The sequence below is a fragment of the Physcomitrium patens genome, chromosome 9 (genome assembly GCF_059467195.1).
Source record: "Physcomitrium patens ecotype Gransden chromosome 9, ASM5946719v1, whole genome shotgun sequence".
In the NCBI taxonomy this organism is placed as follows: Eukaryota; Viridiplantae; Streptophyta; class Bryopsida; order Funariales; family Funariaceae; genus Physcomitrium; species Physcomitrium patens.
Window position 1 is genome coordinate 12,873,760 of NC_143418.1, and position 72,089 is coordinate 12,945,848.

Genomic DNA, 72,089 nt, shown 5'->3' on the forward strand with positions numbered 1-72,089 from the left:
GGCGGTTGTGCTCCTTCTTGAAGGTCAATTGAGCAATCATAGGGACGATGTTCCGGGAGTGTATCCGCATTCTTTTTTTCGAATACATCTTGAAATTCTTGATATTGGCTTAGAATGCCACTTGAAGTCTTTTCACCAGTAGAAACGGGTGTAGCATAAATAATGTATGGTGATTCTTTCATAGCAGCATGCAAGAAAGCTTTTGCACCTATAAATACGGGTTTAATTGAACTAGACTTATGACTCTGTACTTGCTTAACTACACTATTAGTTATACTTTCAGAGAAAGTGAGAGTTCGAGAAATCTAGTCTATTTGAGGGTTGTATTTTTCTAACCACGATAAACCTAAAATGACTGGATTAGAGGGAGATCTAATGATATTAAATACTACAAAACTATTATGACCATTGATTATTACTTCTATAGGAAGGATTTTGTGAGTAATATCTCCAGAAGACAATGCACGACCATCTATGACTTCTACATGAACAGGTATAGTTTTCTTTACTAAAGATATGCTATGTCTTTTAGTAAATTCTTCATCTAAAAAACACGCTGAGGCTCCTGAATCTAACAAGGCAGAGACATTGTAATGTTTAGGTCCTAAAATAACATTTAATGTAAAATAAAGAGAGGGCTCTGAGGAGAGAATAGAACCTTTATTAGAAGTTGTGCAAGTTTCCAGCCGCACTGTCCCTATTGTAGGTGGACAAACTCGTTTTCCGACATATTATCTTCTTTCACAGCTATACTCCTCATTTTGTGATTGCGTCATTTCTTTGGACAATTCTGAGCAAAGTGCTTTGGTTCTCCACAATATAAACATAATCCTTCTTGACGACGACGAGTCTTTTCTTGCTCAGTAAGAGGTTTGAAATATACTGCATCAATTTGCATATCCTCTACTTCTGAATGTATGTGTTGAAGAGATGTTGGTGTTGCCATTGAATTATAGTAACGTTGAGGTCCACTTGTACGGTTCTCAGATCGGAATTCAAAAAGGCAATTGTCGCACTTCACAGCAAAGTCAATTGCTTGACTCAATGTTTGAAGATCAGGTAAGTTGAGCATTAATTTTTTTACCTCATATTGTAATCCGTAGAGAAATTGGCTAATAAGTGGAGCATCATCACACTTGATATCAGTTGTAAGTTGTCAAAATTGTGAAGCATATAACGTTACTGATCGATTGCCTTGTTGTAAAATACGGATCTTATTGGTTGCAACACGAATTGCATCATGTTCTCCGTACATGGATCGAAACTCTGCCAAAAAAGCCTCTAGATTATCCAATATTGGATCTCGTCGTTCAAGAAAAGATGAAAACCACGATAGTGCTGAACCTGAAAGAAGCGTACTAATGAATCTAACTTGTGATCCTGGAGTTGAATAGCTTTGGGGTTGAAGTTCAATCACAAGTTGTACTTGATTGATAAATCCTTGAAACTTGGATCTGGTGCCATCAAATTTCTCGGGTAGGGCAATTGTTGGTTCTCTAACATTTGAAGGGCGTTCCACCATAGGAGAAAGGACATGGTTTGGTGCAGATGTTGAAGCAGCTTCAACCATTTCTATATCTTCACTTCCTGCCAATCTTGTTGCTCCTTGTGGTGGTAAATTGAGTTGATGCATCACAAGCATTAACTCCCTCAATTGCTCTTGCATTTGTACCATTGCACTCTTCATTTCAAGAAGTTCTGCCATGATAATACTTAGAAGAGAGAAGATGTCTAATATCGCTCAAGGCAAATAGAAGAGAGGACTTGCGGACAAAGAAAATACTAAGGACAATATCAGTGTAGAAGAGGGTAATCCGCAACTTCTAATACACTTATATCTTATCAAGAAAAAGGGATAATCCACTCTTAATCAAGATTAGACAAAGCTCTGATATTGTAGGTGTATTCTTGTCAATCTGTCAAGGACAAGAACTCGATGAAGAAAAAATTCAGACAAGTGAGCCTTCACTCAAAGAGAGGTAACAAAATATATATAAACAAGTATATATATTGAAAGAGAAACTGGAATGGCTATTGCCAAAAGACAAGAAAACTAGAGACCCTTGAAACTAGACTAGAAGCAAGAAGGGAGTTGACAAGAGTAAAGAAGCCTTCACTCTTGTCTCTATATATATTATCTAACTAGTGTCACGGACATACATATAATTACCTATATGAATAGATAAAAGTATGTAAAAGTAGATAAAAGTAGGTTAATTGTATAATATCTTCTAGAGAAGCTTCTTAGAAGCTTCATAGACGCTGCTTTGACTTTATAGGAGTCTATAGTTGACTTTTAGGTTAGAAACTTGGTCAACAAGTTAGCCATGTGCCACACATGTTGGAAGCTTAAAGAACAAGCTAACTACGTGGTCCATCCATAGAAAACTTGCCTTGCAAGCAAAGGCATGTGGCCTAGAAAGTCAACATATATTGGAGGTCTTATAGAACATCGCCACGTGGCTTCTAGTTAGATAGTATATATAGAGGCAAGAGTGAAGCCCTCTTCACTCTTGTCAACTCCTTTCTTGCTTCTAGTCTAGTTTCAAGGGTGTCTAGTTTTTCTTGTATTTTGGCAATAGCCATTCCAGTTTCTTTCTTAATATACATATTTCTATTTTGTCCTATTTCTTTTTGAGAAAAGTCTCACTTATTCTTTAGCTTTCATCGAGTTCTTGTCCTTGACAGATTGACAAGAGTACACTTACAATATCAGAGCTTTGTCTTTTCTTGATTAAGAGTGGATTACCCCTTTTTTCTTGATAAGACATAAGCGCATTAGAAGTTGCGGATTACCCTCTTTTAAACTGATATTGTTCTTAGTATTTTCTTTGTTATCAATTCCTCTCTTCTATTTGTTTTGAGCGTTATTAGACATCTTCTCTTTTCTAAGTGCTACTATGGCAGAGCTTGTTGAAATGAAGAGTGCAATGGCACAGATGCAAGAACAATTGAGGGAGTTAATGCTTGCGATGCATCAACTCAATTTACCACCACAAGGAGCAACAAGAATGGTAGGAAGTGAAGATAAAGAGATGATTGGGGCTGCTTCAACATCTGCACCAAACCATGTCCCTTCTCCCAGAATGGAACATCCTTCGAGTGTTAGAGAACCGAGAGTTGCCTTGCCCGAGAAGTTTGATGGTACCAGATCCAAGTTTCGAGGATTCATCAATCAAGTCCAACTAGTGATTGAACTTCAACCCCAGAGCTATCCAACTCCAGGGTCACAAGTTAGATTCATTGGTACACTTCTTTCAGGTTCAGCATTGTCATGGTTTTCATCTTTTCTTGAACGACGAGATCCAATATTGGATAATCTGGAGGCTTTTTTGGCAGAGTTTCGATCCATGTTTGGAGAACATGATGCAATTCGTGTTGCAACCAACAAGATCCGTATTTTGCGACAAGGCAATCGATCAGTAACATTATATGCTTCGCAATTTCGACAACTTGCAACTGATATCAAGTGGGATGATGCCGCACTTGTGAGTCAATTTCTCTACGGATTACAATATGAGGTAAAGAAATTGATGCTTAATTTACCTGATCCTCAAACATTGAGTCAAGCAATTGACTTTGCTGTGAAGTGCGACAATCGACTTTTTGAATTTCGATCCGAGAGTCGCACAAGTGGGCCTCAACGTTACTACAATTCAATGGCAACACCGACGTCTCCTCAACACATACCTTCAGAAGTAGAGGATATGCAAATTGATGCGGTACGTTTCAAACCTCTTACTGAACAAGAAAAGTCTCGTCGTCGACAAGAAGGATTGTGCTTATATTGTGGAGAACCTAAGCACACTGCTCAACATTGTCCAAAGAAGCGACATAACTACAAAATGAGGAGTACGGCTGTCAAAGAAGACAGTATGTCGGAAAACGAGTACGTCCAGCTACAATAGGGACCGTGCGGCTGGAATCTTGTACAACTTCTAATGAAGGTCCTATCCTCTCCTCAGAACCATCTCCTTGTTTTATAATAGATGTGCGTTTAGGACCTAATAATTACAAAGCCTCTGCCTTGGTAGATTCAGGAGCCTCATCTTGTTTTTTAGATGAAGAATTTGCTAGATGTCATAGAATATCATTAATACAAAAAACTAAACCTGTACACGTAGAAGTCATAGATGGTCGTCCGTTGTCTTCTGGAGATGTAACTCACGAAACACTTCCTATAGATGTAGTAATAAATGGTCATAGTAGTTGCGTAATTTTTAATATAATTAGATCTCCCTCTAATCCAGTAATTTTAGGCTTATCATGGTTAGAAAAGTATAATCCTCGAATAGATTGGATTTCTCGTAAACTTGATTTTCCTCAGAGCATTAGTAACGGTTCTATTAATCAAGTAAAAAACCATGAGTCTAGTATAGTAAAACCCGCACTTATAGGTGCAAAAGCATTTATACATGCAGCAAAAGAAGGATCAACTTTTGCTATTTATGCTGCACCTATTTCTGAAAGTGTAAAGACTTCAAGTGGCATTCCAAGTCAATATCAGGATTATCAAGACGTTTTTGAGAAAAAAAATGCAGATATTCTTCCTGAGCATCGCCCATACGATTGTTCAATCGATCTTAAGGAAGGAACTCTGCCACCATTTGGACCAATTTACAGTTTATCGCAAGATGAGTTGGCTGAACTCAAGACATATATTGACGAGAATTTAGCGAAGAATTTCATACGCCATTCAAAATCTCCAGCAGGAGCTCCAATTTTATTCGTAAAGAAAAAAGATGGATCTTTACGAATGTGTGTTGACTATCGAGGACTCAACAAGATCACAATCAAGAACAGGTATCCATTACCTTTGATATCAGGACTCCTTGACCAGTTAAATCAAGCTAATATCTATACAAAAATAGATCTAAGAGGAGCATATAATCTAGTACGGATCAAAGAAGGAGATGAATGGAAGACTGCGTTTCGAACCAGGTACGGGCATTTTGAATATAATGTCATGCCTTTTGGACTCACGAATGCACCAGCTGCTTTTCAACATCTCATGAATGATGTATTTCGTGAATTCTTAGACAATTTTGTCGTCTGCTACCTAGACGATATCCTCATTTATTCTAAGAATGTTGAAGAACATGAAATACATGTTCGTCAAGTATTACAAAAACTCAGAGATGCAGGATTGTACGCCAAGATGGAAAAGTGTGTATTTCACACTACTCAAGTTGACTTTTTAGGATACATCATTTCAAATGATGGTCTTATGATGGATTCTAAGAAAGTCCAAACAATCATGGATTGGAAGATTCCAAAGACTGTAAGAGATGTTCAATGTTTCTTGGGATTTGCCAATTACTATCGGATCTTCATCAAAGACTTCTCACGAGTTGCAGCTCCACTTACACGCTTGACTAGTAAAGATAAATTCCAATGGAATCAAGAAGCGGAAGCAGCATTTGAAGCCTTGAAGACATCGTTTGTCTCTGCACCAGTCTTATATCGTGTCGACTTTTCCAAGGCATTTTTTATGGAAACAGACGCATCGGATTTTGCCTTGGGTGCAGTTTTATCACAAATGGGAACAGATGACAAACTTCATCCGATAGCTTTTCATTCAAGAAAATTCTCAGCAGCCGAGATCAATTATGAGATCCACGATAAAGAACTTCTTGCAATCGTGGATTCCTTTCAAGAATGGCGTCATTATCTAGAAGGTGCTTCTAGTCCAGTCACTGTATATACAGATCACAAGAACCTCGAGTATTTCATGTCAGCACGCGTGTTGAATCGTCGTCAAGCTCGTTGGAGTATGTCTTTGTCAAGATTCGACTTCATTATCACTTATCGGCCAGGAAAATAACAAGGTTTGTCCAATGCCCTGTCTAAACGTTCTTATTTTGCACCAAAAGAAGGAGATGCAGCTTTTGAGCAACAAAGAACGGTCCTCTTGAAACCGGAGCAATTTCATCTCCGAGCAGTGAAATCAACATTGACTGTTGATTCAACTTTTCTCAAGCAAATCCAGTCCAGTATGTCCTCAGACCCTCTTGTTCATGATATCGAGAATAATTCTTCCAAGTCTCATGATTCTTCTAAGTTCGAGTTCAAGAATAATCTATTATATTTTGAAGGACGCCTATATGTTCCAGAAGGAAAAGCACGTTTGCGTGTTCTTCAAGCACGTCATGACTTTCCAGCAGTAGGGCACTTTGGATATAATAAGACTCTGGAACTCATATCAAGAGATTTTTGGTGGCCACAAATGTGGAAGTCTGTCAAAGACTTTGTACAATCATGTGATATTTGTTCAAGATTAAAAATTCCTCGTCATCGACCTTACGGACTTCTTCAGCCATTACCTATACCAGAACAACCATGGTCTTCTGTTTCTATGGATTTCATCACAGATCTTTCAAACTCAAGATCTTATGATTCTATATTTGTGATAGTAGATCGTTTCACCAAGATGGCACATTTTATGCCATGTACAAAATCTATCACAGGTGAAGAAACAGCTAAGCTTTTCATTGATAATATCTATCGCTATCATGGATTACCTAAAGATATCATATTGGATAGGGGAACTCAATTTGTGTCGAGATTCTGGAGGACTCTTTTCAAGATTTTAAAAGTGGACATAAAGCTATCTTCAGCTTTCCATCCTCAAACTGATGGACAAACAGAGCGCGTAAACCAAGTCTTGGAACAGTATTTAAGGTGTACCATCAACTACCAACAAGATGATTGGACAAACCTTCTGCCATTGACAGAGTTTGCTTATAATAATACGGTACATTCCTCCATGCAACAAACACCTTTCTTTGCCAATTATGGCTATCATCCATGACTTGATACTTTTGATTTTTCAAAAGTTGATAATCTTGCAGCAAAAGATATGGCAAATCGGTTGTCAGAGTTACATGCAATAATGAAGGCGCAGTTGAAGAAAGCTCAAGAATGACAAAAGATAAATGCAGATGTATATCATAAAGAGCAACCACAACTCAACGTAGGTGATAAGGTATGGCTACTTCGTCGCAATATCAAGTCCACTCGACCTTGTGACAAATTGGACTATCGTAGGCTTGGCCCCTTTTCTGTTTCTGAACAGATCAACCCAGTTGCATATCGGTTACATCTACCGGAGTCAATGAAGATCCATCCTGTATTCCACGTGTCTCTTCTTGAACCATATAAGACAGTGGATATACAAGGAAGAAGACAAATGCCACCGCCTCCTATAGAAATAGATAATAATGAAGAATTTGAGGTGGAAGAGATATTAGACTCAAGGCGGCGCCGAAATAAGCTGGAATATCTTGTTCATTGGTGCGGATATGATATTAGTGAGCGTACATGGGAGCCATCCAGGAATCTAGCAAATGCATCAGCTAAAGTCAAAGTTTTTCATCAACGACATCCATCAAAACCAAGATGAAAACCTCTCTTATAAAAGAGACAAGATTAAGGCAAGATAACATACAATCTCCTATCCTTGTTTGTAACTTCTTTGCATTTTGTGACTCTAATTAGATGGAGAGCCAACAACCAGCGGATTCAACTCAAGAACCTTCGTTTGCTGACTTACCGGATGAGACATTGCGATTGTCACAACCTTCAAGACGACGCAACCGAGATGAAGACCCTCAAGAACGACATGTTCTTCCTCGAATAGATGGTGAGATACAACGCGTTTGGTATCACGACCTTGGAAGAGATTCTCGATGTTTGGTGATATTATTGGAGATAGGAACGACTCCTGATGGTGTTTCAAATGTATTATTTGAAGGAAGTTATGAAGGCCTCAACAGTGATCAAATAACAGGGTGGTCTTCTCGCCCTGGAATGGGACACTATCGATGGCTAAGAGGACCCATCAACTATCTTCGAAGAGAACAAAGATCAGAGTATGTAGCAAATACAATTCGCCGCATATTAGATTTTCTCAATATATAATCACCGCTCCTCGTGGAACTCGTCCCTAGAAGGGGGGGTAATGTCACGGACATACATATAATTACCTATATGAATAGATAAAAGTATGTAAAAGTAGATAAAAGTAGGTTAATTGTGTAATATCTTCTAGAAAAGCTTCTTAGAAGCTTCATAGACGCTGCTTTGACTTTATAGGAGTCTATAGTTGACTTTTAGGTTAGAAACTTGGTCAACAAGTTAGCCATGTGCCACACATATTGGAAGCTTAAAGAACAAGCTAACTACGTGGTCCATCCATAGAAAACTTGCCTTGCAAGCAAAGGCATGTGGCCTAGAAAGTCAACATATATTGGAGGTCTTATAGAACATCGCCACGTGGCTTCTAGTTAGATAGTATATATAGAGGCAAGAGTGAAGCCCTCTTCACTCTTGTCAACTCCTTTCTTGCTTCTAGTCTAGTTTCAAGGGTGTCTAGTTTTTCTTGTATTTTGGCAATAGCCATTCCAGTTTCTTTCTTAATATACATATTTCTATTTTGTCCTATTTCTTTTTGAGAAAAGTCTCACTTACTCTTTAGCTTTCATCGAGTTCTTGTCCTTGACAACTAGGGGCTACGTGGCGACGTTCTATAGGACCTCCAATATGTGTTGACTTTGTAGGACACATGCCTTCACTTACAAAGCAAGTTTTTCTACGTGTGGGCCACATAGTTAGCTTGATCTTCAAGCTAACAACATGTGTGGTACATGGCCAACTTGTTGACTACGTTTCTAATCCAAAAAGTCAATTAAAGACACCTATGAAGTCAAAGCAGCATCTAGGAAGCTTCTAAGAAGCTTCCATATTAAATATTATAGAATTAACTTATTTTTACTTACTTTTACTTACTTCTACCTATTTGTATATGTAATTATATGATTATGGTCGTGACAGGCTTCTATATTTGCTATAGTGTGTCTATAATAGTTTTTATTGTATATATTTTTTTATATTATTTTGTCCTTAGAATTTGATAATTTATCAATTTGTGCTTTGATTTTGTGGCTTTAGATTTACTTGCTCTTTGAAATGTATATATTTGTAATATTTTTTGTTATGAGATGTTTTGTGATGTTTTTATATATCTTTAATAAATACAATCTTTGTCATGAATTCTATATTAATTGGTATCTTGTTTTGATTAATTTTTACCATTGTAGCTAATTCTTACAACCTATTTATGTATTTGATTGTTTTACTTATTTCTAGATGTATTGCTTTGTTTGGTGTCTTGAAAATTTTTAACTCAAAGTATTCTTATATATGATACTTACATATGATGCCATTCTATTATAATAAAAGATCAGATCTTTTTTTTTATAGATGGTTCTTCTTTTTTTATTGATTAATAAGAATTTGAAATCTTTATGTTGTCAAATCTTTTTGCAATTTTTTAATTCTATTTTTTTGATTAAGCCTAATTATAAATTTTATTGCTGCCTATGCTTCTAAATAATTAGTAATAATATCAATAATCAACCATTGATGAGTTGTAAATATTTGACCAAAATCATTTTCTAGCAGTCATTTTGTGCATGGATTATGAAATTATAATTTCATAGTTGTTGGAGGTGTCTAGATACTATATTTTCTTTAAAAACCATTTTTTTTCCATTAAAATTATTACTATAAAAACTAAAGTTTTAATTTATAAAATATAAAACTATAAAACAAATATTTATTTTTTGATTCAAATATTATTTGATTGAAATTTAAACTTCACATAACTAAACTATCAAAAAAACTTGAATCAATACAATGTCCATGTTAAGAAGACAAAAGAAATTGAGTCATCTAAATCTAGTCATATTAAGTTGACACAATACAAATAGAACAAACAATTTTTTTTGTGTATCAATACAAATATTTGTATATTTTTACATATATATATATATTATAAAAATAAATTTGAATCACTCATATAAATATATATAAATAATAAATAAATAAATACTATATATAAATTATTTATATATAATTTTTTTTAATATTTTAATTTTTATATCTATTTTTAATAATAGTAAGTTTCAAAGAAGGATCTAAAAAAATCCTTCTTAAATATTCTAATTATCTTTTATTTTTTCTCAAGTCTTCTATGTGTCTTTTTTAACCATTGAGAGATTATTAATTAAATTAACTTAATTACATATAAATAGATATATTATCTTATTTAAATATTTTAGTCTTTAAAAATAATATTAAAAAAAAATACTAAAAACTCTTCATATTTGAAGATAAAGAAATAATTAGCAAAATCCACATCCATTCTTTAAGATAAGCAAAAATTCAAAAAATACATAATTATATTTAATATATATTTATATTAAAAATCAAAAAATCAAAAAAACAAGACATCTACTAAACTACTTTATTATTGTTTTTTTTTCCTATGCACTTGAAGTCGATTAATTATTATAGTAATACTTATTGTCTTTTAAATTTACAATCCTAATTAGTCCGATCAAATCAATACTAACAGCTTGTTAATAATAATAAACCTATTTGAAAGTTAAGATTTACAAATCCATCAATGAATTCATCAATCTTACATGTACATAAACTTCAAATCTATTTGTTTATATATATTCATATATATATATATATATATATATACATATTGGATGCATCCGTGTCATTGTCATAGAAAGTGTGACTCAAATGAAGCTAATTTTAAAAGATATGTTTTAAGCCAAAGAATATTTTTCAAATATAAATATAATACAACACAAATAGAAAGAAATAAAATATATTATGGATCTTTCAACTATGAAGTAGGATAGGTAAACATGCGTTGTTGTCACTGATAATATGCAAATAAAGTAGTTAATTTTGTTCAAGGAACTACTTGTGAAAATATTAAAAAATATATTAAATTCCATGAAAAATCATAAAAGTATGATAATTTTTTCAAAGATGTGCTAAATTTAATAAATTAATTTATTAAAAAATAAAAATAAAATACCAATATTTATCTAATTAAATTTTTTAGAAAAAATATTTAGAGTAGAATTTAAATTATTATTTTTAGGAAGAAGAATCTTGATAGAACAAGAGGAAGTGCATCAAGAGAGTACTATATAAAGTTGACCATGGAAAAAAAATAGGTTGTCATAGATTCAAACCAACATGCTTCATTGATTGTCCTTGGAGTTTGTTTATTGTTATTGTAAATGCAAGATGGATAAAAAATTTCTTTCTTTTTAAAATGAATGGAAGTTCTTTTGTTGTGGAAGTTAATGTAATCCATCGAATGAACACCAAGTTTCTAGCAAATTTCCCTCTAATAATTCTTGCTTCAAAAACTTGATCTATTAGTTGTATAATTACCAATCGGGTTCCATTGCAAAATCTTTAGCAAGGAGCAATATTTCTTAGTAGCATCAGTATAGTCAACTTATCCAATATATGATACGTTAGATACTCAAGTTGTTGAAAATCAACAATTTATTTTCAATGAGTTATATATTAATTTTAATTGTTTTTTTATATATTAATACATAATTTATTCTTCTATATGTATGTGGATGTTTGTATATATCTATAAACACAAGCACACATAAGTAAAAGCAACTACAACAAACAAAAATAAACATATGAATAATGAAATTATATGCAAGATTTGTATATTAATAAGGTTTCATAATTAAGGTTCTGTAGGTTTGAAACTAATTTTTTTATACTTGTATAAATTCACTTAATCAATAGCAAAACTTGAAACCTTAATTATTGTCTACCTTGTAATTTGATTCTGATAGCAATGGTACTCACAGGGTTGATTTGCAACAATAGTTACTGGAAGTTTGGGTAGACTTGAGCCATCATCCAATATTTGATTGTAAATTGAAATCCCTCAAGCCATGTTGCAAATTGTCCCTAAGAAGCATAGATGCTTGTTCCACCGAGCTTCTGTAGTAGAATATGGTTATATGCCCAAGCCTCCGTTTAAGTTATTTAGATGTGAATGTGGGAGCGGTTTGTTATTTGCTAGAGTATGATGAAGACTCCCATGCTGTCTTTGGATTGCAAATACATCTCAAATTTTGTAACTTACTCTTTGTTGAGATTGCCAATAGGAATATTCCTATATATGCTTCATCTATGTAGCATGTTATTGAGTTGATATTATCAACTTAAAATACACATTGGTGATAAGTTAGACTTACAAATTGTTGAAAACAAATTACAAATATTGACATGAGTGGATATTGACACTCACAAAACAAAATCAAAGAACACATAATAAATAAAATGAAAATAAAATGAGATTGTTATGAGTCCCTCCTTTAATAGAAGAAATAGTGTAAGTAGTTGGAGTTGAGATTTTTAAAATACACTTCTCTTATATTCCATTCTATGAAATGTTGTCCAGATTTTAAAAATAAATTAAAACATAAAAAATGAAACCACAAAGACTCATTACTAGAGAACTAAAATGATGGATTATTCTCAAGGAAAACTCTATGCCAACTTAGATAGCAAGCATGCTTTTAAAATGGAGGAGTTAACTTGGCAATGGCACAAAGGAATACACCCAATGAAATAGGCTTCCAAGTGGAGCAATTTGTGTACAAACATATTTGCAAGCAAGACCTTTTTTAAGCTTCTCTATAAATCATAGCAAATAGCAACAGATTAGATTAGTCAAGATGCAGCTCCTGTCACTGCAACTCTCAAGAAGCAATGGAAGGCTATTTTCAATGATTGATATTTAGCAATTTTCTTCATTTTTCTTTGTTCTGTAGCTCCAGAGTCTATTTAGCACCACCACCCATGTCTAATATTGACATGAGTTATCAGGTAAACTATAACCATTGCCATTTCCAAAAAAAAGAGAAAAAGAAAAAATAGTGCCGATATAGCATAATTTCCAACTCTCACCTCTAATGCTGCTAAAAAAATAATAAATCAGCTCATGTATACTCTTACAAGTATACTCACAGATTTGCAGTAATTCAAAAACAATTAGTAAACTCTTAGTAATCTAAGCACTTCGCTTGATTTTTTATTCATAGAAAGTTGAGTTAATTTTGCACTTTTGCTTTACTTATGATGGAAACAAATAAGAGTGCATGCAATGAATGAGAGCCACCTCTTGACTCCTTGAGTGATCTTAATATATTGAGTTATCTTAATACATATACTAGAAAAACCCATGTCATTGTCGTAGAAAATTATAAAACTATGAAAATTATAAAAACTATAAATGTAAATATAAAGACAAAAACTATAACAAAATTAACTGTAAAAATTAGAACTATTAAAAAGATAAAATGATTTTGCAATCCCTTTATAAATCTATGTTTAACAATGATATCCTAGCTTCTGTTATAGAAGAGAGAAAGCTGATAGCCAAAGGATGTGAATGCATGCAATGCAGAATCAAAAAAGTCAAATACAAAATTCTTCTATTTATGGTGGCTTGTGAAAAGTTTTCATTCTCCCTTTTTTAGTCTTTATGCCTTCACTTTAGAGTACTAAAAAAATAATAGTTGCTCAAATTTTGCTTGCTCTGGAGCAAGTCGGCCCAAAATATCTAACCCACAATGAAACTCGATGTTGATTGTAATAAAGACAAAGCCCAAATTGAGTGTTTGGCCCTGCAATCAAAAATTAAAGGCAGTATAAAACTGGCTTTGGGCACAGCGACGATTTTGGATGTATGCCAGATCTCATCAACTATGCAGATATCATTCAAATAGTTTTTGAAAATAAAAAAATTTAAAAATCCAGTTATATGCACACAGCTTCAGTCCAACCCACATTTCACTAGTCCAGCAACAAATCCAAACATCAAATAAATAAATAATAATAATAATAATAATAAACAAACAAAGAGCAAACAAATGAACAGACAAACTCAAAATGCTAAACAGAAACACAAATTTTTCAATATTTCAGCAATACTCACCACAATATTTCACTGCAATATCATAAAATATCATAAAATTAGAACTCCAGCCTCCTCGAAGATAGTTCCACCAGATAATTAGAGTAAATGAATACATCCGTAACAACAATTTATAAGTACAAAAGTTGATTATAGCAATATTTTTGAGTAGCAAGATTGTAAGCCCATGCTGCTGCTTCTTCCCTGATGACATAACAAAAAAACCTCCCAGAAGCACGATCCACGATGAACCCGTGTTGTTAATCCACGATGAAATTCTTCTGAAGTTCTGATTGCAAAGCAAAATGATGATAATTCGTAATTCATAAATTCGACAAAACACCAATGTTTGAAACACACAGAACACATTGCTCTTACTCGAAACACAATAACATATGCTGAGCCTTCTCCGATGTATTTGCCTTTATAGTGTCTATATGATTGCATTACAGTATGAAGTGCATAAATTTGAGGAGGAGAAAATCAGTGTGAAACACCATGAAAAACATCCTGTAGAACTCCCTGATCAACTGTAAAACGGGTTGTGAACTCCACAAAACATGAGAGCCACCACTTGTCTCCATCTTAATATATATAAGTGGTGGCTCTCTTCCCATTGGAGTCCTTGTTGTCGCATGTAAGAAATTCCTCTCATACCACCCACCTCGCGCACAAGACCCGTCTCGCCATTCCCAAGGCGAGCGGATTTCAAACTCTTGCTGATGGGTTTAGCGGGGGCTTTGCGGCTCCGCTCGTCACAGTTTGATTTCACGAAATTGGAAGAATGATCGAGCATTGAAGCCGCAGGGAATCAGACAAATGCGTGTATCAAAACCTCCATCTACTGTTTCTGCAATTGTGCATTTTTTTTTGAAGAGGAGTTCGAAATGGATAGATTGATAGATAGTGGCGATGAAGCTGGGATTAGGGCGCTTGGGAGATTACGATTAGAGAGGAGGGGCTTTGACGGGATAGTTGACGATACAATCCAACCATGGACTGCGAAGGGGTCGCTTCACTGTGCGCAGCGCCCGCCACACCGCGCTGTTGCATTTGAACCCCGAGCCGAAGGCAATTTGCCACACGCGATCGCCGCGCTTTATCCTCTCCTTGGATTCCATGTAGGACAACTCGTACAACAGGGAGCTGCTGGATGTGTTGCCGAATCTGCTAAGACGCCATGTCGTTAGCGGTCGTGGGTTGGAGATTCATAGCATGATGGTGGGCACGTTTTGGGTGAGATGGGTGCATTACCTGTGGAGAGTCATTCGGGAAGGCTCCATGTACCATTCTGAGAGGTCGAGGTTCTTTTCTAGTTCATCGAGGACGGCTCTGCCGCCAGCGTGGATGCAGAAGTGCTCGCAGGCGAGTTTGAAGTCCGGGATGTAGGATTACATCTTGAATTTGAAAACTTTTCGAGCGATGAGATTGGCGAAGAAGAGGAGCTGCTCGGACACGGGCAGGATGAGGGGACCCAGGGTGGTGATGTTGGTTTTGAACGCGTCGCCGGCGACGCTCATTAGGTCCTTGGAAAGCGACACCCCGACGTTTCTGTGTTCGTCTTCTTGTTGGTAAATGCATGAGTAGCACTTGTCGTCAGCGCCCTTGTGGTTTCGCACAGTGTGCACTAGCTCGTACTTTGAGCGCCACCGCTCGCGATCTCTGTTCGAAAGTAAGATCGCTGCGCCTCCCATTCTGAAAATGCAGTTCGACAGCAACATAGATCGGTCGTTTCCAAAGTACCAGTTGAGGGTGATGTTCTCCGTGCTCACGACAACTGCGTATGTGTTTCTTTGCACCTGAAAGATCGACAGCTGTGGATTTCAAATTCTTCGAATCTTTGAAAGCAGGGAAGGGAATCAAAAGCTTGTCTGCTAAAAGAATTGTTGGAAGAAATGCCGTAAGTTGTTGTGAACATGGCCAGCTACCTGAAGGAGGTCACGAGCAATATCGATGGAGATGAGTCCAGCACTGCAACCCATGCTTCCGAGGCTCACACTCTTGATATTTCCCCGCATCTTGTAATGGTTGATTATCATAGACGAAAGCGAAGGAGTAGGGTTGAAAAGAGAACAATTCACCACGAGAATGCCCACGTCTTTCGGTTTGATCCCCGTTTTCTCGAATAGCTCGTCGAGAGCGCCGAACATGACCAGCTCGGCCTCGTCCCTGGCTTGTCGCATGTTGGGCTGGCCCTTGCGAACGGGGGGATCGTTGATGATGGATTCAGGGAGGTAGGCATTGTCACCCAGCCCTGAACGAGCGCAAATTTTCCTCTGAAACGCCATGGTTTCGTCGTTGAATCCTCCCGTCAATACGGAAGCTTGCAAGAACTTCTCGTTTGAGCATTTTCGAGCCTCCTCAGGTTTGTAGCACGCAAAATCCACAAGGTAGACTGGCTGAGCACGCATCATCACAAATAGAGTCACGCCGAAGACGGTCATTCCAGAGCACGCCAATGCACTCACCTGAAGGAGAGATTATTCACAACATTAGAACTTCATGCAAGTCTTGCAACCACTGCAGCTCCGACTCTTCACCTCTATCTCATTTTAAACATTCATTTCTGATGTGATCGTTTAACAATGATACATTCCTGACACTTCCTAGTTTTGCAAGTAAGTATTCAAACCTACTCATCATAAAGGATGCTTGTTCTAGAAACTCTCACTTTTCAGTTATATTTTCAAAAAGGATGACGTAAAGATTTTCTTGCTACTACATGACTAGCACCAGAAAAGACCCCACTGAATACGATAAGGAAAATTCCGTGCAATCATTTCTTGCCCTACTTCGTGTTGAATATTGTAAATTCTCAAAGGTATATTCCACTGCTGAACCAGGTTTATGATCCCCATGTGAAACATGCTCGAGAGCTCTGAACTTGATGCCCAGTTTTAAGTGCACTGTTCTATACAAGGGATCTGTTTCTTGTTTGACGTTGGGAAATTGAACCCACAGTGAGAGTAGAAGCAGTTAGGTTTCTGCGGTCTTCGAAAAATTTCTCGATAATATGCAGCTTTAGGATTGTTTGGAATGTGCGTAGTAGGAACCAGGAAAACTCACAAGATTGAAATGAAGGTTTTCCCAAAGCTGAAGAATGTCATCCCAACCGATTCTGAACCAACTTTCCGCTAGCGTGATGATCAAGATTGGAATGACCATCAGGACCATAGCGTGTGAGATTAGATAGTGGTATCCTAGCTTGACATATTTCAAGTTGACACTGGACAAAACGTCAGGCAGGATGACGGCTATGCTGCCCGCTGGTTTGGACATCAAGTTAAGCAGCACGCTCTGATCCTTTGCCATTGTCGTGGCTGGAGTCCGAATAAGTTCGTACGAGCTCGTGTCTGGAGTATCCGCCATAACAAGATTAAGTTGCCCCTCTCTCCTGCAGGTGACCGATTCGTAACAACCTAGACAACTCCCTCGCAGGACCAACTGGATCTGTACATTCAGACAAGAGAGACTCACTCAATTATAGTAAAGTACTGTCTGAAGATGACAATGAATCAAAGTGTAGCACTCAGACACATCTGCAACATGGGCAATGTTCACAGAGCGCAGCGACTGGATTAGTACACCCTCCTGCTGCAGCGGACTATCTTGAGCTGTGGACGATTGAAGAAGGAAAATTCACCTGGAAGAATAGAAGTGATGAAGCTGTACAGAAGCTGCACACAAGTGATAGTGAAGTTTTCTCGCCGCACTTGAAAGCTGAAGCGGGGATGACAAAGCCTAAGACGTCGACAAAACTATGAGACAGAACTCAAGACCTTTCTACGAAGCGAAACAATAGCTCAGACGTGCAGACTGAAATCTAGATTGATCAGTATTGACGGAGGCCTTCAGAACTAACACCCACCCACTGCTGTTGGTGTATGCATGGGCAACTTACACACTCATGGATCCCGCCTACCTGTTAAGTTCGATAGTGGTTGTGAAGGCAGCATGCTCAATGGAATCTGGCCTGAAGGAGGATGGTGGAACCTTAGAATGGATCTTGCGAAGGCGAAGGGTATGGAAGTGGGTATCGCAGGGGGATCGCCACCTGACCACGTTGCAGGCGAGTGTACATTACTAGTTGTACTCTTAGTGGCAGTAACACTACTAGAATGTGGGCCCCAAAGCAACATCCACAAGCAACGTTAAGGGTGTTGCTGGTGGGCATTGCAAACGTTAGATGTCCACAAGAAACACCTCCAATGTTGCTTGTGGACATTGCTTTGGGGCCCGTATTCTAGTAGTGTAATTCTTTAGTCACTAGCTTGCGAAAAGCCTCGGTCTCCACCATACCACTATGATACTATGATTCCGTGTCTAAGTATGAACTCGTGGTTGATTCCTTGATCTTCGTTTAAGCCTTTATTGTGTCTTCCAGGATCACGTTGCCCTAATGAAACCCAAGATCTTAAGAAAATGGCTGAGAGATTGTTCGAGCCTTTGAGGATGAGGACTGGATTACACCCGTTGCTTCAGTAGATAGCCAGTTCGTACTGTCCACCAACTAGCGTGCACGACTCAGTGTGATACGCTACATAATACAAACAAGTAGAATGGTAAACCACATGTCAAGATCTGTATGACATCCACCAGCGGAGACGGTGGGAATTGGGTGAGAAGAGAGACTAAAAGACAAGATGTGATAATCAGAATGGAAAAAGAAAATGTCTTCAAAGCAGGGGTCTTCATGGAATTTGATGACAGCAGCCTGGAGTTCGTGAAATTTTTATTACAATAAATTGTGACTACAAGTCGCCACACCTACAAGCAAAATAATTGAAATTGAATATTAAATGTGGGCAACTGATTCTACTCAGAAAGTAATAACCGACATAGGAAAACGTATCGTCAGTTCATCTAGGAGCAAGTGTCAGGCATCGGACAAGTTGACTTGAATGAGGCATAACGGGTTAATCAGTTATCATGTGCACCAATGGAACTTATTTCCCCATCGAAGTGAACTGTTAGGATTTTTGTAATGAAACCAGGAATGTCTGGTCAAGAGCCAAGACACTCGCTAATCTGGTCAAGTTCTTCAGAGTTTTCGATTCCTTGATCAAAACTGGGAAAGTACTGGTTTGAACTTAGCTTATACCAACTGTGTAAGTGGTCCTAAACCTTATGTTGAATGCTAAAATTAATTGAGGTAGAATGCTTAAATCTCCAATTTAAATTCAGGATGTGGATGTGAACACAGTTTTATTTGAAAAAATAAAATAAAATAAAATAAAATACTGTTCTGAATAAAAGATGAATAATCAAAATAATTGAATTGTACTGCCACTCGCAACACCGTTGGATGATACGGAATTACAATAACCAGGCCAATTCTTGTCGAATTTCTCCCTGGAAAACGAGCCATTATGGTGTGTGCATCAATTGGAATGTGCAATTTGTTCAAGCGTGTAGTCGATTTTTTGAGGTACAGTTAGCCTTGGAGGTTTGCCTTAAGCATGACATTAATGGGTAAACCCTGAGAACTATTCAAACAATTTTCAACATGCTGCACAAGCGGGCAAACTGTGGCCATCACTCTACGAATGTTACACTTTTTGTGAGTTGATAGTTTCATGTGCGTATTCGTCAGTTAACAGTAGCCGTTGCTTTTGGGTCTTTTTTACCTTATCCCAGTTTCCCTCATGGCCCCACTATTGATCAGAAATTCACATCCACTGAAGCTGCTTGATGGGCTATCTCATCGGAGAATGCTCAGTTAAATGGCTTCTCACAACTTAGGCAATGTCACAACTTAAGCACAAAGCTGCTTTCACATATTCCTCAGGAGCTAAGATCTTCTCTCAAGTCTGCACGCAATTATACTGCTTGTACGAATTCGCATGTTCTCACCTGCGATGGGGTCTGATCATCAAAGTAGCGTGACATGGACTAGTACCAAATTAAAGGATCTATTCGATGCCTGCCCAGTCATAGTCACGGTTGCGGTTACAAAGAAAGAAACCTGCTCTTCGTAGTTGACTATTATACCACGCAATGCTACGAAAGCATGCAGCACCAAACCCACAAGAACTGTCTCTGCATTCAGGCCCTTTCACCGGAAAACATTCAAACCTAAAAAAGGAAACTGGTTTATTGCACTGATAGCGCCGCGAAACAAAGATTTGCAGCAGCTTGTTGCTGCAAAAGATTAAAGAAAATATTCACAATAACATGGTCCATCGCCGACCAAAGGGCATAGCTTAGCGGCACGAAGCGTAACACAGCTAATGAAACACAAACAATAGAATCTTCAAGCTGAGGGTCAGAAATAGCTTTGAATAAAACACCAGTCCAAGTGATATAGAATCTGTCTTGACTGACATGTCGATACTCCACGACCAAACCGAATTCTCACTTCGACAAGCTTCTATAACTCAACCATTTCAACCACAGTACAGTACATTTTAAAATAAAAAGAGTCTTCTCTAGAAACCAATGATCGAACTGGAGCTTCTTCACATGACATTCACTCCTCCAGTAAGGGAACTATAATATCAACTATAATATCAGGGAAATAGCAGAGTTGTTGAGATGCTAGGAGTGGTTGCACCTTCTCTCATCGTCGATGAGTGTCCCAATAATGCAAACGACCCTCATTGATGCTGGTGTGTGGATAGTCCTTAACGAAGGAAGCAAGCTCCCCACAGCTCATGACCTTCTTATCAGCAGCGAAGAGCTGTAAAATCTGGTGCCCTCTTCTAAAACTCTCACTGAAAAATAACGTCGTCAGTTTAGCCTGAGAATCTGGCAGCCATTAAAGCATAGCAATACCCACCAGAACAATGAGTCTGATACCAATCTCGCAACGATAAGCCACATTAACTACGATTGGTCACACAAGGGGCTTCTAAAGTCGATGGTTGCTGAGGAAAATGAGGATTGAATGCAGACAGTGTACATGAGTGTCAGTAGAGAGGCAATGAGATTCCTCACATTGGAAGGTATGAAAACTTTAAACAATTCAATAATTGCAACAACTGTGATAATGAGGCCCACTAGGTATATACCACGCCGGTCGCGAGAGTAGTGACTGCTGGCAACTATAATGATTGAAAGGGTAAAACCAGTCACGACCACATACCTCCACTAGAAAGCAGGTCCGAATATGCTGTTTCAGGTCGCAGTGATGTTCAGTCGGAAGAGGACTCCACCCTGAAAGAACCACCACAGATTGTGTAATGTACCCACTAGGTTTCCGAAGTCCCAGTGGTTTCAAAACGAAACTGTTATACCATACATCACGTTTTCCTGCTTTTTCGGAGTCCAGCGTGAAGATTCCTTTGTAATTCACCTAACTACAAAGTTAACGCTGTCTTCAGTCAGTAAAAATCAGAAGAATAAACTACAATCAAAAGTCCCAATAGCTATGTGAGTGACAGAAACCAACTTGTCGAACTAGTAAGCAAGAAGACGCGTAATGGTTGATCAAATGCGGGACGATCTCAGTCCCCTCACCGAAATGATTCGTCCTCTCAAGTGTCTAGGTTGCAGGAAACTGTTGATGCTACACATGAAATCCGCGATTACTGGCTCTGTACTGCACATTCGAAGTCAGATAGTACAGCATCAGCAAGGACCGCTCTGCAATACAACACTACTAGAATGCGCTCCTCAAAGCAACGTCCACAAGCAATTTTGAGGGTATTAAAGCGCTTTGTATCCAAGTAATAGAGGGTAGACTCATAATCGGACCGTGGGCTAAAAGTTATGGATGAGAGTTCCAAAGGAAGGAGAAATAAGATCAAAACATTCTTACAACGGCTCTACCTTTCTGAAAAAGATAGACCCAGGAGAAGGCATGCATTGTAAGAACAACTATCTAGTTGGTAATTGAAATCCCCACGGTTATATGATTTATCTGCTGAGGATAGACCATAGAACCATGTCGAAAAATTAGTACAAGTGAGGAAGTTTTTACCGGCTTCAACTGCACACAGCGAGGAGCCGTTTCTAATTCACCACCATGAACACATTCAGGTGTCGTTTCTAATTGTGCATTTAATAGTGCATCGACATCGTTCTGAACCTTTCGTCCAATGAGTCTTTGGAACTCAGGCTTATGTTTTTTGTGAATAATCCGCCCTTGCGCATCAGATATTTCTTCAAAGTCTAGAGTAGAAGCTCCTAAAGTGCGCTTCAAGTTCTTTCCCAAATCACTGTACACATCATTTGGATTTTATGATGAGTTATGTACACAAACCAGAAAATGAGTAGAGAATGGCAGGCAGTTGAGCAGCAACATTGTCTACACATGGCGAAGAGTTGAAGGACTGGAACTATTGCAAGTCACTTGCTATCCTGCTTGTTTAGAAATTTTTTAACATAAAACCGATTCCAGTTTGGTTAATAATTGTTAACGCGCTGAACCACCAGGTTACTTACTCCCTCTTTTGCACCTGCAGTAGTAACGTAATACCACAAAGTCAGCGAAAAATCAACTATACATGGCACAGGAACTTCATGACGAATGGCCCCATTTCGGAAGATTCTGATAGTTCTTCATATGCCAAAATGCTCATGACAATAGGAAGAACAAAGGAGTAAATTTCAGGAAGTTTCGGCGAGGAAAAGGCCGCTGTCAATGTTCACTTCAAAGAGTTATCCACCAGAATTGGTCCAGGCGAATTTGTTCTTAGGTTTCTATCAGCTGAAATCAAAAACCAAAACCTTCATTAATCGAGATTTTCCAGTATATAACCAGGATAACATGCTCCTAAGAAACAGAGAGTTATTACCACACTCCTTCAATTCTCAATTCAAAACTCGCAGTTTCGGCTATTCATCTGTCATGAGAAGATTATCTAATATAGCGTTATGCACATACCGGCATATTGGTCATAAAAGTGAACACACGAATTCTTGTATCGATGCTTAAGCAACACAACATGACAAGGTTCTGACCACTCTAGCAAAAAATGTCGAAGGTCATTGGAGTGCTGAAATATTACACAATGGAGTTGGGATATCTAATAGCTCCAACTGTCTGTCAGCATCTTCAGAGTTCAGCAGGGCGTAGCAACTTAATTACATCTTCAGCCTATGTTATTATCAGCAAACTTCAGGAGTATAAAAGATAATCCCCCGTTGTAGGATCAAAAGAAACGTTATCATCGATCACTTTTTAGCCACCCATGCACCAACCAAAAGGTGAGTTGAATGATTCTATCTATACCTACTACTTGACTTTGTCCAAATGTCACCTCAATGAATTTATAATTTGTAGGTAATATTTATTTAAATTATTAAATTTAGAAGTAGCTCTTTGAAAGCAATAAGAATGGTATATGTCAATCAAAGAATTTTTTGTCAAACAAAATAGATAATTCAAAATATATGTAGTTTTTCTTTTCTTTTTTTAATTTATTTTTATCAAATTCAAAAAATATAATTTATTTAATAATTACTATGCAAAAGATATTTTAGTTTATAATAAAAAAATATTTGCATAGTATATCAAATATGTATAAGAGCTTCAATATCTAGTAATTTAAAAATTTAATCTGAAACCAAATAAATTATCATGAATAATATTAAAATTTATTACTAATAAAATAATATTAATTATTTAAATTTTAAATGTATATATATATATATATATATATATATTTAAAAATATATAATTTCTATATCATAAAGTTTAGGAATACAAGTATTCAAATTTAGTAAAATTGACGTTGATGTTTTAAGCTTGATGTGTATTAGTTTTTATATATTTAAAATGTTTATTAGATAGGCTATAGTTTTAATAAAAAAAATTGTAACTAAAAAAAAATTGTACTTAATATTATGTCTTTAATAATTAAAATTATAAATTTGAATCATAAAAGATTTTAAAGATTACATCTAAATTTAAAAGCTTTTAATTGATTTTTTAAAAATAATTATTTTAAAACATTAAAAAATAAATAGTTTTTTTTAAAGTGCAGTTTATATAAAATACTAAAAATTTAATGAAATTTTTGCCTACATTGTTTTTCAAGAAATTATAGTTTACAGCAAAAGAAATACTTATTTAGTTGATTTAGAATTTGCAAATAATATATTTTTTTCAAAATTCCTTGAGATATAAAAAAATTAAAAATATTATTCTAACTAATGAAGTATTTAATATAAAAATAATTTATTGTGTGTAAATTATTTTATTTCCTTAAAGATAGATTTGTGATAGCAATTCATTCAAAAAAGTTGTATGATAAATCTATAGTAGTTTTTAGTTTAAAAATTCAAAACTCAGTTAAACCAATCAGATGTTTGTAACATCCAATTATATCTTAAACTAGAGTAATATTTTTTGAAACAATATCTGGTTTCATGTTGAATTATAATTTTAACATGTGTTTTTGTAAAATTAACTTTTTAATGTATCTTTAATAAATAGTATCAAAACGTGTTCTAATTTTTTTATTGCTCTGTTCTAAAATCTACTACTTGATTAAAAAATTAAAATTAATTTTGAAACAATTGTTTAATTGAAATTTTTATTAATAGGCATTAAAAATTTACTTACAGGACACCTTTAATATAACAAAGTAATATTAATTGTTTCATTTCCTAATGCTAAATTTGACATGAATAAATAAATATATATTTTTTATTTTAATTGAAATATTTATATATATAGTATTAAATTTAAATTAAATATAATTATTTATCTTATTTATCTTATTTATCTTAACAAATTTTTGAATTAAGTAATTTTAAAATAATATAGTAGCTTATATGTGTTCAAAAATTTATACTTTGCTTTTGTACCTAATAATTATAATTGTTGTCCAAAAAGTAGAATAAGCTTTTTAAAAAATGGATTATTTAAGTTTAAAATAGATATTTAATTAAACCACATCTTTTTATACATACATTGCAACAAATTTAAAAATTCAACAAAATATAAGTTTTAGATATAAAGAATTTTTTTCTTTAAAAACTTTATAACAATTGATAGTTTTAATGATGGTTAAGATTTATGTCATAATTTTAATTTGAACAGATTTAAACCAAATGTAAAGATTTTTTTTAAAATATATATATATATATATATATATATATATATGTAGATAGATAGATAGATAGATAGATAGATAGATATAGCACTTGTAATATCATGTCTTAATATTATTAGCATTAATTTGGACTCAATTTTTTTTTATCAATACCTATACTTCTTAAAATTATTTTTAAATATTAAAATTTATTTTTCATTGATTAAAACTATTTTATATTATAATGTGTAATTTCTTTTATAATAAACTACTAATATGCATATCATATTATAAAATTTTGATTATTTCATTATTAAATAAAGTATTAAAATCTTAACATATAGATTTTGTAACAACCATGAGTTGCAATAGAGAATAGGATTTTTTTATTTTTGGAGGCAAGAAGAATGTAAGATGTATTTGGATATGGCACAACATTTGTTATACTTCATAGTGCAAGGATGGTAGTTCAAGAATTGCAAGAGGGTGTAATTTAGATTAGAATATGATGTTAGATAGATATAAAGTTTTGTGAGAAAACTTAATAAGTTTCTAACATCAATATTTCTAAAACAATTGGTATTATATGGTTTGAAGAAGGATGCTACTTTCCTAAGAAATTGACTAAAATTTAGGTTTTATCAATCAAGAAAGATAACTTATATACATTATTACAATTAAGTTTTATCAAAGATCCAAAAACAGTCTTAACATAATGATGCAATAGAGACACTTGCTAGGGTGGAAGGATTTGCAAAGATTGTTAGAGCATCTTTTAACATCAAATTATAATACAAAGTCAAAAGAAGGTAATTAAATTATATCATAAAGGATTGGAAGAGTTTCTTTTTAAGCCTCAAATGTGTTATTAGAACAAAAACTTTTGTTCTTTGATACTCTATAAGTTAGCCTCAGGTCTTAGAAAATAAAACCATGAAAAGTCTTTAGTTTAAATTAAACCATCTTTACTTGTAAAACTCAACCTAAATTCAATAAATTTAAGACGTTATGCTTTCTTCTTTGAGAGTTATGTTTATATGCAATATGGATTTCACAAAAAAGAAAATTATCTTTCAAGAAATATTTTTAAAGAAAGTTAGAAACCAAGATGCAAAATGTTAATCAAACTTTTCTTATATAAAGCATTAGATATATCCCACTTAGTTTCAAATAAATAAATAAAAACTAATAATCTTAAAGTCTAAATCCTATTCCAACTATATATTAAAATTAGAATACTATAGAAGCATTTATAATGAATCTATTTTTAAGATGAGGATTCACAATATTTTAATGCAATAATAACCTAACTTCCAAGATTGAGAAGTTGCAAATGCTACCACATTCAATTTTCATTAATAATTTAACATTATTCTTAATAAGACATATATATATATATATATATATATATAGTGACATTATTTTTCTTATTTTACTTGATTATAGCAAATTTTGACCACCAAATGTGAAGTAGAAGAAGAGAAGATTACACCTAAAGCAATAAGAGATAATATATTTTTTATCTTCTAAACCTACAAATTTCTATGATCCAAAAACTTTTAGACCTTACAAACATTTCTTATGTTCTAATCATTATGCAGTGTAGGTTTAGGAATGTTACTATTGTCCAAATCCATTGCAAGAAGATTGAATTACATTTTTCAGAAAAAAACATTTTTTTTCACCATCTTTTTATCTACAATCAACCAATAAGAAATATTATTAGACATAGTTTAACAATTGTTAAAATATATTAATAAAATTAACATCTTAAATAGTGTTAACCAAATGTGTTAAAAAAAATAGTTAGTAAACATACAAATTGACTGTTTTGATATTTTGAAGAAAAACTAATTATTTGTTATTATTGCTATATCCTGGTGTTCTTTCTGAAAGAATTATAATAAGCATCTCTTTAGTATTATGACAAGTAAGTCATAAATGGTGACACATCCTTTATTTAATTTTGGTAAACATTCAAACTTGGAAGGTGATAAATCCAATATTGGTTTTTCTTACTTTTTATATACATTTAAGTTAAACAAAGTCACATAGTTGCAACAAAATAATCTTTTGTGTTACAACTTTTGATGCCATCAGGGACAGATTGCTCTACCACATTTACTTACTGACACACCAAGCTTTCAGTAATGATGAGAAGCTTTTGTGAATCAGGAATTAAACATGTGTTCAATGAAACTAGCTACTAAAAGTTCATGAACTAGATTCAAGGAAAATGTAGACTCAGTTATATTTGAAATGGACAATCCAAGTCCTCACAAGTCAGTCAAAAGCACTCTGTCCCTACTTTCAAGATCTGTATGGAAAAGCACAGTTAATGAGGTCCTAACAGAGCTATTTCAGTCACTAGTAGTCACATCGTGTTTACATTTAGCTTCATGTGCAAAATGCACTTAGTCTGCATTTGACAGAGATACATAAATGGGAGCACATAGACACTAGGATTGCGTGCAAGCTGTCGAGGTAAGGTTACTGACAGGAAAGTAAAATGAAGAATTTATATTTCACAAGTGCATCATCTTTACTTGACAGTCATCTGGTCTTCTAAACTGATATCCGCAGAACAGGAAACAAGTCCACTGACTTAAACAAGATAAATGCCATGGTCCTATGTATCGTCAGAAGCCATCATTCAGGCTTTTTGTATGGGCCAAAATACAGGCAAGCAAGGATGACCACAGCATCTTCAATACTGATCACCTCAATGAATGTGCTAAAAGGTTCAGGGATGCTAATAAGTACATATCAGGACAATATACACACCTGCAAGGCGTGCTGTGCCTGACAAAAAAAAATATGTCATGATTTGGAGATCGAGGTTCTTGAGAGGATGACGTTGCGTTTCGGAGATTAACTGCAGGGCAACCAATATCGCATGGTTCTACCGCAACATGTCAACTAGTTCAATACAGGAGCACTTCCATGCGGGAAAGAAAATTGTAAGCAGACCAGATCTTGCCTGCCACATAGAACCTCGATGAGTCACCTTATGTACAGCGAAGTGAACAACCAATAGCCACAACCGGCCCTCTCCTAGTGCGTGGTTGGTCCGTTTCATCCCCTCTCCAATGTAACCCTTTGAAGCTTCTCAACCGACAGGCCTTGATACATCTCGAAGTCTGTATAATTGCACGCTTTGAAAGAATCTTTCCAATTACGAACTGTTCTCGGCCAGTTGAGACCTTCGAATGCCCCAAAATGCTTTAGGCCTACTTTCCTTGTTGACAGCTGTGAAGCGCCAACCCATGTGCTCTGTACATTCAGCACACTCTGCCAGAACCCATGCATATCTGCAAATGAAATGAATCGTCTCTAGATGATTAGTTGCAAGAATCCACTCATACTTCCAAAAGAAGCTAATGATAGTGCCATCCTCTACATTGTAGGAAATCCTCAACCAGAGAGATACATACTAAAATATGACATAGATGAAGAGTGTGCTCACCCAGGAAACCAGCTGTTTGCAGTGTTAGGTTGTCCATTCAGCACAAGCCCTCGAGCCCTTGCGAGAGTGAGGGTTTCATGCACATAGCCATGGGCATTCACATACGCACTGATAGGACCATCTGCTGACATTACTAGCATGTCGCTTCGTCTTGTAATCAAGGCCTAAAAAAGGGCGAAATAGATTAGTTCTCTTGCTAAGTGGGATATCCTTCAATTATCTGAAATCGATAAAGCGCATATATCTTACCAAAGATAGAATACTTAAAAACCAGAGTGAAGGCACTGTGTTTTGTTAGTTACCCAGTCAGTTGCGGGTGAAATATTTAAATTAAACTACTCATGTCCGGATTGTTCAACGCAGGGTAAAGATTGTTTTTACTCAGGAGTACTTCCTTAAAAAGCGAGACATACCATGCAGCATTTGCAGCGTAATTGGTCCATGGACTCCAACAACTCAATCTCTCGACGCAGTCGATACACAGTTCCATCGACTTCAAGCAGTTCCTGTCGGGTCGAATCTTGAAGAGGCATGTTGCTTGCAATGTAATACGATAGTTGACTTGGTGTGTGCACCATAGCCTCCATGCGGGGAAGGTCAGCCATCTGCCTCAGCATATCTGATACACAAAATTCGAGGAGACGTATTTAGATCTTATGTAGAAATGCAAAGACACGACAAAGCTTAAACTTTTGCGAGTCATGTTATCACCAGTATTCTCATCATTAACCTTGCAAACTTCACTGACACAAAAACCATGATTCAGAGCTTTTTTCGTTTTAAACTGTAAGCTAGATTAGTTACCTGCTGCTCTCCTTGCAAGGTCATAGGCATCAAACTGCCGATACACCCAGTGAGGCCAGGCTGTACACTGAGCCTTGTGTCTCCATTTCCTTGCGTCTGTCGCCCAAGCTTTACAAGCAGCACCCCATCCACCCTCTCGAGGCCTTTTAACGCCCGTCACCAGCCCATTACCCACTGCAGAAGACTCACAGCTGTGCATAGGCTGATCAACATTCGATAAAAGATTATCCATTCTGACACTAGGCTGGACATCTCCCATAACCAGCGACTCTCCGCCTCTGTAATTCTCTACTTCAAGACTTCCATTCTCCTCCCCTCTTCTTCGAACTCTTCTTGACCGCCAATCGTGACCTGGCCTTTCTTCTTCTTCACTACTTTCATCATCTCCAACACCCCTTTCCAAAACCCGTAAAAGATCATCATTCTCGATCTGCCTGCACGGGGCAAATTCATCAATAGGGTTAAAAGAGCAAATATCTCAACTCAATCCAAATATTAATAATAATAATAATAATAATAATAATTGAATAATAAAAGAGAGTACTAGTAGTAGTAGACTACATCACTGCAGCAATCAATAAACAAGATAGAACCAAGGATGGCTAGTTGTCTAAACAAGCAACTTCTTCACGACCTTTCGTCTTCAGGTCCAGAATCAGACTCAGAATCGTCGAAGGCATCCAAGTCACTCCCAGCTTGAAGAGCTGCTTCATCGTCGCTCAATTCGTAGGGAAGAGGAGAGGTGGCAGCTGCCCGTGGAACTTTGCCACTCTGAAAGGTGGGCACCGTAGCGAGGCGTGAAAACGCATCTCGTGGTATGTGCAGAGGCGTCTCCTCCTCAATGATCTGAACTTGAGCGAACAACTGTAACACACCAAGAGTTGGCCGATTAGAAGATCCAAATGGTTCAACTGAGCTACTGGAATTGAACTGTAAAACAACAACAACAACAACAACAACAACAACAATAATAATGCTAGTATACCAAAAGAACCAAGAGAATACACAATAACATAAAATAACAGAAAGAAAAACACAATCCGGGCATACCGCTCCATCCGCTTCAGTCCAGGCTTTGCAAATGCGAAAGCGCTGCCGGCCCTTAGTTACGACGTTCACAGAGCCATCATTGAGGTGTCTTAGCTGCCGGATCTGTGAATAAAAAGACATTACAAGACAATCAACTTGGTGCAAATGTGCGTGACTGTAAGTTAAATGCACACATGCTTGTAACAATTCCAGGTCCAGAATCTGGGCAAAGAGTGAATTCTAACAAAGCGAAACATTATGACGAAAAGTATTAGGAATCTACCTTGAATTCTACCAGAAACCTTATCAAGGTTAGTGTCTAACCTCAGCTGTCGTGCCAACTGAAGCCACAGTGACATGCCCATCCCTAGCGCGGACGTGAATCACACCAAGTGTGTTATACGCCTCCGTACTTTTCATGGCTCGCTCAACCGCAGCCTTGAACCTTGGCTGCAACACTCGAAGTGGCAGCGTATCATCGGGAAATAACACGATACCTGAAAGAATCTGAACTCAGTGTAAAGTTTTACGACCTTACAATCCATGCGAAGTCAATCAACAAGCGATGCCTAGGACGCAACAATGCCTCAAGAAGAAAACTCCCGCAGTTACCTTCCAAGTAAAACATAGGCAGAGTCAAAAATGCTCCTCCATCAACAAAAGAGCGGCTACTAGCTACATCGTCAACCTCTGTACCCAACGAAGCAAGCAGTTTGTAAGTAATAAAATCCAACACTGGTCCTGCAAACTCTATTAGCTATAAATTGCTTAGGACTTCACAGCAGTTTCAGCATGCTTAAAGGTCGATCACACACAATAATTATTTCTTCCAAACAGCAAAATGAAGCAACTTGAAATGTGTGACACACGAAATGTCAAAAAACACCATGAGTAGTTACAAGAGAACACATTTAGACTAAGTACTCCAAACTGAGAAAAGACTCTTAAGGTGTGACGCTCATCAACATACCTCCCAAGTAAGTGTGCATTGAAGCAAGGTTTGTGTCAAAAGTGAAACCATCCTGGGAACCAGGAACTTCATCGCCCCTTCCATCCATGCTGATCAAATCAAAACCAAACGCTAAATGATCAGAGTAGGTGGAAGCAGAATACCGGACGCAAAAAAAAACAAAAAACAAAAAAACAAAACCAAGCGACCATTAAGTCAAAGATATGACAACGCTAGCATCATAAGCATGGACTAGACAACTAATTAAAAACTATGGGTAGAAACGAAAGCTGGCGCACAAGGTTGAGATTCTGTCCACAATTGAGAACATTGGAGGATGATCGTTGAGAGTGGCAATACGACAGCAAGCACAGATGATGTTCATACAAGTTACAACGTGTGTTCAACGAAGGGGAATAACGATCATGCTGAGTATTCATTATCTTACACCGATACTACTGCCAGAAAGGTTTACGTATGTGTAGAGCTCAATCGCAAACGCAAGAATATCTATATAAACTAAGAGCTAGATTCAGGTAGAGAGAATTGGATACCTACAAGGCAAGATCGTCTAAGGTAGAACCGCACTACAGAACTGTGCAGATCGCCGAGAAGAAAAGTTGCAGAGGACAAATGAATTCAGCTAACGCCTTAAAAACTCGAACAGCGCTCAGTATACACAGCCAAACTGGAGGTCGGGTAAATCTTGTTGCGGGTGTATCAGGTATGTCCTTAGGAGTTAGACAAACATAGGAATTCGAATTCATATTCAAAATATCAGGGAAAGAAAATTCAACCTGGCATCATCATCACTTATGACGTTGAAATCCGCATCGATCGCATCAATCGCATCTTCGTCATTCAAGATGTTGTCAACTGCATCAATATCCTCTGCCGCTTGCAATTGGTCCATATCAAATTCGTAAAGATCTTCTCCGCCTTCAACGTCTTCTTCTGGAAGCTGGAAGTCAACAACTCCGTGACTGCTAACTCTGCCCAAGTCTTCGCTGTACCCCATATCCATGCTGAATATGGAAGTCAAGAAGAGTATTAGCTTCGGGTACCGCACTACAGTTCTTTCCACCTAGCAACAATCTACCAAATCTTCTTCTCCTCTTCAGCCCTCATCGAGGATTTAGATTGAGGCGATCTGATCCCGCCGATCAGAAGTTGCCTCTTTAAAATCTTGAATAACTCTGTGATAAGACAATAACAATCAGCGTCAGACGGTACAATACAGTGCATCCATTCGTGAAACACCCAATCTGCAAAATCTATTTGTGCACCTCGAGCACGGTACAGATGTGCGTTCGACTCAGAAACAACACAATCAGAATTAAATCGGATGTAGTTGCTATTTACAAACGTCACTCCTCAACCCCCCACGAGATTATGTCACTAGACAACATGCAGCATCTGACTACGGCGGATTTCAAAAACCCCAGAGATCGAGGCGTACTAGATGGAAAACCTGACATGTCCCCTACTTCGACGGCATTCAACTTCCTCCGACATTGCGCACTAATGCTCTAAGGTAGGCGTCACAGTCAAAGCAAAAACTAAGCTGAGCTTTAAATGGTCGTCAGTATTTCCGATAAACTACGAGACTGGTTATATTGCCGCGCTGCCCAAACTCAACCACAAACTACCTGGAGTAAAATTCGGTGCGCAAATGATTCGGATGAATTAATCAGTCAATGTGAAGACGTGTTGGAAAACTTGTGATATTCCAGAAGACTACCCGCAACATGACCAAGGTAAATACTACACAAGATAGTGGGTTCCAAGAAATATTTTCTCTGACCCCCGTAACCGTGCTCTGCATTGCTCCATAGCGTTTCAGACCAGAAAAGTGCAAGAGTTTCTTACTAGCAACTATCGACTTCCTCTATCCTCTACACGAAACTGGTTGATCACGACTGCTGTAAGCGATTACAGACTCATTTCCCTCAATATATCTCGTTTCACCCCAACAGAAAACAGAAACCCATTAACTGACATGCTACTTCCCTTGGTAACCTATCTACAGGAGAAAGCCGTCAAAGACAGCCATAGAGTGAAGGAAAATAAAACTGCGTCCTTTTCCTTAATCCCACTTCGACATTCCTAGAAACTTAGTTAGAGTTGCCATGTTCCGTCAAACCAACTATACAAAGGCAACGGATGCCTTATCGCAGTGCTCTTCTATCCAAGCATGCCGTACCTTCCTTCAGTTCTCGGGTGATTTTAGAAGTTGGAAGCAGGCAGTAGAAGACATAACCATCCAGATCAACTCCCTACTCTTCCGCCACACGACAGATATGCTACAGCCCCGTTGAGCAACCACTGGGGTGGTGATACAGCTCACAGTCCCTTCATAGGGTTCATGAATGTCACTCTTGAAACGTCAGCGTAGCCGTGAGTGCAAGAACCGGCGTTGGTAGCACTCAATGTCTTGCAGTAGTGTAATAAACCCTCCTGAGGCAAAGTTGCAAGAAAATCCGTAAAGATCAAGAACCACGCCGCAAGAGTTCCGCAGCGAAAGTTGAGAACCGTAAGCAATACCAAGCGCAGAAAATGGCCCAATTTGAGAGGCCGAACAGTATTGCCGAGATCTTTCTCAACGATGATACAAAGTCGATAGCTTCTCGCACAGGATCAAAAGTGCATTTCCGTGAAGAGCCATAACTAGGTCATCTAAAGAGGCAGCATGGGACAGACACCGAAGACGATCATCCACGAACCCCGCCCAGGAACCTCCAAACTTTGCCCACCCCCAATCAAGAGCTGGAAATGCCTGAAGAAGGAAGATAGACACCCAGCCTTTCACTATCACTTCGCACTACAACTCCTTGCGACAAAGAGAGCGTTAGGAGACAACCACCTAGGAGCCTCCCAAACACTCCTGAACCTTCCTACACGCTTCACCCAAGAGCTCCAGAAGCCTCTACAATTGTAAGTGCATCCCTGTAAAAGTGCACGCCTCGTGCACACAGATCTCACAGCGCGAGTTCGCTCACTATGGTCTGATTCTCAACCCCGGCCCACGAACAACATGTGCACCAAATCAAAGCAGCGTCGAATCAAATATCACCGTGACATGGAGGAGAAACCGGCACTCACAGAACACCTGCACTACCGGTGCCGCTCCGACACCAATAATCCTAAACGTGGTCCTTGATAATCACAAGAAAATTGCATCTCAGCTTACGTAGCCTCCAACTCGTATCCTCCACACAATCCCAGCCACGCAATATCTGTAATCACCCTGCTCGTGAGCTTGGTAACTACGACCTTAGCTAAAATGAAAAAAGAGAGAGATAGAGAGAGATAGAGAGAGAGAAAGCTCCAGACATGGCGAAGAGCAGGCAAACGTTTTTTCATCTAAGCTGGCACTGGCTCTAGATCCGGTGGCAAGGAGTCATGTGGGGGTGGTGTTGACATCCAGCCCTGAGCGCTGCTTTTTGCTCGATCCCCCTCACCGACCACACTGACGTCTTTCCAAAAACAAATTCACGATTCAGAACGAAGGGGAGGGAAAACCAATAAATAATAAATAAATGAATAAATAATGAGATTGACCAGTCACCACACCACACTACAAAAGTCGACCAGTCGCCTCACAAAGGAAATCAGTGGCAGGCGGGGCATCGAACCCGCTGCGCCTTGCCTTGCCGCCGGCAGTTCTTCACAGCGAGCGTGGCTTTGCTTCCGCTTCCCCTTCCAGATGAGAACGCTACAGCGGCGGCGGCAGCAGCAGCCGTTCGGTGCCGTCGCTGCCCTTATTACTCATATCCCTTGGGGGGGCTGGGACGAACGCTGACGGAGACGAGACGGATCGGTGACGAAAAGGTAGAAGACGCGTCCTGGACATGAGACCGCCTCGTCGTCATCCAGCGGGGGGGGGGTCCGATCAATGCCTTGACTTCTGATTCGTCCCTGTTGACGCCTAGTCGGTCGTTTGAATGGTCTCGGGCCAATCCAGGCATTCATCCAAAAATTCATTCATCCCTCCTTAGCCTTAGCTTTTTGCCTATCACTAGAGGATGGATGGTCCATATCCCCACCTTTCTTCTCTGTCTGGTATGGTAACTACTATCCTACCTCCTCCCATTAGATTTGACACTTGTTCAATATCTTTTTTAGATAATGTGAATCCTTGGAATTAATGAATGAATGTTTCAGTTCCAATTCTGGAGCAGAGGTTGTTTTTCAAGTTGACTTCTGGGTTGTGGAGGCAAAGTCAGCAATGGTGTCTTCATCCTCATGTTCAAGGTTAGGAGCTTTTTTGTAGTAGATTGGGGAGAAATGAAACATGATCATGTATGTATGTATGTATGTGTGTGTGTACAATTATACATATTGTTTTGTTTGTTCCAACCATAGCCAGACCAGTTCCATGAGGTGGCTGTAAAAACCTGCAGAGCTCTCTGGCTAATTTAACAATGGGTCAGGTGACCCTTTGAAACAGGGACTTTTTTGCCCTGGGTAAGGGCCATAAAAAATATGTATCAGAAGGATAGGAAATATCCACAAATTAATGTAATGCAGAAAAAAATGAGAGACAAAGAGAGAGGTAGTGGGTAGTCACAAACAGGAAAATTGGTGCAGGCATTGGCTGATATGTAGCTGGCAAAAGGCCCACATCAGATTTCCCCTGTTTTCAGGTGAATTCATGTCATAATGTTCTGTGCACCCAAACTCAATGGCCATGTTTTGGGTTTGGCTCCCTTATGCATCCTCTCTTCCCACATGTCTGACTCTTGCTACCATGGCTTGGACTTTGTGTGGGGCTGGTTGGTCTCCTAAATCCCCTAATTATCCTCCTAATTTGATCCCCAGCACCCAACCTTAGATTCTTCTTCTTCTTCTTCTTCTTCTTCCATCTCTTTGCTTCACTTGACAGTTAAGATGGCATTCTGGCAGACAAATTATCCAATACTACCTACTGAGCAAAGGGGTTAAAATGCTTTGCTTTAGTGGAGGAGGACACACAAGGTCTTTTGTAGGCCCTAGGCACCATCCATCATGCCTTCAAATTTCACAACCCTTGATGAGACAGCCAAACCAGATTAGTAAAGCAGGTATGAGCCAGTAAAGCTGTTTGGCTGAAGCAGGGAGGGCCACCCCCATGGCCAAAGGTCAACACAGAGAGAGAGCCCAGATTGAGCCACCTTCCTGGGTTGTCAATATAGTTCTTGTAGGCATGGAGCCTTTCCTGGGACTTGGATGAACTCATACAGGGTGGCCTTGTTTTTTTCTTCATTCCTCCAATTATGGGGGTTACTCTGGTCCATGTTGTTTGTTTTTAAATGGAACAAACATTAATTCCCATCACTGTAGCCATAGAGCCTGACTTATCTATTTGATTTCACACATAAATCCTTTTGGCATAGCTGGACTGGTGTGTTACTGTCTTTTCTTTTCATTTCCTCCCCTTCTGTGGGACATAAACAACCACAAAAAGATAAGTACTTCCATGATCTGTTGCAACTCCCAGAGACATGCCATTGCCTCTTGGTTGTGAGGCATCTCACTTGGTTGCATCTGCAGCAAGTAACTACACCTTCTCAATTTTAAACATTATCACCCTCCATTCCAACAAGTTACAGCTAAACCCATCATGCTCTGTAACATACAATTTAAATGACAAAAAAAAAACAAAAACAAAAACAAACAAAAAACAACTTTCAATTTTTAATATAAAAGTGTAAGATTAGTATTATTTTATTTATTATAGTTAAGTGTGGTGATGTGGAAGGAAACCGAAACTCCTGCTGGCACTCTAACATGTGTAGTAAAAGCAGCTTTGTGAAGTTCCCAGTGAAGGAGAAAATAGAGCCTGTTCTGCTTCTGTATTTTTTCCTTCTTCTTTGTCTGTTTCCTCTCTTTCTTTTGTTACTTTTTCCTCTCATGGGTTCTCCACTGTAGGCCTGGATTCTGTGCTGGTGAGAGTTTTGAGTGTGGTGGTGGTGGCCAGCATGGCACATGTGGATCCATATTCCTTGAGCAAAGATTTCTGCTTGCTCCCATTGTGCCAGATATGTAAAATGCCATAATAGCTTCTCCTTCAAGCATTCCACCATGCACATTTGCATGCAGTGGTTCTCCATGCCTTCAAACTGGTAACTGCCTTCACCAAGAAGCCATGATATTATTTGACACTCACCCAATACAACCCTGCAGTATCATTCCTTTTCCCACTTGTTATTTGAGCTTGATCTTCACTCTACAGGCATTAATGCTTAAATAAAATAAAAGAAAAAAGAAAAAAGTAACTGTTATTGTTATTATCATTTTAAGATACATTCTAGAATAATGATTCATTGTTAATAATACCAAATTTATGTAAATGGATTGACTCAATGTTAAAGAAAATGTTGAATACCATGCTCACATTCACTAATTTTGTTACTGGAAACACTCATTTTTATAAATAGAATTTACCTAGATTTTTTCAAAAATGATCTGGTATATCACTGGGATCCATATAAAACCTATCTCTTGCTCTCTCTCTCACTCTCTCTCTCTTTCTATCCCTGATGCTGTTTCCCTGGGTGTGTGCTCATAGAGCTGCCTATGGAGCTAAAAATGGAGTAGAGAAAAGAGGATTTGTGGGTGTCAGGGCATCACTTCAAATGGAGAGAATTGATTAAATGGGATGGGAGCAACACCGCACCACTAATCCCACAACCATGACTTTGCTACTTCTGCCATGTTCATTAAACTTGCAACTCAGGCTACATGAGATTGTCCAGCTGAGCATTATTAACCTTATTCTTCTTCCAGATTGAGCTCACATGGCACCCCTGTACCACTGGTAAAATGGGGCAGGCAGTAGAGCCAGGTTTACTTCAAAAGCATGGAAGAGATGCAAAGGCTTTACAAAAAATGTACCCTGCCAGTGGTGTTGACAGACTTGCTCCATTATCCTTGCAATGAATGACCATGACAATGTGCCAACTGCAAAGAAGATTTAAAGAAAGCCAAAATAAACCTCTTCATCTGTTTTTAAAACAGTGAAAACAGTTAAAGCAGTTAAAAAAAAACCCATGAGAGGAACATGGTTGAGAGATTGCATTTAGCATACAACATGGGGTAGTGACCTGGCTTGGTGGGTAATAAATACAGGTTCCACATATATTCAGGGTGTGGAGACATGGTTGCACACAGCACATGATCACTTGATTCTACATGCTAAACTTGCTTCACTATAGGGCTGTCTGGCTAATCCCAAATTAGGGCTTCATTCCAAGCACCACCCACCCACCTTCAGCAATGTGATTAAATGCTTGCAGTTGAAGGGTGCTGAAGTCAGAGATCCAACTGTTTTCAAAGCTTAGGTCATTGGCTTTAACAGCCTTGTCTGAAGGGCCAAGCCCATTTATATTTATTATTAGAATATGCCAAGCATCTGAGCTAGACTTTGGAGTTCTATGTGCTCTGGGTTAGATGTGAACTGGATCTACAACAAATTCAGTTCAGGAATATATTGCACAAGGAAAGAGTGGTCTTAGAACTGAAGTTTAGAAGATCAATTTGGATGTTCCCATTGATGACATTGCAGTCACTTTTGCAAATGAAGTTTTTGTACTTTAATGCTTCACATAATGTTCAAGTTTATTGAAAGAAGTTTGTTTGTTTTTTTTTATAATACATATATATATATATATATATATATATCTATTCAAGTAGATAAAAATTACAATGAGCTTTGAAATAATGATGGCTTGGATGTAACATGCTCTTTTGTTACAGCCATTGAACTGAATTCATTCATAATATGTTCACAATGTTCATAACAAGAGAGTTTTTATTCTTTTTGATTGTTTGTTTGTTTTTGTTTTTCTTCTGCAGCAGACCTGAGTATGCTAGCAATCTGGAATTTAATAATAATGTGGTTTCAAACAACTGAATACATCAAGGTCCTCATTTATTTATTTAAAAACCCCTGTAAATTTGAGTCCAAGATTTAATTTGGTCCTGTGTTATCAAGCCATAAGTACCTTTATAACTTAAAATTTGCATCATTGATTAATTTATTTATCTAAGAAGTACACACATGTTACCTATTTGGAGTGGAGTTACTATTGTGATCACCATCATAATACACATATATTTTAAATAATCCTTATAATAGTAAATTTTGTACAGCATTGACTATTTGTAGTATGAATCATGTACATATCAGATACAAAATCCATGGACCACAAGTTCTTAGAGTTTGATGGCTAGGTTGTAACCATGGACACTTGTCCTTCATTCTAAAGAGATCTTGTGCTTCAACTCCCCCTTGGTAGAGTGCAAGCATGGCTCACCACACTCTGACAAGTCATGGCTTGGATTTTGGTCCTACCATTCCATTTTACAAATATGGATGACTTGCCATACTTCCATCCTATTCAACAAGGCATGAAAAGGGGACCAGGTCAAACCAAGTGTGCAGGATGGAGAGTCCCATTTCCATTTGATCCATTAAACTGGAAAGTGTGGGTACCAGCTCCAAAAGCAACTCATAATTTCCTTTTTCTCTTACTCTTTCTCTTAATTTTTTTGTTTTACTTTAGACACATATGGCAGTTTACCCATCAATTGGAATTAAGTGCAATTACACATTCAAACTCATCTCTCTCTCTCTCTCTCTCTCTCTCTCTCTCTATATATATATATATATATATTTTAGTTCTGTAGGACCTATTGTGTATTGACAGCACAAAACAGTGGAAGAATTGACATCCAGAAATTGAGGTATTTGTTACACATATTATCTTTTGCATCTAAATTCCAAGATAAATAACAAACAGATTTCTCTCCCTTCTCAATCAACTCAAGTTACAATTTCCTTAATAGCAAGCATAAATTTTTTTACTATTACTCACTATTATATTATTTTTTTATCTACATAAAGTTGATTACATTGATCTCCATCTGCATACCAATAATTACCTAGACAGGGAGAAGAACAATGCTTTTTCTCTACTCCACCTCTGTCTCTGTGTGGTTGTATTGACACAGTCATGGTGGAGGAAAACACTTTGTGCACAGATCAGGGACACAAATAGATACCATTCCTTCCCAATGTTGCCATAGTGCCAAACTTGCTGTATTTGACTTTGGAATAAAGGAACCATAGTTTTATGTGAAAAAAAGGGACATTACTGTTCCCTTCAGGTATCCAAAGTGGGGTTTTCTCTGCTCATTCAAGGCTCCAGTTGTGAGAGAATGGAGTGACTGAATTGCTTGTAATCAAACCACTCAAAGCTTGACTTCCCAACTTCCCATGTTCCCCGACCTCATTGCAAGAGCTTTTGGGAGCAGAATTGTGTCTCCCACAGCACACTTTTTGACAGCAGATCCAGCTTGTGACCAACTTTGCACTGCCCAACTTTTCTATGACAACACAAAATGTAAATGTAATTGCCACAGCCACCACCCTACAACTAATCAGTGTAGAGTTGTGTTTTTTCTTCTCACATGGCTTCAGCTGATGGACTGCTTTTTAATTTTAATTTTTACAAGTGGTAGGGTACAACATCTCTGCTCCTATCTTGTGATTATTTTTTATTTATTTTGTCTTAATTTGTAGATGCGAATATCTCATGTACACATGCAAACAATTGTGGTACAAGTCACCCACACCTGAAAGCATTGAGTTATTCCTGTTTTAAGCTGAAATTGGCCCAGTGCAGGCATCATTCATTAATCAGATGCAATTCAATGTAGCTTTAAGCCACCACAAAAGGGGGAATCCAAGTGGGAAACACTGTATTATAGACTCAAAAAGGCGAAAATTAAAAATAAAATCCTTGATGGAGTTTGTTGAATGGAACACCTTGTAATGGAGGAATGCCCTCATAAATGGGCTCGCCCATCTAAATTTGCGACATCATCTCACGCCCATAAAACCGAAAAACAATGAGGAAAAAACAAAAAGGATATTTCGGTGTTAAAATGCTAAATATGAATAGAAAAAAAGGAACGTCTGTGATTGGCCAGCGGTGAAAAGGTAAAAGATACAGCCCAGTTGCCGTAACCGATTCGAGGAACTCAACCAACCGGACGTGATGCCAGGTCAGCCGAATTATAGCCACGTGTCCGTTATAACTAATAAAAGAAGGCCTGAGTAGAAAAAGAAACACGGGGGAGCTCTTTACAGACACTTCCCGGGACCGCGTGACAGAAACCGGGTTATAAAAGGAGATCGGAACCAATTCCAGCCTCGCGATTGGTCCGACGTGGAGGACCCGCGACGGGTGGGTGGACGACCCGGAGGCCGCTGATTGGCCACACTCAGAAAGTTTCTTTTTGACTTGGGTGTCTTTACACCCCACACCCGGTTCGCATGCATGCGTTCTCGAAGTTCCTTTCCATGGGAACTCTTTGTTTGTTAGCAATTTCTTTTTGAGCTACTACTACTTTTCACCTCCACTCATTCATTCATGAGGGTATTAGTTATTATTGGTGGGGGGATTTGAGGGCTCCATGTCTATATATATATATATATATATCTCTCCCAATCAGTTGACCTCCATTTCTAATGCACCTCAAGGCAGTTTCTCTTTTTTGGCTGTTCTCCGAATATGGGTCTTCCTTCGGATCCAACGCTTTCTTTATTTAAGTCGAGTGTATCCAGGGTCGTATTAGATGGATGATAATAAATGGATCTTGGTGGATGTGGTTGAATGAATGCGTACCAACGTGATGGAGTACATTTCATGTTTTAATAATATTGGTTACATGTTCCTTGAGTATTACATTTTGTGAAGAAAATATGCTCCTTTTTCTTCTCTTTTTTGTTTAAAAAGTGAGTAGAATCGATGCAAACTTATGTTAAGATGTGGGTGGTGATGGAATATTTATTTGGTGGACATGAGGAAAAGAAAAATGCATACGCCTCTAAAAAAAAATATTGGGTTCAGAATTTCATAAGAGACAGAACCTAAGACCGTGGGTGTGGGTGTAGGGGTGGAATTTGTGGGATGGGCTCTGTTCACACGCAAACTTTGCCAAGAGCACCACGTGTGAGCAGCAGCTTGGAGTGACGTGGACGACATTTTTATGTTTTACAGGGACTAATAAGTTTATTATTATTATTATTATTTTGGAATGTACCCACAAGTTTTGTTATCCTTTTAATTCACTTTAATCACTTTCTGCATACATCACGAAACTTGCATTGTGTGTCTGGAAAACCTTCGTTCTTATTGTTTTCATGTTCTTGACTTTCTGTTTTTTTACTTTTTTTATTCTTTCAAATAATATATTCTAACATTACTTAATTCTGATACAAAAAAGAAGAACCATATTTGCCTTCTGAGATATTCCTTCATGTAGTAACAACTTGACAATTTATTGTTGAGTTGTAAATGAAATTTTGAACTCAACAATAAACATGATTTCATGCATGCATCCAAATCTGTATCAATCATATTAGAGCATATTTAACATATATATAGAGTTATTTCTTCCTTTTTAACTTAACTTTTTAAAGTTATCAATTCAAAAAGGTGCAGTTGCAGGTATTTACTATTGCCAAGGCAAGCATATCTCAACCACTACTATAGACTTCTATTGCAAACTTACCCTTGCTTTTTCCTGTGGCTTTCTAAGTGTATATCTAACTATGTACATATATACCTCCATACAGCCAATGGATGTTCTTGGGTTTTCATGATAAAAAACACATGAAATACTGAACACATTGCAGGTAATGTAGAACCCACAAATAGAAGCAAAGGTATGAGATGGAAAGCTTTACCAACAAGGAAGCACAGAAGACCCACAAAGCAAAGGAAGCAAACACTCTCACTCACTCACAATCACTGATGCATGAAATGCAATTGGGAACAGATACATATATATATATATATATAAACATATTTGGTGCCTGTTCCCTGAAAGGGGATCATAAACAATGAATAATATTATTACAATAGTGGGTGGACATGGGGAGTGCCACATGTCATGACGGGAGGAGGGGAGAGTGTGGAGAAGCAAAAGGGGAAAAGGGAATGCATGTGCTTTAAAGCTTGCTTGCCGTACAGCCTTCTTTGGGTCCTTTTTTTCCTTTGCCCACATCTCTCTTTCTGTGTTTGTGTGTGTGTTGGTGTGTGTTTGTGTGGTGGCAAGGGAGGAAGAGTGTTTTGACAACCCTCCTGCTTTGCCTATGAACTACTACTACTGCTTCCATAGCTTCCTATTCAATCATATATATATATATATATATATATTGCTTTGATTGTGAATGATAGAGAATAGAATAATATTTGTGTCATGGCAGAGTGATTATCTGGTTATGGAGCTGGTGTAATGAGAGTGATGGGGCTGTGGAGAATTTTTGTGTTTTTTACAAACACAAAAAACTGTAACTGCTTGTTCTTTTGTTGAGTTAGCAATCCCCTACAAACCCCCTTTTGTTCCATTATATATATATATGAAGTATATACATACTTTTGAAATAACTACAAATGGTAAAAGGATTATTTGTGTTGCTTTCAAGTTCTATTTCCTGAAATGGAAGTGCTCTAAAACAAAGTTTTCAAAGTACAAGAATACCAACTGATATGTCTTCCTACACAAGCATGTCAATAAAATTTGTGCATAGATCAATGAAATCATTTATAAGTTTGAGAGCTTTATTTAAATTGAGGTATGCAGTCTCTGTTTTTTGGCAGCATCATGCTTGGTGATGGTGCACAAAAACAAACAAACAAAAAAAACTATACTAAACTAAAAATGGTGCATTAAAACATAATTCAAACAATAGCTCTGGCCTTGGCTCCCAGTGTAAAGACCTGGAAGTTAGCCCAATTTCCTTTACCAACAATAGGAATGAATTTCATACTTTATTTGTGCCAAGGAATGTTCTCATCTCCTGAAATGAAACATCATAGGAAAACATTGAATTCCTTCATTAATGCTGCTCTTTCATGCTCCCTTTGAAAATCCAAGAACTTCATCATGTATATATTTTTACACAGATAGGCAGACAGACATACATTGCTGACATAGAAAAGAAAAAATCCCAACAAAAGATAAACCAAAGCTTTCTAAACCCACAGTATAAAACAAAGAGTATAGAGTCACAATTTTGCCCCTACATGGAACATATGATGCCCAATCTTAGGTTTAGGGTCTCCTATCTTCTTATTCTTCTTCTCCTTCTTCATGTTGTGTTTTTCCAAGGAAAGGTTAGCATTGAAGTTGCAGTTATGGGGTTTGCACAAAACATCAAACTGTTTGAGCTGGCCAGTGCTAATGTGAAGCTACTGCCAATTAAACTGAACCATGCATATAAATAAAATTTGCTAATAATAAATAAGTCCATTTTTGTAAGGACTGTGTATCACATGCAAAAAGGTGAAAACGTTCATTTGTGCAGCTTCTATTGTCCAAATATGTTTAGTAAAGCCTAATTTATGTGAGAGACCATACAATTATTGTATGAGATTGGTTCATTCTGTTTCGAACCTACAAAAGGAGTAGACAATAAAACAGTGAAAAAATGGGGTTGCATGGAAACATGAAAAATTGGCTGCAGTCTGTAGTGCCCTTTTCTCATTCATATATATATATATATAAACTAGAATGGACATGTACACAGATGGATATGGGTGAAGTGTATGTTCTCACCATTGCCTTGGAAAACCAATGCACAAGAGTTGGAACCCATGAAACATGAGAAATCAGTTATGTGTTATTGCTGGAGTTGGTACAAACCCTAATTTTTTAACAACAAAATATATAAAATGACAAAGACTAGATTAAAAATACAAAGATTAAACTACATTCTGATAATATATTTTGATTATGGATGGATGGATGAATGGATAAAATAATCAATGTATTAAAACACAAAATTTAAACTACATAATTTATGCTTTTTATGTATATTAATAAATTTCTTAAATAAAAAATTAAAATCATGTCTGAGTGTATGCACACATACATACATACATACATACACACATACATAAAGTATTCTATAATTTGTTTTTAGTTTAATCCTGAAAATTTGTTTCTTTTTCTTCCTCAATACATGACTTGAAATAGAAAATAAGTGAGTGGGTGAAATAAAAACAAACATCATAGGAAATTTTAAAAATCACTTCAATATGTTTATCTTAAATTGTTGAGAATCTTATTTACCATTTCTGTCGATAATAATAAATTATTGTTATAACTGAATGTATTTTCTTACATATGTAATTCCAGTTTAATTAATACTAAAAAATGTATTTCTTAAAAATGAAAACGCATATTAATTTTTTTGAGATAATTTTATTTATATTATGATTAATTTGTGATAAAAACTTAAGTACACTGTGAATTATAAAATTATATCATCAAATTATGTCCACTAATTTTACTCAAATTTTTATTAAGTTTTGCTCAACCTAGTAATATAATTTATGATAATATTATTTTTGAATAATATATCTTGTACCATTGGAATTTTCAGATTACTGGAATAATTTATATCATACTGTAAACCTTCCAAATAATATGAAAGTTTCCAAAGTCTACATTCTTTATGGTTTTTGCCATTTCATATTATTGACAAAAGTTATAGCATTACATGAAGCTTATGCTGATTGAATATAAATTTTGTATAGTCTATTAATTGTTTACATTACAAAGGTTTATGAAAACTACACTTGTTATGGTTTGCATTGTTCAACATGAAAAAAGTATAAGAAGTTATTTACTAATTTTTTTAAAACAAAAACATGCTTTGCACAATAAGTAATATTAATAGTTGTGAAATCATTTGATGGCTTTATGAAAAAAAAAATCAAGAACAGTTGCTGATTGATCCAATTTTCAATGCAATGTCTGAAGTTCTAACTGAAAAGATTTGCAGAATATCTTAATTTCTGTTCTGTGATTTAGAATTTTTTAAAAGAAAATAGAAGGGTGAAGTTTGCTTAGAATCACCAAAGAATATTTCTTATGCATACAGATAATTTAGACTATAAATTTGTATGTTTCATATATAATATCTTTATTTTCCATGAAAATTACAGAATTTAAAAATGTTATCAAGAATTAACATGAAAAGTAATTGGAAAATTTAAGAATATTATAAGTTCAACTGTTGTTATTTTCTTAAACATGAAGCATGCAATCATATTAAGTTTTTATTGATGAAGTTTACTAACAACATCATGCATCAAATACTTAAACCTTATCTAATACTTCTCAATCTTTCTTGTACAAGGTAACTTGTGGCTTTTTGGGCACAAGAAAGACAAATAAAATTGGTAGGAAAATCAAGCTGCTTTTGATTGCTATAACTATTGCATTAGATGGAAACAACAGTTTTTTGTCTTCTAAACAAATTAAGCTTGAAAACAGTGCACGGACTTTGTTAACCAACTTCACATCAAAAGATGTATGAAAGGACTCTAAGTGGCCTTCTACTTCAAACAAACACTTGATAGAGAATCTTTTTAAGCATTACAATTATATTCTTTTGATCATGGTTCCACAATTTGGAATTCTGTACATAGATCCATTAGGATCCAATGCAATAACAAGGAGTCTTCAACAACTTAATTTAGTCAAATGCAAACTTTAATTTCTTTTGTTCCATGACTTCCAAATAACATGATAACTCTTTATTGGTTTGTGATAAAATGTTGCATGATTCATAGATCTTAGCAAGATTGTATATTGACTAAGAAATTCCATACAATTTGGACTATAAATAATGATTTTATAATAATTTTATATTTTTTTAGAAAAATAAAAATAAATTTATGAGCTAAACTTGATCCTTTCAAAAAAAAAATCTTATCCAACTCCAATTGGTAAAAAAAAATTAAAAAAATAAAAAGGATTGTAGTAAAAGCATTTATTCAAATTATAGATCCTCATCTCAAACATATATTAGCTTTATAATTGAATCTAAACCCCCCAAAGTTTATTTTATAAACCACATGGTAATAAAACCAAATCACGTCACCCAATCACATAAACATTGTCTTCAAATATACCTACATAATATCATATCAAACATTTGAGGGATAAACCAATGGAATATACCAAAGGGGACTAAAGCTATCTCTAATTGGCTGCATATCTCATTGTTTTCATCAAAAATGAAACAATAATTCAACTTTTGATCAATCAAAAATAAAAATCTGCATGTTGTTAAGTAGCACTTCGAGATCACTAAACATGGAGCTCAAAAACTCCCAATCATAACTTTCAGTAAATATTTGTGGCTGCACGGGTTTCCACTAGTATTAATTTATATATATGTATGTACACACACGTTCGATTTGTTTTTGCAATTTACATCAACATATTCTATTCAGCAAGATCGTGTGCTCACACACAAACTACAGAAATATGATCACAACAATTGGTGCCCAATGGACAATCAATGCAAATCACATCAAAACAAACATAAAAAATAAAAAAGAAAACCAATTGAATGCATCATTAAGCACACATATGGACGTGGCGCGGTTTCCAACCCACCCACACAGGTTCGGAACCAAACCAAAATCAAGACAGAGTAAATTTCCTCCCCACTCACCGAAGCGAGTGACGTCATCGGATTCCCTCCTCCAAGGAGGTGGGATAATTCACAGGCCGGGCCCGCTTGCAGAGCGAAGCCCATCCCACCTCCCAAGCAACGAAAAGCCCGCTAAAGTTCGGACGAAAAGCTGACGTTGCCAGCTCAATGATGCCAACTTTGGCGACATCTCTGACAGGCCCCACTAAACTGGCGGTGGCCGTATCGGACCAGGATCTTGCTTTATCAGGTGTGGACCATTCTTCTAATTTTACACGTGGAGTGCCCTTTATTACGGTATATCCTTAAAATAATACTTTGTTGGTACGTGGCAACGCAGTAATCTGGGCATACACACAAATATATATATATATATATATATATATAATTGAATGAGTAAAGGATGTCGAGTGACTTTGTTATCAGAAATCTAGGGTACTCCTCAAGTTCCGATGTTATGGTTCTTTGTTTGTATGTGTGTACTAGAGGGTTAAACCTGTGGCTTTGCCAATGTCGAGTTTGTTTCTGGTAGCCAATCAATAAAAAAGCAAATAAAAAAAACACACACACACACACACAACATGCCTCGCGAGCCAATGAGTGTCCCTACTCCCCCTTAAAAAACAATTGAAATGCCACCACGTCAGCCAGCCCGTTGCTGCCGTCGCCGTCGCCGCCAGCCCGTCCCATCCTCGGATGGGAGATATTTATGAATACATGAGATGGGGACATTTTATGAAGCACATAAAAAGTGCATGCTTTGAAGAAATACTACTAACGATTGATGATAGAAGATTACTCCATTTTGTTTTTATTATTATTGTTGTTATTATTAAATGATTGTGCTCATAGGTGTTGAATTTAATGATGTTCAAGTTCTTCTCTTAATGTTAAATTATATACTTTTGTTGAAGTGAATTAAGTGCGTGTTGAGAAACTTTTAAATCCTTGATTGGGTTGATTAGCATCTTTAAAAGAGATGAATTTAAGTTCTAAATGAGATTTGAATTTACAATACAAGGCTATGTTAGAAGTAGCTTGCGTATCCTTCACTAAGGCTTGCAGAGTGTACGCAAGCTTAATCTGCGCTATAATTGTTATTATCTAAGTCCTTTTTATGTGACTGCAAAAAAACAGGTTACACTTAATTGCGCTTATTTTATTTACTTTTATCGTTACAATACCTGGGCTTTGTTTAATTAGGTTGGACTAAATTAATTTCTTATCGTGCAAATATATTATGCTACACAAAGGTATTCATTGGATTCAAAGCCTCCACAAGAATATTTTTTAAAACAAAGAGTATATGATGCTAAATCTTTTTTAATTTAGGCAAAAGAATACTAACAAAAATAGTTTTTTTTTTTTTTTGTGAAAATACTTTCCATGGTCTCCAATGTCTTGGGGTAGAGCTTAATTTGTGTAGAAGAGTTGTAATCTAGTTCCATGTTTTTTCAAGCTTGAGTACATTCTCATAACCTATATAATTTTTTTTTTAAATCGTGGCATTTAAATAATTATTAAGTTTTATTATAATTAAGAGACAATTTTTAGTTTTCATTTTATAATCTAAGTATGTAATAATTATCATATTATTTAATGTATTGGATTAAAACAAGTATCAAAATTTAAAATTAGAAATAAAAGGCGGTTTAATTTAAAACTTTCATTATAATAGTTAGAATTTTTAAAGACACATCTATATACCTTATTTTTTATTTATTTATTTATTTATTTTCAATTCTAAGATTTTGTAATCAAAAACCATGTTTGAAAGCAAATGCAATCTTCTATTTTTATGATAACTATTACTTATTATTTTAAATCTCAAATATTACTTATTATTTTAAATTTTGATAGGTTCAGTGTTGGATTATTTTACATCTTACTTTTTGAAATCTGTAGATTTTATTTTATGTTATATGTTATACGCATAGTCTATCTTCGTGAGGTTTAGGTTTTTTTCTTCTACAAAAGTCGAATTGGGTTGAATTGGTGGTTAAGGATGATGAAGGAAGTTTTAAAAAACGGAGCAAGCAATCCCGAACTTTTCGTTCATCTAACAACGAATGAAAAAGTCGACACACCACATCCATCCACTGACACGAATATACTTAGGTGTGTTTCACTGTCCATGAACTGCCTCGGGGACCTGGAAGCGGCGGCCGGCGGGAGGAAGACATGAGGTCGGCGCGGGAACATAGGATGTGGGCCAGCAAATGCGCAACCGAATTTAGTAGTGGGTTCTTTCCCGATTGTCGCGCCGGAGGCTGGGTTGCGGGATTGCCTGCAACCCAACCCTGAGGTAGAAAAGCGGGCTTGCAGAGGTGAAGCAATAACTCTTTACTTGGGGAACCAACCAACCAACCAACCAATCTCAAATGCAAAAGCCAAGCGGGGGGCACGGCGAAAGGGCGAAAAGGACGAGAGAGGGGGAGGGCATCCCGAAGGCAACGATGCGAGGTGCCCCGACCATGTCCGCTTCTGACTCGTTCTGGAGACATGGTGCTGCAGCGTCCAACGCACTGCGGCGCTGCTCATTGGGCACCGCCCCCTCCGCAACATGGACACAACCCCAAGCAACAGTGCCAGAATCGATGGCTTTGGCGACGACACACCTGCTGCAGCAACAGCCCCTTTTCTTCTTCCTCTTCTTCGTCCCTCAAGGGTTGTTTGTTGCTTCCTTGGGTTCTGTTCAGGGTTGGAATTCCGATCAAAGTGTGTGAGTGTGTGTGGCTAGTTACGAAGGAATGTGTGTGGCCGAGTGCTGATGAATTTTCAGACCGCCATGAGTCAGCTCTCTCTCTCTCTCTCTCTCTTTCTCTCGTGTCGGTCCTCCTCTCGTCCCCTGCCTCAACTCCTCGCGACGGGCGCCGTCCACCGGAAACGCCGGTGTCCGACCGGCTGTTGGGAACGTCCGTTACGAGTCCTTTTCCGTCATTCGTGTTCCCATGTGTGTTTTCGAACGTTCTCAACCTTGTTCCCCACCTGTTCTCCTGGTATCAAGACATGGGTTTTTAGGGTGTGCTTTTTAATGTGTGGAGAGCCTATATGCAATAGGGTGTGTTATTTTCATTGTCAATTTATGTGTATGTTGGGAACGTGAAATAGTTTTTTTGTAGAATTTGAGAATGTGGACTAGTTGTAACTGTCAAGGAGTTAGCTGCATTTTAACATAATCAACTACACCAATGTATTTGGAGGTAGGGGCCATAGAAAGCAGTTGCACATGAATAAAAAAATCCTTACAACAAGATTGGAACTAAGTTTAAAAAAACGTTTAACAAGATTTGGTTAGTACTGTGTCTGTTTGGACCATTTGGATATTTTAAAATGAAAAAGTTTTTGATGATAAAATTTGCAAATATATTTGGGTTTTAAAAAAAAAATAAAACAAATAAACAAATCAACAAACAGACAAACAGACATGCTTCATTGATTGTAACAATATATATTGGAAACATACATTGAAAAGAAAAAAAAACTCAACCAAACCTTACAAGTAATTCTCTATACAGTTGGAATGAAACAAAGATGGACATCATAGCTATAAGCTATAGAAAAGTTGGCACAGTTTGACAGAATATTAAAATTCCACACATTTGGGTCATCATACATGGCTTATCTAAACCATAACAATCATAGTAATTTAAATAAATAAATTGATTTAATCTATTTTTGGATTACACAAGCATATATATATATTCTCTACTAGTTAGAACATGTTCTTATGTTGAAGTTATTTTGGAAGTGATCCAAAAACACAAAAAACAACAACAACAATAACAACAATGTACACAAAACAAAACAAAGAATGAAAGAGAATGCTTGTTTCTACCATCTCACAATGAAGTGAGTGAATGTGTATTGCAACAATATCATTGCAACAAAACATGTTTCAATCCTATTTTGATGATGATGCAATCAATGAGTCTTTATAGTGCCATTCCAAAACCATAAATAACCCAAAAAAGAAAGAAAACAAAACAACACAAAATAAAGTAAAATTGAGTCAATGCCATGTCAATGTCAAAAGAAACATATCCTTTTTTTTTGTTTTTTGAATTCCACATAGATTTGACACCAATGGGTGAGCTAAAGAAATCCCATCATTTTATCATGATTTGTAATAGCAATATGCCTTGTGATTGTGCCCCTTTGCCTTGATCTTTGTGAGGTCTCCCAAATGGGTTTCAATTAGTAGATGGCACCATCCAATTGCCCCATGGTTTAATAGCATCCACATCCCCTATGCCCTTCTCCAAAGACCCAACAAAGGCTAAGAGGCTGGGGTCAATGGAGTCGTCGCTGGTTCAGAATTTAAGCTTATCCAACCCACAAAAAAGCCAGTCTTACGCTGCTGAGGTGTGAACGACCCTCCCGTGGTGTCTGGAAGACGTGGACTGCCAAGTCAGCGGCGCTCTCATCGCAGCTGCGTGCCAGTTCAGCAGCTCCAGTGCCAGCTAGGACAGCAATACCTCCTCCATAGTTCTAACAGGTCAGCCGTACGAAAAGGATAAAAGTGAAAAAGGATACGAGGCGTGGAGGCCAGCTAAACTGACAGATGGTCACGTTTTATTGGATATGTCCCATGCACTCAACTACGAGAAAGTAAAAGGAGGATGGCCTATTAAATAAATTAAGGGGGGAAGAAAGAAAGGGAAATAGAGAAAGAAAAAGAAAAGGAAGGGTTGAAATTCCTGCATACTTTGAGGCCGGGGGGGGATCGTGGCCGTCAAAACTGGACCCTCACAAGATAGTCTTGTGCTCTTCGATTCCTAAATCTTCTGCTTCCACCACAATATCCCTGTTGGTAGGATATCTGGATAATTTGGAGTTTATTTATTTATTTAAATAATTTTGTTCAGATTTTTCTCGACATTCAGACCAAATGGCTAAAACTCTAGAAAATTTTGCATTTTTTCACCCAATTGTGAAGCCATCCAGTTTTATCACAGAAAATCATGCCTTAAACACAATAACCTGTTACCCAATGTAGGTAGGTTTATATCTTGTCCAGGCATGGTATATATATATATATATATATATAAAGAGAATATTAAATAGACCCAACTTTGCTCTAACTGCCATGTATCACGTCATATGTTCCTGACCAACCCCTAAATTTTGTATTATTGGAGTTTTTTTTCCTTGTTCACAATTGTATTTCTAGTGTATGTCTAATGTTTGTTTGTTTGTGTGTTTGTTTGTTTTGTTTTTGTTTTGTTTTGTTTTGTTTTTTTTTTGTGTGTGACTTAATTGAGGAGAATGAAATGTTGAAATGGAGTGAATGGACGAAATGGTCAAATCAGAATACGTGACAGTAAGAACAAAAATAGGTCAATTTAAAATTTATCTAGATCAGTTTAATATTCCCACATAAATATATATATATATATATATATATATATTTGCACATGTGTGTATATGTATAATTAGATACTTTAGCAAAGATAGTGCAGTGAGTTGATTGTAATAATGCAGGGGCTATATGCATTGGGGGGGGGGTGTCATTTATCAAGGCACTGTAGGCAAACATGGGAAATTGTAAACTAGGGTTTGTCACTGCCCTCAACTATTCTTTGATAAATTATAAAGATTCATGAACAGTTTTCTTTCTACTGTATATAAGTAACATATCAGGTCATGGAACCAACCTTAAACAAAACCTTGAACTGTTTTTATTCGACTTCTTGTAACAATAAAGGTGATTGGGTGTGCTCCAGATCTGCCCCCATTTGAGCCCCAACATGGAGACCAAATTTGCAACATGGGTACATGCAGCTGAGAAAACATGAAGCTGTTTGAACCATGTCCCCATTGAATGTGCCAATTCAGGCTGGTAATTGTTGCACTGTGCTATGCTTTACTAAGCATGATGATGGTTTCTATAAGTTTGTAAAGAGTTTCATCCAAGGGCTCTTATTAGATTGTGTTAAACTTCTGGCAATTTTTTTTTTTTTTTCATGTAAATAGCTTCTTACAAGTGTTGACACAAGATACTCAAAGCTTTTGCTTTTTTTTTTCATTTAATAGTGGATTGCGGATTCAACATGCTCCAACATACAGTGAATACTGCGGTGTATCTTCCCGAGATTCAGAGTCACCCAAATGCGGGGATCCTCACAGAAAATTTTGTTCTAGATCCTTCGATCAGTGCTTGTGAGGAATAATTTCTGACCAGAATTACTTAAAAAGAGTAGAAGCAGGTGGGCACCCATAATTGCTTCCCGACTGCACAGTACCTGATTCAAATAACTAAAAGATTGGCTCAGTTTTTTACGGTTCCCTGGACAGAATTGTTGAGAGACTCTTAAAAGAGCTATTAGTTCAAATTTCACAATCACCCTTGATGAAGCTCCGGGTGGTGGTTTGAAGGCATGGTTAACGAAGATGGTGGAAGAGTGGCTTAGGATCGGCATGTTAAACCTGAGATAGTAACAATGAATGCAGGCAACTCATACGCAATGCACACCACGCTTGAAAGGAAGCTTGTGAAGGTAGAGGAAGCATCGCTAATCTTCAAACATGTGGTCACTACAGGATACGCTCGGCAACTGGATTTGACTGTAGGGAAGAGTGACAGGTTCTAATCGTGCACTTTTCAATTCCAAACGTGAGCAGGTAACGCTCCCTAGAGCAAATGCAAACTGGTGACAAGTTATTTTAAAAAAAAAAAATACAAAATATAAACAAATGAAGTTGTGGACAGCAAATCACACACGCTTAAAAGAAGGACATCTCCATGATCCTCAGCAATTTCTCTGCACGAACCAATCATGCAATGTCAGACGAAACAAGTCCTGCACACTCAACCTGAATATTGTATTGCCTGGTACCAAGTTTCGCTGCCCACGGTCAGTAGATACCCTGCAAAACGTTGCTGCTCGTGGTGTAAGCGGTGTCTGTCGTGCACACAACCTGTACATAGAAAACCAAAGAGAGATTGCCCCTGCAGACATGCACAGACGATGACTCCGGGCGCAGGAGTTCCAAGGACAGCAGTGTGAGAGTGATCGAGTGAATGTGTGTGTGCGTTCGTCCCCATCCGAATCGGAGAGTTACCTCGTGCATAAACTCACAGAAATACCAATGAAACTGTAAACTGAAGGGACAGCCTAGACAATAAGCCAGATGATGTGCCATTAAAGACAGATGACTACATGATTTTGGACTAATACACCTCAAAAGTGGTATTATATACCAACGTGAAAGACAACCCCATAATATCACAGCGAATGATGCCCATCCCATCAACTACTTCAGAACTGTTCAAAAACAGAACGTCGAACAAGCACTGCCCGAGATGCAAATTCACCATAAACAAACATGGCGACTCAGAATAAAAGGCCAAACACGTGCATACTTTACTGACACGAACTTCACTTTGCTTTGCGTATACAGAGAACGGGAAACATCCGAAACTACTGAGTGTTGATTCAAGTCGTACTCAAGTCCTGATTAGATTCAAGATCCACAAACGGCAATCCCACGTAACTCGCTCAATTCAGCAGCTCCCTCATCTTCCTCCTCGTTGTCGACGCATCGTCGCAAATTTACAGCTGCTGTGGTCTTCTCTCTGCTCTGGCGCACCAATAAATGTAGCTATGTACATAAAGAATTTATCTCTGCAGCGACCCCTCTATCATGCCACTTCTGCTGCTGCTTCTTTTCCTTCTTCCGTTCATGGCTCTCCTTCCTATGCACCGGAGTTGCCCTGCCACCTACTCTACACCTCCTACGCTCTTCTTCCTACTCTCTCTCTCTCCCTCCCTCCCTCTGCCCGCTTCACACCACGCTGATCGCATTCACTCCCTGCTGTATGCTGTTCGCATCGAACGACGAGCTCACGTGGAACGCCGACGAATGCCTCGACGGTGCCTCCAGCAGTTTTGCCGTCAGCTGCGAAGGCTCCGCACGCGACGGTCCCAAGCTCAGCTCAGCGATGTCCCGACCATCCTCTTTCTCCTCCTCCTCTTCCATCTTCGCTGGTGCTGAGCTCACCGCGGCCACCTTCGCTGTCGGTCTCACGATGTTGCACTGCGGCGGTGACGGACCCATCGGCCTGCCCTGCCCCAGCCCTGCCCACCAGCTGAACGAGAACGGTATGCTTCCAGCCCCCGACGCTCCACCGACGCGCACGCCCGGGTCTCCCGCGCATGATGCCACTGCCACTGGCACGGCCGGGCCGCCTCTGTCCATGGCGCTCCTGGAGGAGCTGCTCTCCATGTTGTAGCTGCTGCTCATCCCCCGCGCGACTGGTCTCTCCAGCCCACTTCTGGACGAGCTCTTGGCATCGAACCCCATCATCCCCACCACCTCCGTCGTCATCCCCTCTGCACCCGCTGCTCCTCTTCCTCCTCTGCTGCTTCCCACCGCCATCAACGGCAACGCCATGGGCAGGCTTGCATGCTTGGGCACCGAGTGAGGCCGAACTGGCAGCCTGTATCCCTGCATCGACGACGCCTTGTACAGCACCCCTGCTGCAGTGTAGAGGGAGCTGTGACCCAGGCTCAACTGCGGGAGAGGGGTGGCGTGCTCCTCATCAGCGATGGACGTGGACTCTTCGGCAATCGAAGGAACACCCTGCATCATACCAGAGAATCAACTTAGACATAAAACGTAAGAGAAATGGCTAGCGCTAAGTAATATAATCGGACTTGTACAAACATGGATATATCGCAGGCATTGTTTTCTTAACAATGCTGCAGCATCAAATGAAGATGCATATACCATTCCAGTCAAAATTAGATATTCTACTGATCCACAGTCTTCCGCTCAGTTTCGTGAGATGCTCTGTCCCTAGAATACTATCAAGCGTCTCTTCATGTGTGGACCCTGTATCCGTCTGATCTATGGCCTTTCTAAGACCCATATTTCAGTTAGTTGCTGTTCGGTTGCTATCAGTATTGCAAACATTACTGACACGTGGAAATGCTGCAGAGATATGGTAGACACTTGCCGATTCAGAAACTATGTCAAAAAGGCTGGATCGTCTCTTTCTCTTGTTCAAGTTACTCTGTCTGATGAAATACTTCTGAGCATGACTTGCAACCTGCGTCGGTGTCCGGGTATGCACATAATTCCTCGAAATACCTCTCCAATCACCTTTTCCGAGCTTTTGCAATCCCAGCAAGAATAGACGGTGCTCATCTTCTGTCCACGGCACACCTGTAACAGTAACAAATGGGCCATAAGATCAATGTGCAAAGAGGGGAGCATATGCGTGAATGTCAATTCTCCGAAAACTTGCATTCAGTGATACTGGAGAGTTGCCAGCCTTCTGAATAATGTTCCAATTAGGATGTGTGTTCAGCAACTCGTCAAAGCTCAACAAAAACCCTTCGAACGTAGACCAGCCAATACTCTTACTGAAAGAAGAATATCTTGTTATCTACGTCCATTGAGTATGTAGCTTGAAAAAACCAATCTAACAGCAACACAATCTGACCACTTACTAAACACCGGTAGAATAATTACGAAGTAGGCACAAAACTAGGATGCTTATTCAAGGTACTGACAAAATACACAAATCGTCAACGTAATCTTTCAATTCTGGTCACTGTAACATTCCGATGTTTCGGTGGTCTCACATCTCCATATGTTGGAAAGAATGTATGGACAAAACATCCTACACACTCAGACTCGAAAATTCTGCTAAAAAGTCCAGAGTCCAACCTCATAACTGTTCTTCAGCTTTAATGCACAGTATGATTCATTGCAGATACTACCTCCACTGAAGAAATCCCTACTGTATCGGTCCCAATTCTAGAGCAGAATGCACTAGACACAGTTTTTGTTTAATATTCAATCGTTTTCTTTAGGTGTTTTGACCGACATGCTGCTTTCCAAAAGTAAAGAAAAAAGAAGACACAATGCACGCCTCAGCATTTACAAAGCCCAGCTGCGTAATCGAATCGTACCTTTCTTGCGCTCTCGAGCGTTGTTCGACGTCTGCACCAGACCATCCGACACATACCCGTCGGGAGCCGCTCCGGACTCCCACTGCTCTGGAGGCGACGCCGGGTTGTGCACGTTCGAGTAGTGGCTCAAATTGTTCATGCTCACACTCTTCCGCATGTTCGTGCTGCTCACGCTGTCCGTCAGCCGCACCCCGAACAGCCGCACCCCTCGTTCGGGACACGTCCGGCTGTTGTGGCCATTGAGGCCGCAGTGCGAGCACCGCCTGCTCATGTCGTTATGCTCCAGGGTTGCCAGGTTGACGACCTTGGAATACCACTCTCCAAGAAAAAAGAAAAAAAAAGGAGAGGATGGAACCAAAATATTAAGGCTGCCAAACACGAAGGTTCGATGGAGAAAACAGGATGCCAACAAGGGAAATCCTTTCGAATTTTCGATTGACAGTGCGGGCAACTTCACAAGGAGAAATGTGCTGGTCGAATAAGAACAGAAATTCCAGCCTCAACTAATGCTACATGTCAATAGTTATACACTTACGCTTTTAAAGACCAATCTTTCCACCGGGTTCGCCAAAATCTGCTGACTACTTCACCGTAGCTGGTAACCAATCAACGGCCAAGCATCGACAAGCCTACGGATCCATGCACCCCCAGTGCTGCTCGCACAAAACCTCCGCCAACTACTGAGGAAATCAAATGCCGGGACAGCGCAGAACACGACAGGATCAAGACAATTGCGGAATCGCTGACTTCCCCACTGCTCTTGAGACCACCAATTTCACGATGTATCTTCGCGGATGATCCAGTGCGCAAAACCAAGTCAATTGCGCAGAGCCGCACACATTCCCAAATTCAAACCCAACACGAAAACAGACTTCCCGCACGGAGCCTCGGAGCAAAAGCCATATCCAGCGCTGTATCTCGCGCTGGCTCAGCCCTCTAAACCTCTCGTCGTCGTCTCCTCGCGATGATCAGTCCTCCTTGTCATTCCACAGCGCCTCTCTGAATGCAGGCCGCAAATACGGAGTCCTCCTCTCTGCGAGTGCTTTCGACACCACTCAAGGGGAGCTTCAAAATCGGAAATTTCGGGCGTCACTCGACCGATTTTCCTGCAATTTGGGCTCAACCCAACAGTCTCCAGCACTCACTCGTAGGCTTCTTCTTCTGCTGCCCCTCCGCCTCCGTCACGTCGCGAAGCCACCTTGCATCATCGAAGGGGAAAAAGCTGCTGTGGGCTTCTCACACTTATGCTTCATGCCTTGGACTGCGGCCCCTGCCTGGCCCTCCTCCTCATTCGTTCGCTGTGGGTTTCATTTATGGATGATAGCATTCGTCAGTTTGGATCGTGGAGGAGCTTCCACGCTGCGATCCACTCCCAGGTCTTGCCTACCTTGCTGGAGCACTTTATTAATATTTATTTTAATTAAATATTAACTATTATTATTAATTTATTTTATAAATCCATTCATATATCCATTCATATATATATATATATATATATATATTGGTAGTGTTCATGTAAATTCTCAAGTTATAAAACAATTCTTCTTGTTTAAAGAATAATTCATGATCAGGCTTTTGAAGAGCATAAGCAGTTTCTGGAAATTGAATATTTGATGTGCAATTTATTAATTTATTTGTTAATTGTAAATTTTTAAATCTTCTTATTATGAATATGATTTGTTACAATTCAAGTCAGTTATGGAGTCTACCATCTTTTGATATTTTTGTATGACTTTTTGTATTTGTGTTTTTGTGTTTTTTATTATTATTATTATTATTATTTTAAATTTATTTTTATAAAAACGTGTGAGAGTTTAGTTAACATGTATTACATCCTATTCAATAAAAATAACTTTGAAGTTACCAACACATAACATTAGCAAGGTTATTCACAAAGAGAGTATGGAATAAGATATCTTTTAGTTCCAATATCCATTATTTATAGATAGTGGCTGCTGCCCTAATAGACAAATTCCATTCTTTGATGAATATATCCATCCAACATTCTACCAAGATTATCCATAGATATACAAATATACTTTTAGTATATTCTCTATATTCTTAAAAGCTTTTGTCCATTCATCTACCTCATCTCTTGGCTTTTTATATATCAAGAGAAATAGCAACTTATCTAAGATAATATCTTCTGTAATATAATTTATTCTACTTTTATTTTTACTTACTTTTACTTTTACTCACTTACTTTGATACATCCCACAAAATGTCACATTAGAAGTGGTGCAAAGAAGGATTAAAATTTCATTATTTTACTTCTTTTTAATTCCAATTTTACACAATGCATTTATTAAAATTTATTTCAATGAGATTGAAAACTTTGTGGCTAAATTTCTATTTTAGAAACTTTGCCGGAGTGCATGTATTTTGTTTGTATGTTGGAGCAAGTATCTACACACATGGTATTTTAATCATTGTGATTATTTGGTTCTACAAATTTCTATAAAAAGCATATATGTGAAACATTATGTTGTACTTTTTCTTTCTTTTATGTAATCAGTCAAACCATTAAATCCAAATTTATGTATAATTCAAATTTACGTATCATGTTACTAATTGGAAAAAACTCGCTTGAAACAAACAATAATGGACATGGGGTTTTATTTTTCCAATTTATTTTTTATTATATATTAGCAGAAACTCATGCCCTTGGGTATGGAAAAACTGTTTGCAAATAATAAACCAAAGGTCTTTTGCAAGTTATGTCAAGCATTTTGTTGGTTAACATTTTCTTAAATTTTGGCTTATGAGAAGGCTTCTTTGTTTTAACTTAAGCTTCCTTATTATATAGATATAAATACATGTGTGTGTGAAAAGAAAAGATGGATTCTACAATGTACATGCATAAGATCATGATATTCATACATTATTATTGGGAAGAGTTATTTTTTCATTTGATGGCATGGCATAAATGAATTTCATAAATCTCAAGTTAGAAAAAGAGATGTCACAAAACAAACCACTCATGCACAGTATATTTTATCAATGCAAGTTTCTTTTAATTTTAATTGGTGCAGCACACCCAATCAACAAAGATTATCAACTCACATTGTTTACTATTTCACATCCTCGGGTTTCTTTCAATAATTAATACGAAAAAAATCCAATCTCTATTCTCCATTGTGTGGTCTGGATCCCAAGCACTCTCTTACCATTTATATATTTTTATTCGATGTTTTATTCTTTAATAATTATGTGTGCCCGTAGGAATTCAAAATTAATGCTCCAGAATCTCATCTTGGCAACCCCAGCTGAATGACTTTGTTTGGTTTTGAAGGGGAGATACGACATCAAAGCATGCAAATAACACAATGCATGCATTCAATACAAAGTCAACTTTGGACTGCAAATAGCTTTCCCATGGACTGAAGAGTTGGGGACATCCAACATTGCAGATAAATTAATGGATGAGCTAATTGATGGATGAATATTCGGTGGCTGATGGATGGATGGATGAAGAGCTCAAAAGTGTTCCTGATATTTGGAACTGGGCAACAAAGAGAAAGGCAATGCTTTAATGACCACTGCACATGAGGATTGCTTTTATTCCACTGAATGCATTTATGTGGATGAGTGGATTTAGTATAACAGAAGACACATTGAAACTGAAAACATATGAATTGTGGTTTTTGGGTAATTAAAAATACAACACGAAAAGAATGCCTATACATTGTCAGTGCTATCTTTTTTAATATAAATTTGGTGCTATGATATTTGGTTTGTTGATCACTTAGTTCTGCTGTTTTATCCACAACTTGGGTAAAGCTGATAGCATAAGAGTAAGTGTCTTCTTTTATCAATTTGAAGCTCAAAACCATTCAGATTGTTTAAATGTTTACTACAAATTTGTGCATTTATCACATTTAACACATAAAAGATTGTTTTGATATTTGTTTTGCTGAGTATACTTTTTATTTGCAATCAATCTTACTATTTGGATCATAAAATATGAGAGTGACATCTGAAAAGTACACACATGCATACAAGCATACAAACTTTTCCAAAATAATTCCTTGTTTTCTACTTTCACATGCAAATTTCAGCATATATTGAAGTAAAGCATTAGTGCCTATTTATTATTTATTAATTGTTATTTATTTAACCTTCTAATTGTTATTATTGTTAGGTTCCCAAAAGCACATTGTAATGTTGTCAATCTTTGAGCTTCTGGCAATAAAACGAGAATAATAATAATAATAAATAAATAAATAAATAAAAACATGTTGATCAGTTAGGGTATATTTAAGAATCACAACATCAAATTCACACACATCTTGTTCTCATGTCTCAATACTTTTGAGATTGTGCATACATACAAACAATAAGCATGACATGGTACAGCATTGCAAGATCAAGGTCTGCTGGGCACACACACTCTTTGGAAGTTTGAAAGGGGCTATGACCAAATATTTTTCTAGTCCATTGCAGATTGTGATGTATCACACACAGGACATAATTAGGGACCAAGATTAGTATACCTAATTTGGAACATCACCAAACTTTCCAAATGAAACACTGGGTCAGGCAATCCAGTTTGTTAACCCTTGTTTGACCCACTGCCAAACATACAGTAAAGCTGATATGCTGCAATCAGAGCCTGAAGAACCAAAATCTGGGTGTTATAATAATCCTCTAACTTATTGTCCATCCCACAAAATAAGTGACACAGTTAATACTTTACACAGAAAGTGAAACAAATATCTCAGTGAAAAGTGAAAGGCACGAAGGCGAATACGAAAGCACAGCTTTGTCCAAGCTGTCAGTGATTCTCAACTCCAGGTGGGGAATGCTGACAGATCTCAAGCCAATAATAGAAAACGCCAGAATTCTTTTTAGTTACAGATAGAGTCAGAACCACATAATCCAGTCTGCAAAAAGCCGAGGGAATGACTTCCATCTTTGCTATTCATTCATCTACAGACGCGCAAAGCCGCGCGTAGACGCTGCCGCGAGGGAGCATCCATCTTCCCATCTTCCCATCCACAAAATTATGAGACGCGAGTCAACACGTGGGTGCTGACGGTGAGTGGTAACTTGGCATGATCCGATTCGCAAAACTTTCGGGGTCCAGCTCTGACCTTTAACGAAGTCCTTGCCTTTTTCAACGGGGGGCTGGGAAATGGTGTGCGTGTCTCTCTTTAAGAACTGGATTTCATCCATGCGGATGGGAAACATGCATCGGCGCTTGGCCATGCAGCAGCGGAGATGGAATCGTCGCCCTTGACCAGAGCTCCCACCGACCTAATGGGAAGAAAGTAGGCAGCAACGATGGGGATGGGTTCCGGGGTGGGATGTGGGGATGGCATCTTCCTCACTGACTAAATGGGCCATGGGTAACTCTAATTAGTATGGGGAGTCTTTAATTAGTCTTAGGAGGTAGTTGGGGGGCCTATGGGGTGTGGGAGGGGTGGGTGTGTTTGAAGCAGAGGGATGTGGATGTGTTGGATTTCTCAATCAACGTAATGGATGAATAACTGTAGAAATGGATGACAATGTGAGGGGGAATGTTGGAGGGATGTTTTTTCATTATTTATTAAATACTTGGTTTTTGTCTACAAGGGCCATCTGGACCGTCCCATGACGTTGTTGGGCGGGGCACTGGCGCTGTCAGAACTCCGCGTCATTTGCTGTATGTTCCCCTTTGTTTTCTAATGGGCTTCAGACTCCTCCGTGAAGGGGATGGCCGACAGTAGATGAATGAAGTGGACGGGGGCTTATTGATGGGTGGATGGATGGAGGAATGAGTGCATGAGTGACGTGGGGGTTTGAGAGGCCCTTGCGGGGAACCAACCTGCTCACAAACTCTGCCACGTCGCTGAGACTGACTCTTGAAGAGCCAATTATTCCATGAGGTACAATTGTTTTTTTTTTGCGGGGTTACTAATTCTAACTTCAGATTTGGCTCATAGTTCATGCACAATATTCACAATCTTGAATGGGATGGATTATTCATTCACGTTATTATTATAATTATTGTTATTATTAAATCTTACTGAATTTCTATTAATCTTAACAAAACCAAAACAAAACCATAGTTTAATTTGATTTCTTTTTTAAAATATATTATTTATTCACGTTATTATTATTATTAAAAAAATGCTTTGAAAGTGGTTGAATTTATCCGATTATTTTGCCAGTTTCTATTCGAAAATGTCAAGAATTATCAAAGACAACATCTTTGTAGTATGTTCATGCTAAAGTGTGGTGCTATCAATGTAAAAGGTGTAAATTATTTATGTTTCAAATTTGTGGGTGCATAAGGGATTTTTTTTTTTAAATCGATTTTTTATAATTTTAATGATTATTTTTTCATCCTTTGAATTGTTCTTAACAAATATAACTTTGATAGGATTGTTTGATTTCACAAAATTTCAGTACATTTATAGGGCACTGTTCTAATTATATAGATCGTGTTTAGCATCATCAAATTTCAATCAATATTATTTGCTGTATCTAGGACAAAATTCGCACTGAAGATTGAAGTAAATTAAATCAAATACGCACTGCCCCTATTCTAAGCATTTTCTATTGTGTTTTTCAAAGCATGTAAATTAAGTTTGTACTGCATTTCCAAGATAAAATAATCGAGGTCGATGTTTTTAAAATGAAATAAAACTACTGGAACATGGGAAACATAAAATAAAATAAAATAAAATAAAAAAGAAGAAAAAGTGTACCTTATTTTCTAGAGAATCAGTGAAACGAAACATTATTTAAGTAAACCAAAAGGATGTGATGAACATGTTTGAGGGAATCACATCACATCACTATATTATTATTATCCAAATTTCATGGTTTTTTGTTGCTTAAACTAGATAAAGTATCTCATGATCACTGTTATTTTAGATAAATAGTGCAAAGATTTATGCATGATACAATTTTAAGAAATTTGGTTTCGGAATGGCTATATTTATTTTGATTTTATTTTGAATTTCAATAGATATTCAGTACTTGATTATGGATTATAACTCAAATAATAATAATAGTTAATAAAGAATTTCCCACATTACAAGTTTTGTTTTGCCTAGTTTATTTTATGTCTTTTATTCTAAAAAATTAACTTAACTATTTTCCAAAAAAACAGTTTGTATTTAAATTTGATATGTTGATCTCATGCTGATTATACTAAATATGTATTTATTGAAACTAATATTGTACTTTATTGGGCTTAGTTGTTTTTTTTAGAGACAGTCTTAATTACAGATAATAAATGTAACAATGGGAAAAGAAAATAAAAATATCAAAGTTATGAGTGTATGAATATATGTGTGTATATATATATATATATATATACACATATATATATATATATATATATATATACACACACACATGAGAGTGCAAAAAAATAAAAGGTCCTTAAAATTTAATAAACCACTGTAAATTGTTGTGTTACATTTTATAACTGTAATGCGCTACATTATTAATATTGAATAGATATGTTTTAAATCGATATAAAATTCTTGCCCAATAATTTTGATAGAATTCTACAGAACATCTCATAGTTCTTTTTAAATGTAATTATAGTAGATAAGCATGAACCTCTTTGTGAAAGGGTCTCTTATTTTAGTCGTTACATTTTATTCCACAGCAATCATGTTGGTATCATCGCAGCTTAATTCAATTCAAGACATACTTTATTCAACCTCAAAGAATAATAGGAATAAATGTGTGGATGGTTATGAATAGTGGTTATATTTACCAATGTTATAAAATTTCTATTCACACAATCAAAAATGTGGTCCAAGATGTTATTGAATTACAAGAGAATGACTAATGGCAGCAAAAAGGATTGCAATTTACATGAAAGGTATATTTACTTTGAATCTCAAATGTGAATTATCCACCTTGTTCAGTAGACACTAACACACATGCACATGTACTATTGCCACACAAATAATAATAATCATAATAATAATAAGAGCATACGAGGTAAATAACGAGCACAATAAAATCTAACATGGGGCACTATTTTATTTTATTTCCAAACTTTACTGAAACTATGATCTTGTCATAGTGATGCCATTTCATGCTCATTGACTGACGAGGTTTGTCCTCATGGTTTTCTATTTAAAAACTTCGCTTCCAGATGAAGCTTTTGTGGATCTTCCAGGGCCCTAGTTTCAGGGTTTCATCAGGAATAGAAAGGAAAGCTTTCAAAGTTGGGCTTTTCTGCAAAAAATAAAAACGAGACTTCATAATTATACAATGTCAGTTTGGTGGAATCTGCGATGGGATTGAATGGAATGACAGAGGAAAATGGCAGCTCTGCTATTGGTCCATCTTTTTGGAGAGAATCGAGGCTTTGGAACATGGCACCTTGTTACTTGATAAGACTAGACTAGGAGCATGATCACCAATGATCAACACATTTTTATTATTATATTAACAATATCTCTCAATTAAAATAATGTTATTTATTGCGTTCACATCCGTACACTCAGGGGTGAGAAAATTGTTGTTTGGGCCAGGCTTTACATGCTTATGGCAGGCTGTTCAATGAGTTGTGTTAACCTGTCAAGCCTTTTGCCCCCGAATTTTGTGAAAAAGGATTCTGGGAAAATGCAAATGCTGGTGCCCATGAACTGATAACTGCCAGATTTCTATTGAGGCATTCTAGAGTGAGCTGGCGTTCCTTCTTTCTTACGCTCAACTATGACCCCTCATGTTATTTTGGAACTACAGAAAAAGAGGAATTTGGTGTAAAATTGACGAAGATGGGTTGTTGAGTAAGACAAAAAGAACAACAACTAAAACTTGTACTGTTCACGAAAAATGTGGATAAAAAATGTCAGGTTGTGATTGAAGAGTGTAGACAAATCCATATTCATTTTCAAATAAAATTACCAAAATGGATGCGTAGTTGTTCTTGTGTGGTCATAAAAGGAGTTTTTCAGAGGGTGGGTATTGTCAAAAGACGACACAGTATTAATTGTTTTTTGCTTTCAACGTTTGGGAGGTAATACTAGTGGGGCATAAACTTGTTGCCCCAGGGGGTGTGTTTCTAGTTGCTGAGGTTCCTCACTTTGAGAGCTGAATCTGTTATATCTGGATTGGTCATTAACCTGTCTAAAGAGGGTACAATTGCATGATTGCAGTTATTCATACTTTTTCTCAAAGGCCCATTTTTCTTACTATATTTGTATGTAAAATTAGACAGAGGTCTTTGTCCTTGGGGAGGGTAGAAAAAGGACACAAAAAAGTGGTTGGAAAAGGACCAATGCAAGAGGACTTTACAGCTAAATATGACCATGCTGACATATTTACTTACTATGTATATATAGACAAAAGAAAAGAAGTTTGTTTCTATTTTTTTCCCAGAAAAATGGAATCGGAACTCCATGCATGCACTCCCACCTCAGATTAAGTTGAAGCTGCCAATAATTACTGCTCCTTAAAGTGAACACCAATGGATAAACAAAAGGAAAATTTGGATTGAAGGTACATGACACAAGGGTTGTGCTTTCAGTGGTCCCATTTGGTGTTGCAGAACATGCAGGAAAGGAGAAAACCAAAAATGTGTTGGCAAGCTGTTGTACCCACAGGAGCATTTTCACTGTGGGTGTGAGAAACATGAGAATAATACACTTGGTCCCCATTTGTGAGTAAATGGGTCCAGACACAGAGCTAGCCATCGCAGAGATTTGTAAGGCTAGCAGACAGATATAGAAGATTGGTACATGTTTCCCTCAACTTTTTGGTACCCAGTGGAGGAAAAAGAAAGGGAGGAAAAACCGAGGGATACCAAGAGCCTTTTGTGGAACCCAATCAAACCAGTTCCCAAGCTCACCACTAATGGTGTTGCATGAAAATGGATAGCACTATATTGGGTGTGCAAATTCAAATTAGGATATGTCCTTTGGAATTGTATTCAAGGTACAGAGAAAGTAGTAAAATGTGTAGAATCACAGTTAAATATACATGCAAGAGAAGCAAGATAGTACAGAATAATATATACATCGTAATATAGCATAGGTACCGTATGGTTGAATACAGTTTGTCTTTCTATTTTTATTTTTTATATCAATGATTTTGCAATATTATAGAGATGAAAACAATTATTAGTATGCCAGAATCAGTTGCAAATCTCATTTCACCATGCCTCTTCAACGAGTACAATAATATGATCAGCAACAAACGGAAAAAAGCATACACCAAACCAAGTGAGACAATATATTCATTAGTTATCGCAACTCCAAAGCAAACACCAGATGCGTGCATAATTTAGCTGCCACAAACTTCACTATGTTTCGAATAAAACTAACAGGAAACCTCCGAAGCTTAGACTGAGTGTCGATTCTCATGTCGTGGGTCGACGCACTGAAATGAATTCTTCAACGTCGTCGCAAATTTACAGCTGCTGTGGTCTTCTCTCTGCTCTGGCGCACCAATAAATGTAGCTATGTACATAAGAATTTATCTCTGCAGCGACCCCTCTATCATGCCACTTCTGCTGCTGCTTCTTTTCCTTCTTCCGTTCATGGCTCTCCTTCCTATGCACCGGAGTTGCCCTGCCACCTACTCTACACCTCCTACGCTCTTCTTCCTACTCTCTCTCTCTCCCTCCCTCCCTCTGCCCGCTTCACACCACGCTGATCGCATTCACTCCCTGCTGTATGCTGTTCGCATCGAACGACGAGCTCACGTGGAACGCCGACGAATGCCTCGACGGTGCCTCCAGCAGTTTTGCCGTCAGCTGCGAAGGCTCCGCACGCGACGGTCCCAAGCTCAGCTCAGCGATGTCCCGACCATCCTCTTTCTCCTCCTCCTCTTCCATCTTCGCTGGTGCTGAGCTCACCGCGGCCACCTTCGCTGTCGGTCTCACGATGTTGCACTGCGGCGGTGACGGACCCATCGGCCTGCCCTGCCCCAGCCCTGCCCACCAGCTGAACGAGAACGGTATGCTTCCAGCCCCCGACGCTCCACCGACGCGCACGCCCGGGTCTCCCGCGCATGATGCCACTGCCACTGGCACGGCCGGGCCGCCTCTGTCCATGGCGCTCCTGGAGGAGCTGCTCTCCATGTTGTAGCTGCTGCTCATCCCCCGCGCGACTGGTCTCTCCAGCCCACTTCTGGACGAGCTCTTGGCATCGAACCCCATCATCCCCACCACCTCCGTCGTCATCCCCTCTGCACCCGCTGCTCCTCTTCCTCCTCTGCTGCTTCCCACCGCCATCAACGGCAACGCCATGGGCAGGCTTGCATGCTTGGGCACCGAGTGAGGCCGAACTGGCAGCCTGTATCCCTGCATCGACGACGCCTCGTACAGCACCCCTGCTGCAGTGTAGAGGGAGCTGTGACCCAGGCTCAACTGCGGGAGCGGGGTGGCGTGCTCCTCATCAGCGATGGACGTGGACTCTTCGGCAATCGAAGGAATACCCTACATCATACCAGAGAATAGGTTAACACATATTCCTTCTGGACTAAAAACAAACATATTTCGTTCCAATGCATGCACAGCATGTGACATAAAACCAATATCATGCAAAGCCAGATTCCAGATAGAACTACTATACAGGCATATTAAAGTTCAACTGAAGTGTTGTGAAGTACGAGAAGACTGCGAGTATCAAGTAAGCAGAGAAATGCACAGAGTTGATAGACACGTACTATCTCCGAAACCATGTCAAAAAGGCTGGATCGTCTCTTTCTCTTGTTCATGTTGCTTTGTCTGATGAAATACTTCTGGGCATGGCTAGCAACTTGTGTCGGTGTCCTGGTTTGCACAAAGTTCTTCGAAATACCTCTCCAGTCACCTTTTCCGAGCTTTTGCAATCCCAGCAAGAATAGACGATGCTCATCTTCCGTCCATGGTACACCTGTAATAACAACGAGAACCAATTTATTACATCAATTTAGCTTCTGTTTACTAGTGAGAGGGATAAAATAGAAGCACTGTCTTTCTACCTAGCAAATACAAGCTCTTTCTATCAATCCATTTGGCTAGGAGCGAGAGTGATCTGCATTTGCTGAAAATCTACAGAGCTCTTTGAATTTGACACCCATAAGATTTCAACCTGCTTTTATGGTATTTTCAACATCACTCCTACAGTACGACAACTCTTGTTCAAAGTCTTAACGCTACACTCACGTGACCACAATATCTGGGTAGCTTTACATTGTAATAACAGTAATCAAATTTGACGTATGCGCGGGACAACAATTGAAACGCACATGCGGAAGCCCTGGAAGTTTCAGACTACACGCAAAACTTGAAAACACGTATTCAACGTCGTCTTTGTATAGAAGAGACACTCATACTAATGTTTTCGGTAATGCACTGAAACGGAACAATGGGTACACGTTTAGGAGAATTCAAAACTCAAAGAACCATTCTACCCCGAATTAAGCACCGAGAATAGAGTGGAAAAGAACATCTCGGAGCACTTCTGTCTGAGCATGAACTGCATGAACTCTTTACTTAAGGGCTCACAGTCAGCAATGAAAGAAAAACTACGCGCCCATCTCGACTTTGCATAGATTTAAGACACGATGTTGTGTCCTGGAACAACTTATCCGCCGAACATCTTGCATCTAAACTCTCAGTCAACAATGACAAAACCGACTTCGAAGTTTGACTTTTATATTGAAGCCAATCAACTTTCACCCGTCAGCCTATCTACACCAATCCGCTCTCACAATTTCAAACTCGAATTTTGAATGCAATGCCTGTAAATCTGCCGTCCTCAACGATTCCAACACAGAGCAAGAGGAAACACGTGCTACTAATTGATATACACAAAAACTCTGTGAAGAAGGAAATTGTACCTTTCTTGCGCTCTCGAGCGTTGTTCGACGTCTGCACCAGACCATCCGACACATACCCGTCGGGAGCCGCTCCGGACTCCCACTGCTCTGGAGGCGACGCTGGGTTGTGCACGTTCGAGTAGTGGCTCAAATTGTTCATGCTCACACTCTTCCGCATGTTCGTGCTGCTCACGCCGTCCGTCAGCCGCACCCCGAACAGCCGCACCCCTCGTTCGGGGCACGTCCGGCTGTTGTGTCCATTGAGGCCGCAGTGCGAGCATCGCCTGCTCATGTCGTTATGCTCCAGGGTTGCCAGGTTGACGACCTTGGAATACCACTCTCCAAGGAAAAAGAAAAAAAAGGAGACGGCGGAACAGAATGAAGACAAAATTCAAGCAAGTCTCTCAAGCGAACTCCCCCTCTAAACCTGCCAGGTGCGCAGTCTAATGTGGATCAGAGAGTGTCGACATTGCAACAAGGTTCGCGTTCGTGATCAACTGTCCAGCCACCTTAGCGAGACGGCAATGTGCAGTCAGATAGAAACCCAAATTCTAACCACAGCTAATTCAGCATGAAACTACTTTGCGATGCAACAAGTACAACAACGCATCACGGCAGCCTACAAACAGCAAGCAATCCAGGATTCGACAGACCCTGGATCCACGCAAGCTCCAAGCCAACTCGCACAGAACTCTAAAAACGCATCGAAACGAACATTGGCCCAACCTGCTACCAGCAAATCTCGAGTGCAATACATGAAGCAGGCGTCGAAATCCAGCACCCAACACGACAGAGGCGCGGCACCAACAGAATCACCCACTTTCCACGCGCCTACAAATACCACCAATTCCGCGGCACAACCTCCTCGGCTTCTTCTTCCCACGCCACAGAATCACGGACCACAGCAAGAGCTCTGTGCTTTCGCCAGGACTCAACCCTGCAAACTCCTGGTCGCGATGTTCAGTCCTCGTCTCTCATCCCACGACGCCTCTCCGAAAACACACAGAGCCTGGCCAAAATGCAGGGTAGAGTAGTCTTGGTTTTCCGACCGCAACCCCTCGTGCACGTCCTCCTCCGATAGTGGGATTTTTGCACCTGGATCGATCGATTCCCCTGCAATTCAGCCTCGACCCAATGTTGTCCTGTCAATATCCTCCACCCTGACCCCCCAAGCTTTGTCTTTTTCCCCTTCTTTTTTCCACCTCGCGACTCCGAAGTGCACAATCCTGGAGCAGCCTCAGCGTGCACGGCGACTCACACTGATACTGCTGCTGCCTGCCTCTCTCTCTTCGCATGCTACAGCCCCTCTCGGTGCCCCTCGCGGTTTACTCGTTATCAGTTAATTCATCCTTTTATAAAATCATTCATTTATTCATTCATTTCGGGGGGTCAAGAGCACCCATGCTGATGGGTTATTGGCTCTTGGTGCGTTACGCCCCCACAGTGCGCCACGTTGTAGTGTGGTTCATTTCATGTGATGGGATGTGTGGGTTGAATTTTGTGAATATCTTCTTTGGATGCATTTCTTGCTTCAAAATATCTCATTTAAAAAACATGTTTGTGTATTCACATATTTTTAAACAATAGTTGTTGAGGTAGAAGGGGGGGGGGGAGCATTTGATAATAAAAAAATAAATATATAAAAAAAGATCACCAATTAAAATAAATGGAAGGTGTCCTTTAATGTAAGATATGTGGTACTTTTGAATATTCTTGGAGTGACAAGCTCATTTTTCATATACTGTATCAAAGAAAGGAAACTCACTACCTGCAATTTTATCCAAAAAGTCTAATGTAAGAACAAATATAATTTGTGGTTTTAAAATTACTAATAAAATAATTGTA

General features: G+C 38.0%; 3 protein-coding genes, 1 long non-coding RNA gene and 1 pseudogene across 8 annotated transcripts; all 5 read right to left on the bottom strand.

Moving 5' to 3' along the window:
* Window positions 1-13,008: 13,008 nt before the first annotated feature.
* Window positions 13,009-17,817, bottom strand: LOC112286391 (3-ketoacyl-CoA synthase 11-like; annotated as a pseudogene). The gene is made up of 4 exons (XR_016504806.1): window positions 16,892-17,817; window positions 15,754-16,293; window positions 15,080-15,624; window positions 13,009-14,992 (listed from the first exon to the last, which is right to left on the bottom strand). The product of XR_016504806.1 is annotated as a 3-ketoacyl-CoA synthase 11-like (transcript).
* A 2,076-nt stretch (window positions 17,818-19,893) lies between these two features.
* On the bottom strand, window positions 19,894-22,893 carry LOC141045739 (uncharacterized). 2 transcript variants are annotated; one of them, XR_012218117.2, is made up of 5 exons: window positions 22,777-22,893; window positions 21,747-22,475; window positions 21,284-21,365; window positions 20,910-20,980; window positions 19,894-20,538 (listed from the first exon to the last, which is right to left on the bottom strand). It is a non-coding gene; the product is annotated as an uncharacterized LOC141045739 (long non-coding RNA). The 2 variants fall into 2 exon arrangements; XR_016504807.1 differs by lacking the exons at window positions 21,284-21,365; window positions 21,747-22,475; window positions 22,777-22,893 and having other exon boundaries at window positions 20,910-21,277.
* A 4,408-nt stretch (window positions 22,894-27,301) lies between these two features.
* LOC112286878 (uncharacterized) lies at window positions 27,302-34,196 on the bottom strand. Of its 2 annotated transcripts, XM_024529224.3 has the most exons (11): window positions 33,259-34,196; window positions 31,853-32,251; window positions 31,077-31,165; window positions 30,719-30,796; window positions 30,431-30,603; window positions 30,128-30,229; window positions 29,712-29,941; window positions 29,078-29,511; window positions 28,687-28,892; window positions 28,274-28,437; window positions 27,302-28,118 (listed from the first exon to the last, which is right to left on the bottom strand). In XM_024529224.3, exons 2-11 carry the CDS (start codon window positions 32,077-32,079, stop codon window positions 27,983-27,985), a joined length of 1,839 nt encoding a protein of 612 aa, XP_024384992.1. In that variant the 5' UTR covers window positions 32,080-32,251; window positions 33,259-34,196; the 3' UTR covers window positions 27,302-27,982. The 2 variants fall into 2 exon arrangements, with proteins under 2 accessions (XP_024384992.1, XP_024384993.1); XM_024529225.3 differs by lacking the exons at window positions 31,853-32,251; window positions 33,259-34,196 and adding an exon at window positions 31,610-31,727.
* A 20,708-nt stretch (window positions 34,197-54,904) lies between these two features.
* Window positions 54,905-58,686, bottom strand: LOC112287020 (uncharacterized). The gene is made up of 3 exons (XM_024529610.3): window positions 57,483-58,686; window positions 56,522-56,730; window positions 54,905-56,145 (listed from the first exon to the last, which is right to left on the bottom strand). Exons 1-3 carry the CDS (start codon window positions 57,751-57,753, stop codon window positions 55,348-55,350), a joined length of 1,278 nt encoding a protein of 425 aa, XP_024385378.1. The 5' UTR covers window positions 57,754-58,686; the 3' UTR covers window positions 54,905-55,347.
* Window positions 58,687-67,647: 8,961 nt separating this feature from the next.
* LOC112287152 (uncharacterized) lies at window positions 67,648-71,583 on the bottom strand. Of its 2 annotated transcripts, none has more exons than XM_024529905.3 (4): window positions 70,971-71,583; window positions 70,266-70,671; window positions 69,108-69,316; window positions 67,648-68,877 (listed from the first exon to the last, which is right to left on the bottom strand). In XM_024529905.3, exons 2-4 carry the CDS (start codon window positions 70,534-70,536, stop codon window positions 68,080-68,082), a joined length of 1,278 nt encoding a protein of 425 aa, XP_024385673.1. In that variant the 5' UTR covers window positions 70,537-70,671; window positions 70,971-71,583; the 3' UTR covers window positions 67,648-68,079. The 2 variants fall into 2 exon arrangements, with proteins under 2 accessions (XP_024385673.1, XP_024385674.1); XM_024529906.3 differs by having other exon boundaries at window positions 70,266-70,753.
* Window positions 71,584-72,089: the final 506 nt, after the last annotated feature.

Bases quoted from the DNA above. Each gene is read 5' to 3' on its own strand.
- LOC112287020 (XM_024529610.3), bottom strand. From the start codon at position 57,753: ATGAGCAGGCGGTGCTCGCACTGCGGCCTCAATGGCCACAACAGCCGG. The intron at 56,731-57,482 runs GTACGATTCGAT...TTACTGTTACAG, and splicing joins CGCTCGAGAGCGCAAGAAAG to GTGTGCCGTGGACAGAAGAT. The intron at 56,146-56,521 runs GCAAGTGTCTAC...GGTATGATGCAG, and splicing joins TTGACATAGTTTCTGAATCG to GGTGTTCCTTCGATTGCCGA.
- LOC112286878 (XM_024529224.3), bottom strand. From the start codon at position 32,079: ATGGATATGGGGTACAGCGAAGACTTGGGCAGAGTTAGCAGTCACGGA. The intron at 31,166-31,852 runs GTTGAATTTTCT...TGATTTGATCAG, and splicing joins ATAAGTGATGATGATGCCAG to CATGGATGGAAGGGGCGATG. The intron at 29,512-29,711 runs GTCGTGAAGAAG...TGCCCCGTGCAG, and splicing joins TCTGGACCTGAAGACGAAAG to GCAGATCGAGAATGATGATC.
- LOC112287152 (XM_024529905.3), bottom strand. From the start codon at position 70,536: ATGAGCAGGCGATGCTCGCACTGCGGCCTCAATGGACACAACAGCCGG. The intron at 69,317-70,265 runs GTACAATTTCCT...TTGTTATTACAG, and splicing joins CGCTCGAGAGCGCAAGAAAG to GTGTACCATGGACGGAAGAT. The intron at 68,878-69,107 runs GTACGTGTCTAT...GGTATGATGTAG, and splicing joins TTGACATGGTTTCGGAGATA to GGTATTCCTTCGATTGCCGA.